General features: G+C 27.7%; 4 protein-coding genes and 2 long non-coding RNA genes across 6 annotated transcripts; 4 read left to right on the forward strand and 2 right to left on the reverse strand.

The window, feature by feature from the left end:
• The first annotated feature begins 1,918 nt into the window (after nt 1-1,918).
• On the forward strand, nt 1,919-3,058 carry LOC136074213 (uncharacterized). The gene is made up of 2 exons (XM_065786517.1): nt 1,919-2,358; nt 2,746-3,058. The coding sequence occupies exons 1-2, from the start codon at nt 1,919-1,921 to the stop codon at nt 2,780-2,782; spliced, it is 477 nt and encodes a 158-aa protein (XP_065642589.1). The 3' UTR covers nt 2,783-3,058.
• A 10,538-nt stretch (nt 3,059-13,596) lies between these two features.
• Nucleotides 13,597-15,656, forward strand: LOC136075199 (uncharacterized). The gene is made up of 3 exons (XR_010635740.1): nt 13,597-13,768; nt 14,048-14,175; nt 14,710-15,656. It is a non-coding gene; the product is annotated as an uncharacterized LOC136075199 (long non-coding RNA).
• A 16,018-nt stretch (nt 15,657-31,674) lies between these two features.
• Nucleotides 31,675-32,073, reverse strand: LOC136074214 (uncharacterized). The gene has a single exon (XM_065786519.1). It carries the CDS (start codon nt 32,071-32,073, stop codon nt 31,675-31,677), a length of 399 nt encoding a protein of 132 aa, XP_065642591.1.
• Nucleotides 32,074-44,079: 12,006 nt separating this feature from the next.
• LOC136074823 (formyl peptide receptor 2-like) lies at nt 44,080-59,108 on the forward strand. Its single transcript, XM_065787087.1, has 2 exons — nt 44,080-44,943; nt 58,730-59,108. The coding sequence occupies exons 1-2, from the start codon at nt 44,117-44,119 to the stop codon at nt 59,004-59,006; spliced, it is 1,104 nt and encodes a 367-aa protein (XP_065643159.1). The 5' UTR covers nt 44,080-44,116; the 3' UTR covers nt 59,007-59,108.
• LOC136074822 (uncharacterized) lies at nt 48,236-50,346 on the reverse strand. Its single transcript, XR_010635473.1, has 2 exons — nt 49,032-50,346; nt 48,236-48,435 (listed from the first exon to the last, which is right to left on the reverse strand). It is a non-coding gene; the product is annotated as an uncharacterized LOC136074822 (long non-coding RNA).
• Nucleotides 59,109-67,175: 8,067 nt separating the features above from the next.
• Nucleotides 67,176-69,211, forward strand: LOC105844540 (somatostatin receptor type 5). The gene is made up of 2 exons (XM_065787661.1): nt 67,176-68,061; nt 68,197-69,211. The coding sequence occupies exons 1-2, from the start codon at nt 67,202-67,204 to the stop codon at nt 68,495-68,497; spliced, it is 1,161 nt and encodes a 386-aa protein (XP_065643733.1). The 5' UTR covers nt 67,176-67,201; the 3' UTR covers nt 68,498-69,211.
• The last annotated feature ends 2,878 nt before the right edge of the window (nt 69,212-72,089 follow it).

Consider the following 72,089-nt stretch of genomic DNA (forward strand, 5'->3'; position numbering starts at 1 on the left):
CAGTGATATTTTAGATTGAGAATTTATGGTACCATACTTGTACGAATAAAAACATGATTTTTATATTTGATGGATAGCATAAAGTTAACTCTGTGAATCAGGTGCATGCAGTATAAAAAAGTTTGACTCTTTGATAGAGCAAGTATTGATTAAATCATAACAACAAGTATTGTAGTAGGTTTTCAAGACACCAAATGCAGTATAATCTAATAGCTACAGCCAGTGTGAACAATATGCTTTTATCTCAAGAGTTGTAATACTATTTTCAACAGCAACAGATAATAATTTTACTGAATTGTGAAAAGCACTCCGAATGGAGTGATTGGTGGATCAAGTTCCTTGATCCACCAATCACTCCATTCGGACTAACTGGTGGATCAAGGAACTTTTTATGGAATTTCTGCTCTTTGCAATAACAAACTACACCAATGAGATTTCATATAGATATACAAAAAAAAAAGATCTACCAAAACAATTTAAACTATAACATAATATGTTTATTATTTGCAAATAACAATATTATTTACCAAGAAATAAGCCTTTAAAAAACAATTTTAAAGCCTGATGCTTTTAATAATTTAAATTATCCATAGATATTAATATCTCCTGATAATTGAAATAATTAAAAACATAGCATTATTATTCAAAATAATCTTAATATTGTTATACCTTTAATACCTTTGAATAATTAAAATTATCGAAAAAACATAGCATCATTATTCAAAGTAAGTTTAATATTTAGTTTATAATACTTTTTTACTTTAATAGCCTGATTACTCAGAGTTAATTTTTGCATTATTGTATTTTGAAATAGTCTTGTTCTCATTTATAAATTAAAAAAAAAAAAAAAGATTTGAAAAACTAATAAATTGATTACATATTTTTCTGAATATTGTATCTATATTAGGACAAATATTTTTTCTCTCACACAGAGAGAGTGAGAGAGTGAGTCTCTCTCTCTCTTTATGCTAGTTATGCAAGTTAAAGTATATACTTCAATAATATTGTTGTATATATTTTTGTATAATATAGTATAGATAGTATAGTATAGATACAACCATAAGTTAATATAGTATAGATACATCATTATGATGTATCCTTTATCCTTATGATACATCATTATGATGTATCATTATTATGATGTATCATTATGATATGATGATCATATAGCATTGATGTATGACAATAACTAGTTATTAAGTTAATTTATTTAATAAGTTATTGGCATACTGCAAAACTATATGATATATCCGTACTATGGTCGCTCTCCTTGTTTTAGCTAGGCTATGAGAGAGTGAACTATCCATCTTATAGATTGAGTGTATATTTTTTTAACCTTAAATTCAAGGTGAAACAAGTTTTATAAAACAAGTTTATGTAATACATCTAAATTTTTGGTAAATATACTGCTATTGTTGTTGTTGTTAAAAAAAAAACTATTGTTGTATTATTTAAATAGATAACTTAACGTATAGCAGTATAAAATTAAGATAAAATTATATTTTATTGGCAATAACAAACAAAAGTTGAAATCTTTCATAATAATAAAAACGCCATTTTTAAATATTATTAGATGATTTAAAGTTACGCCAAACTTAAGTCAGAAAATAGCAGACGTAACTTTCCTTGCGTAAAGTTTGCTCAGCACTTTTTAGGAAAATGTTGTGAATACCGTTTTTTAGACTTTTTGCGTAAGTAATAACTTACGTAAAAACTTAGGAATTTCGTAAGTTTTTGTTTACGCAAGGTTTGTGAATACCACTTAGCGTAACTTTGAACTTAAGCAAAACTTACGCAAACTTTACGCAAATTTTGGACTTACGAAAGTGTTGTGAATCCGCACCCTGGTGATTTTGGATACACAAAAGATAAATTTTATAAAGATAAACTGCATCTTAAGTGCCGTTTTTTTACAAGAATGAACTGCAAAGGCAGAGCATTTATTCATAAAGATAAACTTCAGGTTACAACTGTTCACAGTTGCAGCTCAAGAGAAACAGATTTTGAAGTGCTGCTTGCTAAAAGTACCATGAAGAAAAAAGCAGAAGCAACATCTGAAGACCTGCGCTCAATTTTTCAAAACACTGTGAGTGAGTTTCCTGCAGTTGTTTCTGAATCTGTTAGTTTTCCTCAAATTATCCCAAGTCTTCAGAAAGGGAGAAGGCTAAATGAGCCCTCGAACCCAAAATCACCAAAAGAAGCTGCTAAAGTTCTGAATGACAAAGAATGTCATCGCTATGGAGATATATTCTTGAGATCAGTTGCAGAACAGGACAACGTAGCATTGCTGTTTGGGCATATGTTAGTCATTAACAAGGCGAAATCGGCCAAAGTGTGTTTTGTTGATGGAACATTCAGGTATTTATATGGAAGCATTTTACTTTTTCAAAGAAAAAATTATCTAGTGGGCTGTCCATTAATTACGTCAACAAACTTTTAGCAATTTTTACATTCCCCCTCCCCCTTATAAACAATTTGTCAAATTTCCAGAGACACCCACCACCCAGACCCCTCTTTTTTTGAGTAATGAAATTAAATAAAGTAAAGTAAAATAGTTGACGTCAACTTTATTTGACCTCCTCACCTCACCTTTGTCAACAATTGTCAAAAAAGTTCAGAACCCCTTCTATTTGTTGATGTAATTAATTGACAGCCCCAAGACGAAAAAATTGATATACTAAAAACGTTAGGTAGAACACTTTTATTTACAGTTGTAAGTTATAGTTACATTTATTGTACTTCCAGCATGACACCACGCATGGAGGAAAGCAAGTGGTATTAGCTCTTGATATTTTCTGTTGAGTATTCAGCAGTGCTTGAAGATCCAATTCCAGATGAGGATCAGATAAATTTTGATCCTGATTACCCTCACCTTTGGGGCACATCTGTTCCAGCTGTGTGTGCTTTAATGACATTCAAATCCGAGGCTCTATATAAGCTTGTTTTTTCCAAAATAAAAGAAGTTTTAGATTTCTCTTCAGCCACCATTATGTCGGATTTTGAACGAGGACTACAGAATGCTCTACGAACAACTTGGAGTGAAAGCTTGGTGAATGGTTGCAGGTATAAGTTATTAATTTGTTATTACTTTGTCGCAGTTTCCAACATATCAAAGTTTCTCATAGTTTGTTATCAATTAATGATTTCCTTTAAATCCTTATCTTTAGGTTTCATTTTGAAAATGCACTCACCAAGCAATTAGCAATTCTTGGTCTTCAGAGGGAATACCGCCACCAAATTCAAGTAAAGAAAAGGGCACGAAAAGTTATGGCACTTTGTCTCCTTCATGCAAACTTGGTTGCTTGGGGATCTCGAGTTATTGAGATTGCAACATTCAGTGGCGAAATCAAAAGCAAACTACTTGCTTTTAAAAGGTATTTTGAGAGGTATTGGCTCAATATAGTGACCCCACGAGGGTTCAGTGTTTATGGCTTGAATCACAAAACCAATAACAATGCAGAAGGTCTCAATAGACGTCTGAAAACAAACATGGGTAATCGGCATAGAGGATTTTGGCAGTTTATGGAATTGCTTAATCAGCATGTAATAGTGCATACAATTCAAGAGCTTCAACAGCTTGCTTGCAATCAGCCAGTCCGCCGTGACCAACGCGACTATAGTGCAATTGAAAAAATGCGTTGTTTTGAGAAAAACCTTCAAGACGGAGTTTGGACAACTGAGAGATTCCTATCCACAGTATCATATCTTTTTCAAAACTTCAAAGCTATGTAAGATAATTTTCCAAGTTTTTGTATAACGCTTCTTATTTATCAACCTTCTTTAAGCTTTTTACCAAACTAATTAACTTAACTTTATTTGATAATCTGTCTTTTTCAATGAAATATGGAAAATTGTATTTGAAGTATTTAAACAATTTTAGTGCTTTGGATGAAAACTTAACGGACGAGCTTGGTGAGAGTCTTCCTTTGCCAACTTCCACTTCAACAGAGTCAACAAAGTGCATTGTTTGCACCGTCAATGAACGAAATGCTTTGGTGATGCCTTGCAGACATTTTTTGTTTTGTCAGCCATGCATTCAGCAGGTCCAGGAAAGCAACACACCTCATTGTCCCACTTGCCGAGGACCAATATCATCCATAATTGAACCTTTTCAATGATTCAGTAAAAGTTTCCCCTTAACCTACATTTTGAACACTAGAATGACACACAATTGTTCAAATTTATTAGAATAAATTTATTATATAAAAACGGTATTAAATTATTTCCAATTTCTCTTACTCCGCTTGGGATAAAAAACAATCAATAACGTAATTTCGTTAGTTAACACAAATGCATTTTTTATCCGTTTAAATGGTATATGAAATTTAAGTGACGCAGTTACAAACAATGTTGTTTATCATCTGTCTTTCTGGTTAAAATTTTTGACTACCCGTGTTTTAGTAACTCTGGCTTCAGAACTTGGTTATTTTTGACAAATTTAATTAATAAAACTTAATTTAATTAATAAAACTTAATTTAATTAATAAAACTTAATTTAATTATTAATTAGGGGAGAGTGGGGTAATGGCGAACGCGGGGTAACTCCGAACATGGTCAAAACAGCATTGTAAAAAAATAAATTCGACAATTTTTTTTTACCTGCTGAGAAGGGATCCTATGCTCAGTTCCAGACGTGCAGTAGTGTAATGAAGCTGCGGATGTTGTTCACTATAATTTGATTTTAAATTTTTCTGATAATTTTATGCAACTTTTTTCTTGAGTAACACTCTGTTGTAGCTTCTATGGAAATAAAGTCACTCCTTTTTTTTGTTTTTGTTGCATAATATAGTTTTTAGACTTAGTTATTACAATTAGCTTTTTATTCGCTATTACACAACAGTGCTTGTGATTGCCCCCCAATGTGTTCGGAATTACCCCACGTAGGCAGGGTAATTCCGAACACCAATGGTTTTATTTCTGGCATAAATTTTTATTTTATAATAAGATTTTTAAAAATTCCTTTTGAGGGTTTGTGACTGAGTAGTTAAACTAATTGATAAGCAATAAATACGATCAATTTTGTATAACTGGTGTCTTTAATTTGCATTCCCGCTTAGGTGTTCGCCAATACCCCACTCTCCCCTAAACTTAATTAAACTTAAAACAAATTTAATTTAAGAAAACTTATCAAAACTTCTAACAGCATCATTGGAGCTAATGACACTACCAGTGAAGTGAATTTTAAAAGTTATTTAATAACTATGTATACGCGATATAAAAGCCATATATACAAAAATATAATTAGGTTTATATTTCGACAATCTGAACGAGTTTTCACTAATTCATACTTTCGTCTTAAAGTTTTTTAATAAAATATTTCATGTCAATTTTTCATTCAAAAATTAGCAGGAAAAGGAAAATTAGAAATTTTGATCTTCAAACGTCATTGGTATTAAACAAAGATAAAATTTGACAATAATGTTGACAATATATCATAAAGTATTGTAAAAAAAACTTCCGATAACTTGAACCTCCAGGGGACCAAAAGAATAGTTCAAGTTGACAAATGTTTGAATAATCGGGAGTATAATTAATAAATAAGGGTCCAACAGAAATTCAAAATAAGTTTTAGTCGCTAGTTGTTCGAATTATCGGCTTTTTATTGAACTATGAAACCTACTAAAAGTAATAGACAAGTCAATAATTATGTATCGACAAAGTTATGTATCAACTATTTATAAATTATTTTTTTTTCTATTATGGTTTTTTACGACAAGTTGATAAAACTTGAAAACATCATTGACATAAAAGTTATAGAAAAAGTTTGGTTCAATAACAGGATTTTTCAAATTTAAAAACATAAGTTTGTATCAAGTTACTCCTTCAATTGAACAGCTTCCAGCAAGGGCGAGGGTGAGTAGGTAAAAAATAAGTAAAAATGTGCCATGAGTATTTTTGCCTACTAAAAAAAATGTTCTTGGTTTTCGGTCCAAATTTGCAGACTGATCTAATTGTTTGGAAAGTGGAATTAAACTAATAGACCCAAATATGCTGATGGACTGAACAAAAACATATAAAATTGTCGACTGGATGATCTAAAGTTCATTGATAAGGAGTCCTATTGCTTTTATCACAGAGCACCGCCACAAATACCATTTAATAAATTGGTTCTCCGTCTCCAACCTCAGCGGAAGTGTTTTTGTGCCACGCCGAGAATCGAACCCAAGACTTTGCGGTTTGAATCCGAATGCTTGACCACTACACCACGGTTGCAGAGATTTTAGTTACGTTTACTGCTATAGATTTACAAACACAGTGCATGCAATAGCGAGAGCAAATAAAGACTTATGCGATAATTACAACTTCAAACATAGTAAACACCATGTTGTATTTGACTTTTTGAAAACCATTAGCAAATATATAAAAGTTAGTGAAGATGACACAGTTCTTACAAAAGCTGATACATGCGGACATACAGCATTAAATTAAATTTTTTTTTTGGAAAGCACATGAATCAGTCTATAAATAAACTTTATTTAGAAAGCTCATTAAAACAATACCCCCTACGTATGAATGAAGTTCGGACCAGAAAAGATAATTTTGTTACTTCTAATATTGATATCGAGAGCCATTTAAAAGTAGTTACTGAAAACTGTATTTTATTTAAGGTTACGAGATTTTAACTATCTTTGATAAATTAAGTAGGCTGACATAAAAATAAATAGGTGAACAAACGTCAAAATATGCAAACATACTTCATAGAACTAAAATTAAACAAAAATTTTTTTTGCATTTTGAGAGAAGTTTTGTAAAACATTTCGTCGCATGAGAATTAAAGGGTTCTATCTGCATTTTTTTATGTTGTGAGAACTTAACTTTCGATATTTAATTTTAAAATGTTTTAATGCTATTATTCTGTATAGTTATAAATTACAAGTCGTTTATGTTATTATGGTTTCATTATTAAAAATATATTATTATTCATAATATTTTTAAAGTTGTTTGTTTTTATTATTAATTATTAATTAAAACTTTAATTGTTAGATTCTTTTAACATAAAAAAATGCAGATAGAACCCCATAATTCTCATGCGACGATTTGTCACTGAACATTTATCACGTAAAATCAAACTAAAAAATTTTTCAAATTTTTTTATACAAATATTTATTATCTAATTGCTTTTAATAGAAAACTCATATCAATAACAACTCTTCAAACAAAATGAATCATAAATATATGGTCAATTTAGGATGAAAGAACCATTTTTATAGCTTTTTTGCGCTGGTCTGTAAAATCTGAGTCTGTGTTTTATATAATCTATAAAATGTTGTACTTGGGAAGGAAACATTTTCAGCATATGGTTTTTGCATATTTTTTGTTCCGCTTGACGAGCTCTTTCTGATTATATAGGTTTTTTTAGTTTCCTAATTTTTTTTTTGCTGGCTCTACTAAGTTTGACGTCATGGGTCCTGGCCCCAAATGTGAAAAATTTTTCTTCTTAGTTTTAACCTAAAAACAAATTAAAAGCAATAGTTTGCCCTAACAACCTGTAAACATTTACTAACTGAGCTTTTTCCTTTTAACCTTTGATATGGAAGATGACTTCTCTACTACTTCTTATAGGTAAATTTTTAAAGAGGATAACTGTAGTTAAAAATTTGTTGAATTTATATATTAAATTGTTAATTTATTTAAAATCGTCATTCTTTAAATAAAAATTTGGTAACTCACAACGAAACATCTTTTAAGTAACCAAAAGTTAATGCCACTCATCTATTGATACTGACCTAAATTATCGACACAGTTATAATCGTAACTCAAAAGACCTTGTAATAAGAAGTCATATTTCACAACTGCAAAGGAGCACACAGATTTGTATTAGATTTTTATCCTCAATGCAAAATATTGCTGTTTAAAATTTAGATTTTTATCATTTTATTTAAATTTTCCTTGATTCAGAACTTTATTTGCAAGTTTTGAGATTTTATATAAATCTGCAGTTAAAATACTTGCCTGTTTAACTGTGCAAGTTTATAGCTGAGACTGGTTAATGAGATGAATTGTAATTTTTTGGAATATTTATTATAATCATTAATAGTAAATATTGCTTTATCACCTATTTCTCCACTTTCTGGTTCTTCAATACTCTAAACCATTTTAACCATTTTTATACTTATTTTCTGTGCTACTTAGTACTTAGTACTTATTTCTGATCTTATTATTATCCTTGTTTAGTTTTTTCATATATAATATCTAAAATACCTAAAAAACAATTATAACTAATTTTCTTTATAGTTATGCTCTACATTTACAAACCACCTTGATCTAACTTTATTTCTCCTTTGCCCCACCTCCGAATCTCTCATATATTCTAAATAATAAAAACATACTAACACATCTTATTACTCTAATCACAATTTTTGCTTTCATTACTTATAATCCCAAAATTGTATTGTTCAACAAGAATTATTAAGGGTTATAGTTACGGAAACGTTTTTGGTTTTATTTAAACTTTTCTAAATAAATTTAAGACATCGAAAACGCAGAAATGTTCCAGCTGGATGTGTTTCTACTGGAGTAAATAGATATCACCAGGGTTCTAGAGCTAATTCAAACAGCTCACCAGATTCTTGTGAAAATGATCTTGAAGAGGAGTTTGATGAGATTAATTTATATCAAAGTTTTCCAAATTTATTAAAATCTCAGCAAGGTAAAGTTATTTTTGTTTTCAATAAATTTTAATGATATTTTAGTTTTTTATTGCTAAGTAAATCTTTTGATTTTTGGTTTCAGCTCAATATAGAACACAAGTAACTAGTATTGATGCAACAAATGGGTCACTATTTAGTCCATTAATTATGGCACCTCTTACAACTACCTTAAAGCTGACTGGGACTCTTTCTGTGATTTTCTTCTTGATGGTCCTTGGGTAGAAATCTTTCGTCTTCCTGTTGACAAATGTGCTTCTCACATATCTTTGTGGATTCAAGCTGGCATGGAATCATTTACTCCCTCACGACAATTCCAGGTCAAGCCTCACTCTCCTCACGTTGTGTGCTGGTTTTCCTCACATTGTGCTGCTGCAATTGCCAACAAAACTGTTACTTCCATATCTATCAGCAAAACAATTCTTCAGAAAGCAGACATGTCATGAAATCTTGTATTTCATCACAAAATTTAGGCTCTCGTGACTTCTGGAGAATCTTTAATAGTATCAATAATAAGGGTAAATCTGTAATTCCACCACTCTTGTATGGTTCAGACTTGGTCACCTCACCTAAAGACAAAACTGAATTGTTTGCTAAGAACTTTTCATTAATATGATCTCTTGATTCCACTAGTTGCGTTCTACCTGATTTAGCTGTCAAACAGGTTGATCTATTGCTTGACATTTTATCCATCCAGCTTCTGTTTCAAAAGTGATTTCCGCTTAGACTCTACTGCTTGTGGCTTGGACAACATACCTGTTATAGTCTTACAGAAGTATTCTCCAGAGCTGTCATCTATACTTTCAAAATTATTTAACAAGTGCTTATCAGAGTCTTGTTTTCCAGCCTGCTGAAAAGCCGCATCTTTTATCTTTATTTTTGAAAATTCTGGAGAGCGATCTGATTTGTCCAACTACCGTCCCGTTTGTCTTCTTCCTATCATAAGCAAGGTTTTTGAATCTTTAATTAAAAAACACTTAATTTCTCATCTTGAATCTAATTTAACTTATTTTCTGATCATCAATATGGATTTCAATCTTCTCGTTCTACAGCTGATTTGCAAACAGTAATAACCGATAGGTTTTATCCTGCACTAGATAAAGGTGGAGAGGTTAAGGCCATTGCTCCTGGCATTTCTAAAGCATATGATAAAGTTTGGTATGCTGGTCTTCTCCATAAGCTTTCTTTTTACAGTGTATCTGGTAACATCTTTAAGATTATTGAATCCATCCTTTCCAATCGTAGTATAAAAGTTGTCTTTGATGGACAGCACTCTTCTTCTTATTCTGTAACTTCAAGGGTTCCTCAAGGATCAATCCTTGGTCATATACTATTTTTAATTTACATTGACGATCTTCCAGACATTCTCACATCTAAGGTGGCTCTTTATATTGTTTTAGATTAACAAGTTGTGTTAATCTAAAAGAACTAAAAATTAGCATATGCTTAATTAATTTTTTTGGAAAAAAATTTCTTTGAACAGAATTAACTACTTTTTTTTTTAATTTAATTTTTGATTTAATAATCTGGTTTTCAATAATCACTGGTTTAATGTTTGGAATAGAAAGTTTCTACTTTTAAAATTATTCAAGAAACAAAAAATAGTTGAACTATTTAAATAAAACTTTCTTCACTTGCACTATGTTCTAAATCTGATAGTCACCTGGAATTTCTAATTCTAATCAATTGCAAAGGTTTTCTGGTATAAAATATTTTACATAATCTGGTATGATATTTTTTAAGTTAGGAGCACTTAGGTGCTCCACCTCTTATGTGACCTCCAATAATTTTTGAGATGACTAAAGAATTTCTCCACATCACTATCTACCTGAAGGTGAACTTAATTGAAATCTATTTTCTCTGGTGTAGTTGGCTGATTAAGTGGTGTAATTATGAATGTTAACCCGTATCTTGAGTCTAAAAAATATATTAAAAATATGATCCTGTTTTATGCTGTTATATTATTATTGTAACATGATAAATTGATAATATTATACAAAAAAATGTAACAATATTATTATTATATTATGCAATGTTTTATTAGTATAATTTATAATAACATAACATCATAATAATTAAGGTGTTGTTAAGTTAATAAGATGTTAAATTATTATAATGCATTTATATTTGTGTTAATATCTATAATTATTGTTAACTTTATTATAATATATACAATTTATATGCATAAATTGTATATATTACAATAAGATTCTATATCTGACAATAAAGCTATATGAATCATAATATTACACCATTTTTATTATTTATTATTTATAAGTTTTGTTAAATGCAACGGCGCAAGTTTCGTGAAAATGAATTTCACAGTTTTGAACTTAAATCAAACTTACGCAATAAAAAAGTTTGGTGAAGGCTTTACCCCCAAGGCTTTACCATACACAGATCATGAGACTGGATTAATGAGTATTGGTCTTTGCCTTTGATGTTAATGAGAAAAAAAAAAGGTTATGTAAGTGTACCCCCTTACCTATATTTTTTGACTCCAATGTCAAAATAATGTTAAAGTGTTCTAATGGTTTTGCTTTTTTATATAGGTTACTGGTTAGAAAATTAACTGATAAAGTTTGTTTTTTATTTATAAAGTAATTATCTATTTAACTTATTTAGGAAGAAATTTAGTATATAAATCTGTATTAAATGAATTTCAACCAGCCTCTATTCAATCAAGTCCTTCTTTATACCATTTAGTTGCTTATGTCATCCAACATAAACCACAGCAGCAACAACCACTACCACTTACCACTTTACAAAACTTTGGTTATAAACAAAATGTAAGTTGTTTTTTAAATTGTCGATATTTATAAACACAAAATTTTTGTTATTTTGTACAGTTGTTATGCAGTGATCATTTTAGCTTAAAACACTGTTCAAAGATTCCAACCTAACTTTTTTCTTTTTTTTTTACAGCTCTCAATAGATTTTGGTTACTTTTCTGACCTATGTTCTCCTCGATCAAGTGGATTAAGCAGTATGTCACAAACATCACCACAATTAGATGAAAATATATGGGGGGATTCATTGATATGGGCTGCTCCATCGGTAATTTCAAAGAAATAAGATAATCTGCATAAATACAAATTTTTTGCAAAACTTTATTTAAAGGGATCCCAAACCTCTGAGATATGTTGTGTCATGTTAAAGAGAGTGATTTAAAAAAATGTTTGGGCTAAATTTTTTTGATTAAAACAAAATAATAAGTGCATTGCCAAGGAGACCTATCTTTTTTTTTTTAAAGCCAAAATGCGCCTTTTTCGATTTAGAAGAGTTTCAATACATGACATCATTGATTTTTTTGTTTGCATAAGAGATCGATTATGTAAACAAACAAAAAAGTCAATGATGTCATGTACTAAGACTCTTTGGAATAAAATGCGCTTAAATAAATTATCAAATCTTAGATTGTGACATATATTATGCTGACTATTAAGCCTACAATAAAACGAAAAAGGCGCACTTTGGCTTAAAAAAAAATAAGTTAGATTTTCTTGGCAATGCATTTATTCTTTTGTTTTAATCAAAAAAGTTTAGCCCAAACATTTTTTAAATCATTCTCTTTAACATGAACATATCTCAGCGGTTTGGGAATCTCTTTTGAAAAAATATGATGTATGTATTTTTATTATTTTGTGAAAGTATATGTTTTTTTTTTCTCTTGTTTTCTTCTATATAATTTGCCTACCCAAGGCTGAGAAGGCTACTACAGATGAGGAGGCTACTTGTGGTTATAACCCTCTCTCAACTCTATAACTCCGAAACACGAACCTTGATGAACAAGGTCGCTGCGCGGAGAAACAAGTTGAGCGCGGTACTACCAGGGACGTGGTGGGAATCGAACTCGGAACCTCTCACTTATAAAGCAAGCGCTCTACCACTACACCACTATCGCTTTTGATAAGTGTAGCATGTAGCTAAGATTATATATAATAATATATAATCTTAGCTACACGAAAACGTTAAATCACTTAGTTTATAAGCAAGAAATTCTTAGTTTGATACTTACCCTGTTCCAGGTAGCCCTCAACTCTTTCTCCGGTTAGCGACTTTGTTTGTCAAGACATATATATTAGAGTTGAACAGTTGAGAGACAACAATTAAAAATGTATGTTCATTTGGCCCGCTCATTCTTAGGAAAGTAAATACAATTTTAAAAAATAGCATCATTGCACAAAGAGCAAATATTTGGGCAGGTGAGGCTTTATAGCCATGTTGATGGCAGCTTAAGTTTAAGAGCTTGATTTTTCTTAAGTTAAGCAACTTTTTAGTAAAGCAAAGTCAATAAATAGCTAAAAAAAATTTTTTTTTTGGTTTTGTTTCTATTGCCTAATTTGTTTTTTTAAAAATTATAACCAATCAAGTGAAGAAAAGGTTTAATCAAATGCTTTCTTTATTTGTTTGGTTAGTTTTTTGTATCATCTGATTATTGCTCTGATTATGTTGCTAGTAAGAATAGATCATACTAGTAACACCAACTTAAAATATTTAAAAAGAATCTTAGTCTATCATGTTGATTGTAATACTTTTTTGTTCTAATGAAGGATCTATTAAAAAAAATTATTTTTCTTTTAAATAAGATAAGATTTAATAAAACAAGAATCTACTTTCTCGTCTCAACAACAACTGATTTATAGATAATATTTACCAATCTGTCATGGCTACTTTAAAAAAAAATACTTGTAGCGAATTTAACTTCTCAAACATTTGTCATCCAGTGGAATTACATGCAAATAAATTTCTAAACTATGAAGAGGTTTATGAAGAACTATAAAGAATAGGTTAAGCCCATGTTTAAATCTGTGTTTAATTCAATTCCTACAGTAAGACTTTACATAGTTGTCCTATTGTCTTAGATACCATGACAATTAACTTATGAAATTCTTCAAGTGTGATAAAGATAAAGTTTAAAATGAGTTAAAGATATTTAAAAAAATCATTGTTGTTGTTTGATCAGTGTAACATTAGACTGCAAATGTAAAATTGATACTGAAATTTATAAATGCAAGTGTTCTGTTTCATTTTATGTGTAAGTGCGAAAAAAAGAAACTCAACATAAAAAAACTTAACCTGCCTCAAATAATTACAAGATGAATTCCAAACTTGAAAGGGTACTTTGTTTTATTTTTCAACTTTTAAAATTTTTTCACTGTATAAAAATAGATACTGGATTTTAAAAACAAAATTGAAAACAATTTTTAATTTGCAATAATAAACAATTTTACTCTTTTTTTTTTTAATTGTTTCTAATTTTTTAAATTCTTTATCTAATATTGCTTTATCAGTAGTATTATTATTGCTGAATTCTAGTAATTCAAATCGTTTATAGAATAAGTGCATGTCTGTTTTTTTTAATGTCTGTTACAATATGCGTATTATATAATTTTTAGATTGATAATAAAAAGTATTCTATGATGGAAGAATGGAGTGGTGACTTTAATAACAATCGCTCAAAATCAGCTGTACGCCCTCCACCTGGTTTTAATCAATTCTCTGATGAATAAAGTTTTAAATTTTTGTAAGTAATTTTTATCAATGTCTAATAATTGTGTCTTTGTATTTAAATAATCCATCCAATATGCAATTGATCAATTTTTAAATTACATACATTTACCTAATTATCTACCTGGCAAGATGTCTAGACTAAACATTATATGCTATTGAAAGTTTAGTATTAGTTAAAAGTTTTTAGATACTATGTTAAAAGAAATAAACTTTAAGATAGTAAACTTTTGGTATAAGCAAATCTACCGAGTAAAACATTGACTGGGTCAGGTTTACATTGAGTAAACCCAATTTTTTTATGCTTTTTAGGTGAAGTATTTGTATTGTGGGACATTCATTTATTGGTGCTTACAATTTAGTGAACTCAAGAGCTATTATCAAGTAACTAGATAGGGCACAGTAGTTAAATTTTAAAATAGCAATTCTGCTTGTCTATTCCAAACAAAGATTTTAGCATATATATACAAAATATGCATTTTAGCATATATACAAAAAGTGAGACATTATAGAGTCAAATTTATAACAATATTTTATCTTTTTATTTCAGTGAAGTTGGTTGAATGGAATATCGAAAAGTATGAAATATTTAATATGACCTGTTTCAGGGTGTGTGTTTTAAAAGTTATTTTTAATAATGTTGTAAAAGTTATTTTTATAATATTTTGCTTCATTTGGGTAGCTGACCATTTTTTTCGTACAATTACGTACCACACGTTTAATATTTTTTAGTACAAACATATTTTGTAAATACTCTTATTGTCAGACGAGAACCAAGAGGCCGTATGACCATTTTTTGTGTTTCCGAGAAAATCATGTTTTAAAATTTAATTTTTAAAGACTTTTTGCCAGAATGTCCGACTAATTTTTAGATATTTCTAAAAGTTGTATCATTCTTCAGATTAAATTTATTGGACAAACACCCCATTGATTGTTGAATATTGATTAATAATAATAATAAACAGAAAAAAACAAAATGAGGACATACGGCCTCCTGATATTCGTCTAAGTTTTTTTCCCCAATGTTTTGTTTTTAATTTTTTTATTTTTTAAAAAAACGGTTAAAAAAAACGCAGCGGTGAGGTGTACGCTTTTTGCAAGATTTTTTAAACTTGACTATAGTCAAGGTTTAAATAGCGTACGCCTCACCGTTGCATTTTCTTTACCCTTGGTAATATGTATTGTTAGGTTTTTAACTATTCTTTTTTTTAACTATTTTTCGTTTTTTATGGAGATTTTTAAAGTAAAAATTTCTGTCAAAAGTTTTTTTACTTTTTAGTTTACAAATGGAATTATAAAAAATTTTTAGTAGGATTCTTTTTTGCAATGTTTTTTTTTGCTTTATAAAGAATTTAAACTCTTATAAACTTATATCCTAAGTTGAATCTTAGCACGAGCTTTATATTTGTATTTTTTCTTCTAATTGTTTTACGTTAGTGAATTTGTCAGAAATAAAAAATTTACCTTTCTCGATTTTAATTGTAATACGAAACTGTTAATGTTTTTGTAATATCTTATGATCTTGTTTTATAATCTAAAATAGCATTGTGTCTTAATGGAGCTTTTGTCGTGTTTTTTGTTGTTGTGTGTATCCTTGTCAGTTTTTTAGATTAGGTTACACGACCACGATATAACAATATTTTTTTAACATAAATGTACATATCACTGTTGGTAACTCCGTTTTAAGCAGTCTGAAAAGATTTCTGCTTTTTTCAACTTACAGGCACATTTTCATCCATGTACCAAGGGCGTATTTGAGTTGAGACCAATTCGAAACGAATTTTTCTTCTATACTAACTAAAAATTATTTACAGTAGAGTACCTATAGCTTTGTTTCTGTTACGCGTAAATATATAAAAATAAAAGTATCAAATTGAATTAAATTAAATATTTATTTAACATTTGTTAAATAAATATTTGTCGACAAATAGAAAATTTGTCGATTATATCATAAATGGATATGGTATGCCTTTGAACATGCAGCAAAGCCAAACCCATTAATCAATTTTAGCCTATACTCGATCTTAACCATGTTTTCAATCTACAAAAATATGTTTTAGGCCAATATTAGCAAGTAATAGAAAAATATGAAAAAATATGCATGCATTTGTGCATAAATTAGTAAAATGATTAAGGACTTATATAGCTTAACTTATATAACTTATATAACGGCGTAGCCCTTTTTTTCCACCTTTATCAGAAAATAACGCGGAGTATTTAGAAAACAATCAGTTCTTTTTCAGAATAAGTAAGCCACTTATGTTTTTCAAAGTGCAATCGTTTTAGGAATCTCTTCTTTACTTTTTATATGTGTACCGAAAACGGGTAGACAAAATTATCGCTAGGAATATTAGTCATCTCTATCAGTTTATATTTATCAGTAATTTTATTTGAATTTGATACTGTTTCCTTTTTTAATACAAAGTATCCAACGTCGGTAGTAAGTTCATTACACACATTCATTGATGTACTTACAATAAATAGTTAACTATTCTGATCTTAAATTGCTTTTAGACACGGAGGTAGATCTGGAAAATTTGATAGTTTTTTGATATTGACATTTGATTTACTCGAATTCGGAAAAATTTCATTAGTAATTTCTTTTTTCGCATTGCATTTACTTATATTACCATTAATAAACTTTTATTACAATTAAATATAAACTCAAAACAAAATGCAAAATATAATAAAGTTTTGTAATAAATAATAATACAATTTACATTTAGTCATTATCACTACCTACTCTATATCATGGCCAAATATTTAGTATAAGTTAATTGGTAATACCACAGATAATATGATACTACTCTCGAGTCCTTAATACAAAGGAGGGGGAGGAGGGCATAGTGCAACAGTGCAAGCATAAAATTCTTATTAAGTATGATATCATTACGATTTACGATCTTTATCAAACGAACAATTTTTTAAATAGATTATTAGTTGATGTATTATTTAGAAAAAATTTCGAGCCTAGGGTGGGATGGGGGGAGGGGGCATGCGCCCTTCGTTGGTTTAAGAATATTTTTGTAGAAATCTTATAAACGGTAGTTTTGTTATACTGTGAAAAACATGCTACAAAAATCTGTTGTTTTTTTTCCTTTTTGTCAAGTTACTTTTTACACATCCTTACTTTGACAAGACAGACTAATAACGTACAACATCCAGATTTTTCTTATCCTCCAAAACTTTTTTATTTTTTATTTTAAGGAATTCTTATCGGCTTTAAAAGATAGTTCATATTGAGTTTTTCCTCACGTGATTGCATTTTTTTGTCTTTCGCTTAAAATCTGCGCAGACTAATTTGGATATACAATTTAGAATTGGGCATAATTTATTGCGGAAAATAGTTGAGCGCTTTTGTTTTCATGTTTATTGTAAACTGGCGGTAACTGTCTTTGGCAATTTAGAAACGACAATTTATCATATGTAAATATAATTGTACAATTATTGATGACAGCTTCAACTTCAGCTAAAGTAGTTTGTAGGTAAGGCGTGCATTTGCAATTACTTTGCGGAGACAACGTATTGTCAAAGCAACAAGTGTTTCAAAGAATCCTCCCCACCACGGTGCAGCAGCAGGGTTGAAATGCCATGATATGCCACAAGATGCGATAAAATCTTGAGTGAATTTAGAGATAAAATGTGAGCCGTTGTTCGAAATGATTTCCACAGGTGCTCCTCGTTTTGCTGTAAATCTTCGCAAAATACGAACACACGATTCAGCTAACAAATCAGGAACCAGATCTAAAGAAAAAGAGCGTGTAAAACAACATGTATATAGAAAAATTCAAGTTTTATATACAATACTGCCCTAACATACATTTTTAATGTATAAAGGGCCTTCATAGTCCACACCTGTAAATTTAAAAGCGTGGTTATCATTAAGTCTGCTTAAGGGTAAAGGGGTTGCTTTGGGGTAAGGGTAAGGCAGCCCCTCAAAACGTTTGCAAAAGTGACATTTTCGAATAAGTGTTTTGATGTAATTTCTTGCTTTTGGTATCCAAAACATGCTGCGTAGTTGGTTCAATGTTTCTTTTACTCCATTGTGCATTACTATCGAGTGATGAAAATAAATAACTAAATCAGTATATTTGCAATCCCGTGGTAAGAAGACAGGATATTTCATGTCAAATGAGATTGGAGCGCAACATGTAATAAGCAATAATATAAAAATGATTATTTTAACAATTTTTAGATGTCGAATTTTTATATTTTATTTATTCAAATAATTTGTGCACATATTTTTACACACATACATTTAAAAATATAAATACAACACAAGCTTACATAAACATACAAGCATATATATTTTTTAATTATTTGTTTCTTAAAATATTCCTCAAATTTAAACTACATTGTTTAGACAACTTAAATTTCTCTTAAGTTTCAACGACAGACAGCTTTGTACTCAGCTGTAAGTTAGTAAAAATTGAAAATATAGACAAAATTGAAACAGAAATAATAATAGTTTAAATATCAATTAAAAAAAACATTTGAAAAAATGTTACTTTTTCGTTTTTTATGGGTAATGCCATTTACTTATTTAAAGAATGAAAATATTTAAATTGTCCATGGATAACAAAAGAAATAAGAAAATCCTCAAAACAAAAACAAAAACTATAAGTAAAATACTTAAAAAATAGAAGCGAAGCGAACCTATCCATCTACAAGCAATACAAAAACCTATTGAAAAAAAAAAAAAACACAAAATTTTATATTATTCTAATCATTCTAATGTCTTTTTTAATCACCTAATGGTGACTTAAAAAAGACATGGGACATTATAAAGGAAATAAGTGGTAAAAGTAAATCTAATATTAACAAAATGCCTTCTAGAGTAATAATTAATGAAAGTGAATCAGACAACAAGCGAGATATTTCCAATGAATTTAACAAATACTTTGCCAACAATGGCGCTGATCTTGCATCGAAAATTCGATGCCGAAATAATACATTTAAAAATTACTTATTATAAGCAGGAGATCCAGGTTCGAAACGAGCTCTGGACATATTTTCGCGTCACGGTAAGGAAGGAGGCGTGAACTTCCTGGTTAAATGCACTTCCGCGGTGCTCTGTGACAAGACCGTTAGGACTTCTTGGGGCACCTAAAAATAAATTAAAAAAAAAAAAAAAAAAAAGGAGATACTGATCCAATTTACCAAGTATTTAAATTATATCAATAAAATCAGGAGAAACCAATTCTTTAAACAATTATAGACCAATCTCTATCCTTTTAGTATTCTCAAAACTTCGAGATCGAATAATCTATAATAAATTAAATGAATATTTAAAAACTAACAAAATTATCAATAAAGGTCAATATGGTTTTCAAAAGCTACACTCAACTGAGCAAGCAATTCTTGACCTCTCAATTAGGATGAGTTGATCATTTAAAAAAAAAAATTCACATTAGGGATTTTTATTGATTTGTCAAAGGCATTTGACACCGTCAACCATGAGATTTTACTAACAAAAATGAAAAACTATGGTATAAAAAATCAAGATTTAAATTGGTTTAAAAACTACCTTAATAACAGACAACAGTGTGTTATTATAGATAGAAAAAGCAACTCAAATTTACTAAAAACAAAGTGTGGTGTACCCCAAGGTTCCATTCTTGCTCCTCTTTTGTTTCTTATTTATATAAACGATTTTTCAAATATCTTTAAAACTATTATGTTTGCCGACGATACAAACTTATTTTACTCGTCAAAGACAATCGAAGACCTCTATGGAAAAACAAATGCTGAACTAAAAAAAGTTAATATATGGTTCAAATCAAATAAACTGTCACTCAATATAGAAAAAACTAAGTATATAGTATTTTACTCTAATCAACAAATTAAAAAAATACCCCTGAACCTACCAACAATAAATATAGAAAACATAACCATCAAAAAAGCTATAATTGATGAACACATCTCCTGGAAACCCCACATAAACTACACAAACACAAAAATATCAAAGAACATAGGTTTACTTTACAAGGCAAGACCATTTTTGTCACAAAAAAGTCTAAAACTTATCTACTTTTCATTCATACATAGCTATCTCATGTATGCAAATATAGCATGGGGCAGTACCCACAAATCTAAATTACAACCACTTTACTTACGTCAAAATAACGCTTCAAGACTAGCATACAACAAAAACAAATTTACTCAAGCTCAACCCTTACTGGAACAAATGAACGCACTAAATATATTTAAAATAAATATTTCTCAAAACTTACTTTTCATGTTTAAATATAAACTAAGTCTGGTTCAAGAACATTTTACAGCACACTTTTTTAAAAACAATATAAATAAATACAATACAAGAGCATCAGGCAACTTTAAGGTACCTTTTGAAACAACAAGACTCTCAAAATTCTCAATTACATATCGTGGTCCCTATTTATTTAACAAATTAGTTTCCAGAAACGAATCACTATTAAACTTAAACAACAAACACTCTCTGAAAAAAAAGCTAAAAACTACAATAATCAAATTAAACAACTGTAAAGAATTTTTTTAAATTTGAATAAATAAATAAATGTAACTTAACTTTTATTACAAATCGATAAAAAAATATAATAATAATAACAAGGTATATATGTAACACATACATATAGACAACGTATGCAACTGATTTTTTATGTGTATTACACGTCTAAGAAAAAGGTACTCGATGACAAGACTGACTTAAGTCTTCTGCGAGCTTCCTATAACTACAAATAAGTAATTCTTTTTATCAATCTTACACAAATTTCGTTGTTATTATATTTATACACTAACATTTATTTGAAATGCGGTAAATAAACTTATAGTGAAACATCTAAACTCTCCTGCAAAAAATTAGCAGATTTATTTTTATTTATTGTATTTTTTATTTTAATTGGAGTAATATAGAGATATATTTCTCAGATTATTTTTTCATACACGTTATTATATTGTTGTAATTGGTATTTATTTTATTCATGTCTCGGAATTGTAAGCAACTATATTTTTATTTACCTCGTATATTTCGAACTTTATATTTATGATTTAAATTTGTAAATCTTTACTGCCAATCAGTGATTGGTTACTTGTAATTACTTTGTAGTTGTAAAATAAACATGTATATAAAAAAAAAAAAAAATACATAAAGTTTGAGGCAATTTTTACAACCAGTCCTTTTCTGATGTTATCCATTTTTTTAGATCAGGATTGTGTATTTTTATTTTGTTACAACCACAAGGAAGATCACTAACAGCATATATATATATGTGTGTGTATATATATATATATATATATATATATATATATATATATATATATGTGTGTGTGTATATATATATATATATATATATATATATATATATAAATATATATATATGTATCTATATATATATATATATATATATATATATATATATATATATATATCTATATATATATATCTATATATTTATATATCTATATATATATATTATATATATACATATATATATATATATATATATATATATATATATATATATTTACACAATGTATTTATATATATATATATATTTATTTGCACAATGACTAAATTATATTACATTGCAAAGCAATGTAATATAATTTAGTAAAATGTGAATCATGAACGGAAAAATGTGAATCATGAACGGAAAAAATTAAAGGGGTAAGGATGGTGCAGTGAAAAGCATTTAAATTGATTAAGGGTTTAGTTGGAGTAGCCTATTTCATATGTATATTCTTAAAATAACCAATTAAGCTATTACATCATAATCAATAATAGAAATAAGGTTTGCTAAAAGATTCACATTTGATCAAATACTAAATTGATGAAATGTTTTAAAATAAACTTTTACATTTAGAAACATACAGAAAAAAAAAAGATGAATGAGAAGAAGGAAAGACAATGACTAAAGTTAGAAAAAAGTTTATTAGTGACCATAAAAAAATAAAAAGCAATAGAAAAAAAGCTTTAGGCGAAACTCTTTTTTGGGATATTCCACAACAAGAAGAAAGAAAAATTATTACACAATGGTCATAAAAGAGAAAACTCAAGCTCTTAAGTAACCGCAGTTTTTATTATAAAGGAGTGCTACAGTACACTTTCACTTTAGAAACACTAATTAGTTTTGCTAAAAATTTCAACTTCATGGTAATTATCCAGATAATTATTGCTATAGTTTCGGTGTATTTATCAAACCTTTTTGATTTAACTGTTGACGTCGATGTTAACTTGTTTGTAACTCCAATTGTATTTCCATTGGCAATTTCAATCAATGCTGATTTTCAAAGAAGAGAAAAAGTTTTAGATGATATTGCAAACTTTAAATCTGCAGGTATGTCTTGGTTTATTAGCTTGCGAGATTGGAGAGTCGATTCAAACTTAGACATGAAATGGTTTCATCATGTTCATCAAAAATTGCAAAGTATGCTTTTTAACATGTGAGAATATCTTTTAACTAAAAAACTTTATCGGCGCAGCGTTATATTAGAAGCAAGTTATGAAGACTTTAGCAATGCCAACCAGTTACTTGAATGCGTTAGAAAAAGCAAACTTCAGTTAAATTCTCCTCTAGTGGCTAGAGTTTACTTGGCATTGTTGTCAATATTTACTTCGTTCGAGCGTTTACGAATTATTCGCGAATACCGTTCACCGCGTTCAATTCGTTCGTTTAACAAAATTTTCATTTTTTTTCTTCCAATGATTTTATCTCCTTACTTTCATCATGTAGGTGTTATGAATAAAAGCAAATGGGCGCCATATGTGTTTTCAGTATTATTAACCTTTTTTTCTCTGCTTTACAAGGAGTACACGATATATTAGATGATCCTTTTAATGGATTAAGTGAGGATGATATCAAACTATCTTCAGTAGATGAATGGTTGCTTCATTCACTTGAAGTAGTCAAACATAGATCCTTTTTAATTGGGCAAAACACTCCAAGAAGATAAAAACATTTGAAGTCATATTTTTAAAACTTTTAACAGCTTTATGTTTGATATATTTAACCTTAAAATAAATATTTTAAAAAGGATACACCGGTAAATGTAGTAGTAGTAATAGTAGTAGTAGTAGTAGTAGTAGTAGTAGTAGTAGTAGTAGTAGTAGTAGTAGTAGTAGTAGTAGTAGTAGTAGTAGTAGTAGTAGTGGTAGTAGTAGTAGTAGTAGTAGTTGTAGTAGTACTAATACCACTACTACTTCAGATTGAGAAATAGCAACTTCATTGCTTATCTAACCAATCTGCAATTTAACACATGTCTAACTGTATAAGTTTCAAAGCAGAAAAATTCACACAACCCTTAATACAGGACATAATATTAACATATAACATATTTTTCTAAAATACATCAAGGTGTATGTAAACATTATCAATAGCTTAAAACCTCATTAAAATAAACTAGACTACCAGGCTCCAACCATTTCAATTTTTTGCAAAGCATCCTTATTTAACATAAAAATAAAAATATAAAAATTTAAACTATGCTCCTTGTCTAGAAATCCGCTATCTCAAACACTAAAATAGATGCATCCGCCCCTGTTGTGCTCACTGAGACTGGTTTTTTAACACTAAAATTAGTCATCACTTCCAAATACACGTTAAAATATGTCTTTAAAGCAAAATCTGAAAAACATCTAACATAGAAGCTCTAACGACCTAATGTTATACGTCTAAAAAACTATACACAAACTATTCAAAATTTATACAAAAGTCTTTCTAAAATATTTATTGTAATAATAATTAAACAAATAATTATATTTTAGAGATATGGTGTCAGGATTTTAAAAGTGTGCCAATTCAAATAAAGCCTGTGATATTTTCTTAAATATATTTTCATATTATTTACAACAAAACATGTTTATAAGAATTAACAATAACTAAAATAAAAACATGACTTAATTCTCGTAAAGATAAAAAACATATATAAGCTTCAAAAAATTAACAAAATTTTAAACAATTTATAAAAAACGTGCAGAAAAAAGATGAAAAATAATAATTTTGCAAAAATCTTTTCAAGAAACCTAAAAAAGGGAACAAGTTTGACGATAAAAAAATTATGACCCCTTACGAAAGCTATAATTAACGTTATAATTAAAGATATAACTAACAATACAATTAATGATACCATTAACGATATAATTAAAGATGCAATTAACACAATGGCTAACGTCTACCTCGATGAATAAACATTATAAATTTTGAAATTTATTTTCCCTCACAAATTTCCAAAGTGTTGAACGTTTTAAACATGCTGCTCCAAATCTTGCTATATCTTAAGTTTAGAATCATGCTTTACTGCATGAAAGCGACATTACTCCTACACAGAATAAAACAGTTTTTTTTTTGTTTTTTTTTTTAAAAAAAAACATCTTTAGAAAAAAATCACAAAAAAAGATTTTTATCTTACAAAGATTGTTGAAGTAGGTCACATGAATGAATAAATAATAAATAAATATTAAATAAAATAAATAATAATACATGAATAAAACAATTATCTTGCTTTGATGACGTTTCTTGTAATTTTGTTATTTTAAACAAAAATGGCATTTGAAGATCTCTGTCTCATATTGTAAAACTTTCAATGAACAAGCATACTATTTTTAAAGCACAAAACTTTGCAAAGACCCAATTTTTGAATGAATGATCAATAAGATATTTTTAACTACAGTTCTTTATAGGTACTTTCTGTATTCTCAAAAATTCATGAACGCGTAATTTATGAAACCTAAATTATATAACCTATAACCAATTTACAACACAAAACTGTTTTTTACACAAAACAATTTAGTCCTTACGAAAGCAATTGTACTAAACATGCAATTACTAAAATTGTTAACTTAATTAACTAATTGTTTTGATAATAATAACTTCACTCTTGATTTTTTTATTAATTTATCAAAAGCGGTTGATCACCTCAATCTTTTAGAAAAAACAAAACGCTACTGAGTAATACTTGAAACTTACGTTTGGATAAAATGTTACCTCGCTGAAAGAAAACAATATGTTATGATTAACAATTTTGATGAACTAAATATTATGTGAGGACTCTGCAAAGGTCCTTACTTTGTTCAACCGAATATTTAAAAAAAAAATTTTGTTAATGTTGAACTAACATAATACTCGATCTACAGGTAGATTTAGAAAATTTTTTTTTAAATCTACCTGTATTAAACTTTAAAAAATTTATAAAATAAAATTTTTTAAAATTTTATTTTTAAAAAGATTCTTCATTTCCTTTTAAGGTCCGATGGTGATCAGTCGCACTGGAACCATTTCATAAGCCTCAGTTTTAAACTTGGAGAAGCCAATACAGCTCAAATATTCAAATCCGACATAATTACAGTTATTGTTAAGGTTACTGATAATAAGATTCTTACTCAGCTTTACCCGGTGGGAATTGAGTAAGCGACTAGCCAGCAAATAGCTGGCTATAGATTGTCGCTACCTTATGATAAAAGACGCATTTAAGACGTAAGAAATACGTAGCAATACGTTTTTCTTAAGTTATAGATGTTTTAAACACGTCTTTAGTAACTTAGCTACCTTTTTCTAACTAGGTTATTTGCCTCGTAATTAATATTTTATTCTGAAGTCTATACTTTCAGAGTTTTTTTTTACGTATTTTGTTAATAATCTTTATGTTGGAAATTAATTTGTGCATTAATTAATTAATCAAATTAGATAAATATAAATAAAGATATAAAATCTTTTCTTTCTAAAAAGAAATGGCGCATTGAATCTTTTCATAAAAAATTTTCAACTTAAAATTTTAAACTTATTTTAATTAAAATTTGCATTAATGCTACAACCCATTCAACTATGTCATGTCTTACTTGACAAAAAATTGTTTGACAACTGTATGACTCTGCAACCCTTTATGTATTAATAGCGAAATTTATATCGTAAATTGTTTTAAATTTATTCTACATTTGTGCTAAAATGTTTTTCCTGGTATTCCCTCCAGTTTGTTTGTCAACCTCTTTGTTGTGCGTACCCGCTTGGTATAAGTTTACTTAATTTTATCTCAACCGTGACTGAATATACTACGCTAGTAAATTGAACAATAAAAAAACTCTAGTAAATTGAGCAACATGTTCGTTGTTCGTTTATACTAAAAATAGTTTAAGTAATAAACTCATACACTTTGTAGATAACAAGCTTTGTTATTATTGTAATATTATGTATAAGGAAGATAGAATTGCAAAAGTGTACCACTTTTTTTATTCGTGAAAATATGGTGTTTACTGACAAACAAGGAAATCAGGTACCATATGTTTTAAGTGTCGTTGTTTTTAACAACAACTTCGTGATATCATATAATTGATTTTTAAACAATAAATAATTTTAAATCACAATAAAAAAAATGTTTAACAAAACAGCTAAAAGGGAAACGTACAATTAAAAATTATTTCTTATTTTATTCCGCAGCCAGTTTAATAATAATCTTTTAATTTTTTAAACAAATTTTCTTTTTAAAATTAACCTGTGTCAATTCTAATCCGCGTACACCCCTCAACTTTATCCTTTGTGGAGATCAGCCGGTGACACATGTACGCAATAAGGCTTTTAAAGTTTATTTTCGGTAAGTCCAAACCGTTGAACTCGGCATCGTCAAAGATTACGCATTTATTTATTTTGATTTTTTTTCGTAGAATTATTTTTTGTAATTAATGTTCAATCAAATTCTTTTTATTATAATATTATTTTAATAAACAAAAAAGTTCTTCATTATATTTTGTTTTTGTTTGCTTTTCTTAAAAAAGAACTAAAACTTCGTTCAATTTTTAAATTTGTTAATAAAACCTTATTATATATTTACCCATAAATTAAAATTAGAATAAAAAAAATATTTATACTTAACCGACAAGAAATACTTCAGCTCTATAAGATTTCTTTTACATAAAGAAGACATCGTTGGTTAATTTTTTGATAGCAACATAAGTTTATTACTGATGAAGAAATATTTTGTATTAATTATTTTTTACATTTTTTCATCAACATATCTTGTTTATTGAAACTAATATATTTGCAAATACGTTGTGTTTTGTTTAACTTTTTAACTTTACCTGTGTGTATGAATTTTGTGTTGCTATGATGTATGGTCTTATTATGAAGTTTTGGCATCGATTTGTATCAGTGGTCTTGCTGCTTTTTGTATTGGTATTAGTATTTGTTGTTACTGTTTGTATTTAAATTCTTGGAAACTTAAGATTGCTTTTTTTAATTTTTTTTTTTCGCAATATAGAACGATTTTATTAAATATAAGTTTTTTTAACTTTTCCTTTAACTTTACGAAACTAGGAAACTGGGAGTTCTGTATGATACTAAAAACCCTGTTTAACTTTTTGTTTGTTCGATTATATTGTAAATTACAACTTTGATGTTTATATCTATCACTTATATATATATATTATATATTATTACAAATTTCAAGGGGCTTTAGTGATCAACAATAAACTGCATGTATTAACATCCTTTAACACAAGTGGAGTTAATGGTATCAGTATTGTTTTATTAAACATGAAGAGTTATGAAAACACGTTGAAATTTATATTATAAAATTCTATGCGATTTATTAATATTTTTAAAGTTATATTCTGTTTTCATCAGCACCAGTGACTAAAAGTGGTCTTTTTCCACGTTTCCATAGACTTATTTGACGTTCTATTTTGAATTGAATTTTTCTTTAGGTGAAAGTTTGGATGCTATAAGCATTGCTCAATTTAACATAGTCTTAATAAACATAGTTTTACTCTTGGAATTTATTTCACTTAATTACTTTTAATGTTTGATATTTTTTATTTTTTATTAATAATAATAATATTATTAAATAAATAAATGTTTAATAGCAAGCTATTGCATTTATGGAAGAAAAAAAAACCTTCTTAAAATACTCGGAGGAAAATACTTTAAAAGACACAAAATTGTTAAAATATAAAATGGTACATCTACTTTATATCCTTCAACTGCTAAAACTAAGCTACGTCTTTCAACTGTTTATGGCTCTTTCAAATAGGTTTGAGGAAGTTACTAGTGATGAATCGATTATTCAGCATCGGTCTAATTGGTTGCTTTTTGCACAAATTGATTTGGCAATTTTTATAAATTTTTTTATAGCTAGTTTTCTAACCAATTGTTTTTTTCAAGTATTTTATCCTGCTTAATTAAAATAACTACAGGGTGTACAATTAATTTCTGACCTCATTAGTGTCCATTTATAAATGACTGTAACTGAGATGTTAGTTATTATTTTTTATTCATTTTTTTACAAAATCTTCAGAACCATGTTACTGATCAGTAGTGACTTATTCCACCATTTTTACCAGAACATTCAGAACATTTCTGGCGCGAAAGCTTTCAATAAGTGAATAGCTTTCTTACTGGATGACAAAAGCCATTTTTTTAAGCCATGTTATAAGTTGTTGGTGGTTTTGGGGTATAAATTCTTTTTAAACGCTATTTTCAAGCGTTGCCCATACATACATAATGCAATAAAGGTCTTGTAAATTTTCTGGCCTATCAGTTCAGACATTTTTGAACTCCCTACTGATGACATTCTTTGTTGCTTTTATATGTGGTATTAATTTTATCGCGGGAAAACTTAGTTTCAGGTGCTTTAAAGAACCTTCCTCATGACAATAACAGCAAACAATTAAAATGTTTGAAAATATTTTGAACAGAGCAACTTAACACGGAAATGAAAAAAATGAGGGGGAAGTTAACTGTACACTCTGTAAATGTTACATAAACCAAACTCAATACAATACTGAGGATATTTTTTTGGGTAACAGCATTACAACCTTATATTGCATTTTTTTACACTTTTGAACGCTTTAATAATAGATTAAATTAGCATTGGCATTAGTTATTTTCTGTGACATCGGTGTTTGCCCTAAATCTGAAATTCATAAAATTTAATGTAACAGGGCATAAACTTGTATGGACAAAAAACTGGATAATTTTTAAAATAAATGTTTTAGCAAGTTTCAAGCAAACACAATATAAATATATAATTATAGTAATATTATTAGTATTTTTTATTCAAATTTTTTTCCTTTGTTATTTATATCGGCTGAATTTTTAAGTTATATTTACGGGGCTGGATGATAAGATCTTGTCTTCTGCTAGCTTCGGTCTAAACTTTTATGTTATATTTTGATGTTGTAAAAACATTGTAAAAGCTTATTATTATCTTTTTTAATGACAAAATATATATACTTATATGTATATATATATATATATATATATATATATATATATATATATATATATATATATATATATATATATATATATATATATATATATATATATATATATATATATATATATATATATATATATACATACATATAATATTTAATTTAAAATAGAAAATAGAAGTAAAGAAAATTTAATAAAATAATGAAAATATTTGTTTTCAAAAACATACTTTAAATATATCTCATCTTGCAAACAGCCTGTTTAACCATATCAATTATTAATCATGCTAAAAATTTCTCGTAAACAACAAAGGTGTAATTGATTGCTCTGCCTTCACCACTGCTTTTTGTTTTTTTAAGAAATCTTTGATTCATTTAAAGCATTTATAGGTTTTAAAAAAATAAGTTGGATTGTGTAATACTTATCAAAAAAAAGAAAAAAATTATCTTAAAATTAAATTGACTATAGTATTAACACAAATTATGTTAAAATATAGCAAATTATTCAATATTTAAATTTTGACGTTAGATTGACTTTTATCAGCAAGAGATTTTCGATTTCTGAATTTCAAGTAATAAGATTTAATACCCTCTGTCTACATACAATGGGCAAGAATGTAACAAAATTTAAAAAAAAAAACATTGAAATATAATTATAATATACACCTAATCGTATCTTTACACCTAATCATATGTTTATGGGGTTAGGGGGGACTCCATTTCTGGCCCTCAAACTTATTCAATACAATTGGGAATTTTTGATTTTTTGGTGTTGCAGATTTGACATTTGCAGACGTTGTGCAAACTCCAAACTTAAGTATGTTTTTGCTTTTGTCAAACGATATCGTTTTGCTAAAAACCTTGGCGATTAGAGCCTGGGAAAAAAATACTGCTATCTAGTGCCATGATTAATAAGATATGTTTTTGTACATATTTTATTAATCATGGGGCTATATATTTGTGTACGCTTTTTTAAGACTCTAGTCTTTAAAAGAATTTAACTAATTGTTGTACGTTCTTGCTTTAAAACAGTAGTTTGACATTTATGTCTATCATATGTTATTAAAGTCTAATGGTATATTTAATCATTAGATTTTTATAACATATGATTGACAGAGGCGATTCTACGAATAAAATGGGGGTGGGGGGGGTGAATCCTTCAAAAATACTAATTAGCTTGTAAAATCGCCCGTAAAATCGCCTCTAATGATAAACATAATTATTAGTTAAAAATAAATTTCTTTATCTAGAGTCTGGATAAAGAAATTTATTTTGTAACACTCTTGAGGAATCTTAAGTTTATACTACACATTTATGTTGAAGCAAAATGTAAACATTTAAAAATTGACATGGTAAAGATAGCATTCGAATGTTGGCGTTAACAACATTATATTTGCATAGACTACATATAACACTATATTTGATTATTATATATACAGCGGTGGCCAAAAATTAAAGACCACTCGTTTTTTTTTCAAAATTTATTTTTAACCTTAGTATAATTTTTTTTTGGAAAAAGGTATCAAAAAAAGAAAAACATTTTTATTAGGAATTTTTATTGTATTTTATATTTATTATAAAAGAATTTATAATTTTTATACAAAATAATGTTAAAAAATTAAAAAACTGACTAGTAAAAAATATAAATGGGAAAAAAATTGGACAAAATTTTAGAACCAGTTTCAAAAATATTTCAAAAAGCAATAAAAAAATAATTTAGAAACGTGTTGTTCCTCCATTTTTTTTCAAGCACTCTTGTACTCGTTCTGGCATTGAATTCATTAAAGTTTTGATTACTTCATCAGGCACATTTTTCAAATGATGAGAGATAGAAGATTTCAAATCTTTCAAATTGTAAAGTTGTTCTATACCATGCTTGTTATCAAGCCACGACCATAAATTCTCTATTGGAATCAAGTCTGGACTATTGGCAGGCCATGGAAGCACTTGAATTTTATTAGAATTGAACCAATCGCTAACAACATGCGCTTTATGACACGGCGCATTATCTTGCTGGAAAATAAATCCATCTTGCAACTGCCATAAATCAATGCTAGGAATAAGCGAGTTTTCCAAAATTTCGATGTACCTTTCTTTGTTGAGTCTACCATCGAATAAATGAAAAACGCCAACTCCACAGGCACTCATACAGACCCAAATGCCTATTGAACCACTGCCTTGTTTTGTTCGTTTTAAAATGCATGATTCATCAAACCGTTCGCTTGGTCTACGCAACATTACGCAACCTTTTCTGTTGTCTACCTCAACGTTCATTTCATTACTAAAGACCACACGGCTCCACTGATTTGTTGACCAATTTTTATGTAGTTTGCACTACTCTTTCCTGAAAAATTTTTGTTTTTTATTTAAGCGTGGTTTTGTTGCAGCAGCACGCCATAAATAATTTAAATTGTGGAGGACCCTTCGCACAGTTCTAGGGCTTGCTTTCAGACCATTTGACAGTGTCCATTTCGTAGACAAGTCTGTAGATGATGCTTGTCTGTTTTCTTTTATTAATCTCACTAACGAACGAACATCACTGTCATTTGAAATTTTATTGCGTCCAGTCCTATGACGATCATTAATTGACCGGGTCTCTTTGTATCGTTGAATTATGTTAATAATGCAAGAGTGAGACCTTCCGAGGTTTTCTGCTATTTGCCTGATGCTATAGCCTTCTTTATTTAATATAAGAGCCGTGTATCTGTCTTTTTCTTCGATCTTTGCACGCATTTTTGCAATATTTTTATATCCTTATTGCAATTCAAAAAATAAATGTTTCTTTGATATTGAAACTCAGGTTTCGACATTTTATTTTATAGCCAACGTAATAAGCAATTAAGACAGTTAAAAAAAAAAAGGGAATATTATTTTTAATAAGTGCAAATTAAAGATTTGAAAGTGGTCGTTAAATTTTGTCCAATTTATTTAAAGAAGATTTATAGGTACACATCAGTTTTTTAATAAGTTAAACGTTATTTAATTAGAATTAGATTAAAAAAATTATACCACTTTAATCCGTATGTTTTAATTAACAAGATATTAAAAAAAAAAAATTTAATATGTCAATTAGAATCTTCTTAATTTTAATTTAAAGATTAAGAAACCAACTAAAAAATGAGTGGTCTCTAATTTTTGGCCACCGCTGTATATATATATATATATATATATATATATATATATATATATATATATATATATATATATATATATATATATATATATATATATATATATATATATATATATATATATATATATATATATACATATATATATATATATATATATATATATATATATATATATATATATATATATATATATATATATATATATATATTACCATTTAATTACCAGGATTAAAATACAAATTATATATTCTTTTCCGGCTTAACTGAAGCTAAATTTTGAAAATTTAGTATTTAAAGTTTATTAAATATTTAAAAGTCAATTGTTGACAACATGCAGCAAAAAAATTAACAACTCCTGTTTTTAAAATAGTTATAGGTAATTTATAATATATATATTAAGGGTAAGTATGTATAAATGTTTTAAAATTCTACAAGGATAGATTATTGCTAAATGTAACAGCTTTATTGCCAATATTTACAAGTATTTCACGTTTTTCAGACATATTTTACCATTTTTTTGACTTGTTTGACTTCCTAATCACGGTTTGTAGATTTGGGATCATAATATCAATGAAATACCCTATGAAAATCCATTTAGGTGGTAACTGTGTATACTAATTGTAGCACAAAATGAGTAACTTCAAAATCCTGCATTAAAATCCAACGGACTTATTTGACATTTAAGTTTTTATCTACAAGTGTTCCTTTCATATACGTATATGAAAGGAACACTATATACCAAAATATTTGTTTTCGTGAAATTTTTATAAAACATAATATCTAGATCTGTAAAAATGGGGACTTTTTATTTTTATTTATTTATTTTTTACAAGACTTCACTTGAGAGATAAATAACAATTTTCTTTCTGATAATTGATTAGAATACTCTTCAAGGTAAGACACATGGGAAAGCAAATGTTTCAAACTTTTTTTCTGAAATAAATTATGTAAAAAATATTTCTAGTGCAGAGTTTAGATTTTCTTGCTATTATACTCAGTCACACATTTCAGGAGATTCTTGGCATAACCAGGATGAGAAGAGTTTTGTTTGTACCTATCCCAATAAACCTTGATGTTCGAGTGCAAGGCTTCCCTGCTCACTGAAAAGGCCCAATCCTGTTTTCTTCGTATTGATGAACTGAGGCACATGCAAAAACACTGCATGTGCTTTAGGGGTAACTGAAATCGGAAGTTTAATGTAGCTCTGTTGGAATTGAGCAATCTTGAATTCGTAGTCAGGGTCCAAATTCTGGCAAAAGCAAGAAGTCACAACATCTTTTAAAGCGAAAGGGTTTGAATGAAGCCATGAGCTTGAGCAAAATTTTCCTTTTCTGAAAGCAGTTAGAGTTTTCTCAAACCTCTCAAGAGCTTCAAGCAGTCATTTCAATTGAAATGATCACCATGGAAAGGCTAGATGGGAATGTGAAGTGATGGGGGCCATTCCATGGTTTTGGGCCAAAGATCACAAAGAGTTTTGATCAAGTGATTTCCACACCAAGTAGTAAGTCAAGCTCCATGGGTGGGAGCGCCTCACAGACAAGCTTGTCATTTGAAAAATCGAAGTCCTTTCATTTTCTCAAATCTCCTCCTGCTCTGATGAATCGGAATGTTGTTTCTGATCTCAACATAAGTTCTCAGGTGGCCACAGTTTTAGATATTTGGTGATGAGGCATCACACCAACAACATGAATGCTTGCTGCTGTGAGACTGTATTCCACATAAAATATTTGCCAGCTTGAGATTGCAAGAAATGATGAGAGTATCTTTCTGACATTCTTCTTGAACTTGAATGAGATTCAAAATAGCCTTCACATTATGGTAGCTCTCTGAAGTGTTTTGTACAAATGCTATTAGGATTTGTTGCTTTACACTTGTTACTTTGAGTGAGAATTGAGACATCAGCTTGATAGTTTTCTAACTGGGCTGTTTGGTGGCGTTTTATCCTCCTCCAAAACAATGTGAGTGAAGCTTACTTTCAGAAAGGAGCCTCCTCCACCGATTCCCAACTTCAAAATGGCAGATTCTGTTAATTTTTGAGCTAATTTTAATGCTTCACTGAGACTGCTGAGACTTTGGCAATGAACCACCTGGCATGATTCCTTATTTTCTGCCAGAGTTATGCAGCTGAAAATAAACTGATCATGAAGCTTTTGGCCAGCTTAAGCAAACTTTCGAGGGAAACTTACCTCCACCAATCTTACAGGATAAATTTGATTCAGAGATGAGCCAAGTTTTTGCATTACATTGTTAGACAGTCCAGTATTCTGCTGTATTTGAACCATATTTTCCGTTGTAAGAGATTTTTTAAAGAGTTGCTGAGCTGATGATAGATCTAAAAAAAAAAATAGAAAGTTTAAAATCAATCAAGTGATTAATCTAGGTAAGGATTTGAGAATTTAATTTAAAACAAAATATAATAACAATATTTTTTAGGTAAATTAAATTAGAATCAATCAAGAATATTGGAGGAGCATTTTTAATTTACTTTAACTTTGCCTCTCCCTATTTAGCCCTATTAAAATATTTGATTGACAAGTTCAAACTTTTTTTAAAAGTAAATTAACAATATCAAATCAGCACAACATACCTCTTCTCATAGACAACATCTTTCCACTTGGTTGACTAAGCCTGATGGTTCCATTTAGAGAGGCACTTTTAGAAGCCAAAACTGCTCATACAACTTGCTCTGCTCCTATGAGATCTGCAGCCACAATTTTTCTCAGATTTTTATGGCGAGTTCCTAAAGTGCAGTTGTGAGGAAGCCCACGTCCAATAATTGACAAGCACTTTGTGCAATGTTTTTCAGCACTGAAGCCTGCTGTGGGAGTTTGAGCCAGCAAGAAGCCTGCTGTGGGAGTTTGAGCTCTGAGTCTTAGAATTTGCTGAATGGATACTTTTCTTTTCCCTTGAGCTTCGCAATTTGGCAAAGTAAGCACTCACAAACATCAGAAAAACGAGTTGCAGATTTGATTAAAATTGTCTCTAAGTTGTTAATTTTTGGCACAACGGTTGTTTTCCCATCACAAAACTTTCCAATCTGAGATCGGCATGAGGTACAAGTTGCCAAAGGCACTCTCTCATCATTGAAATCGAGATCTTTCTGGATTTGTTGAAGGATTTTTGATTTGTAGTTTTTGGTCAGCTCTTGGTCACTTTTTTTATGCAAATGACACAAACAGATTTTCTGCATTCTTCATGGGCCTTTGCAAACGTTGGCATATTCAAACTTAACAAACATATTCACAAAAACCTTGTTTATAATTTTCTTTGTTTTGTACAACTGCTTCTTCCGGAAAAAACTCGAAATACGGACACAAGGTTCGAGCTTTTAAAAAATGCTCTTGAATCAACGTAATAAATCAAATTTTGAAAAAAGTTATAAAAATAAGAAAACTTTAATATTTGATTGGCAACATTTCCTATTTTATTAATTTTTTCCACAGAGCATGTTTACTGTATGAAATTAGAACTGACAAAGTCCAAATTTAGAACCTATAGTTTATAAATACTTAGAGATACAAGTTTCCATTTGGATGTTAATGATGGATTTCAAAACTGAAATGTTTTTAATTTACATAACAGGCACTTCAGCTAACAAATTGCCACTATTTGATGAAAGCCAATGTTTTTTGATTCACTTATAGATAGCAGTTTTATTATTGAAAGGAACATTCTGTAATTGTGCTTGTTTTATTGTAAAAGAATTTTTTTTGCTTCTTGTTGCAACGCATTTTTTTAAACTATGTTTATTTCCTATTACTTCATTTTTTTTAAAGGGCAATAAAATGGGTTTTAGTGATATATTAATTCAACATTGATAGATATAATATAAAACTAGTAATACGGCAATGATGAAAATAAAAATGGCAAGTTTGGGGGCAAGTTGTTATATGACTATAACATATAACTATGTACTTTTAACAATTATTTATCTTTTTAAGATTTTTGTGTTTGAAAAAGATTTTTTCAACTCAATTTTTTCAAATATCTCTTCATTTTCAGAAAAACTACAAAAAAAACTTTGAAAGCACAACTTAAAATTTTATATCGTGAAAAAAAAATTAAATAAATTTTTCGGTTTTCATTTTATTTACTGTTTTTATTTTTTTTCTTTAGCCGACATGTTATCCTAAACTTAAAAATTATCCTTTAAATGGCACTGTAGCGATTAACTTCTGTTGCAATTAGACTAATGATAAATGCCGGTCAGTTAATTTAAGTTAATATAATTCAAGTTAAATACAAATTAAAATATAAACTATAACATATCTATACATATATGTGTAATTAAATGATAACGAAAAAAGTATTCGCTTTTTTAAACTTTTTGTAAAAAATGGCAATATTAATTTAAATTTAATATGTGTGTAATAAAAAGTTATTAGTTTTGTTTTATTATAATTAAAGTTATACTTTTAAACTACTTTTCGCTATTTTACGCAAATATGTGTCTTAGTTACCGATCAAATGTCTGCTTTGTCCATATTATAAACAAATTAAATATTTCATATACCATTTTAGGTTAGAGTTCCCTGTTCAACAGGAATTATGAAGTTGATCAACGATCTTTACTTTGAAAAAATCGAATTATAATAAACTGTTTTTTAAGTCTCATGCAAATAAAGAATCTTACTACAAAAACATAAAATTATTTATAAATATTGTACAAAATTAAAACAATTTATTTCATTTCCAACTTAACTTTATCAAATTGAAGTAAAAAAAATGGCCATCTCTAAATCTAAATATATAGTAAAAATATGAAAAAATTATAATAAAAATCATAAAATATATTTAATTTTAATTTATATACTTAATTAATAATTTTATGTAAATATATATGCTAACATAAATATTGAAAATCTAATATTTCTTAATAAAACAATAAAAAATCTCACACCCAAAACTCTAGATGTTTAGAAACTGCCACGATGTAAAATTTACAACCCCTTCAATTTGAGAGGGGTTGAGTTCATCACATGGTCATTACTCTCAAATGGAAAATATGAAATTTTTTTTTTCGTTGAATTCATAAGTTTTAGATAAACCTTAAACGCAAAAAAAAAAGTAAACAAGTGGAATCAGATTGTTGTAATTAAAAAATAATTTGAAAAATCTGATCTCTTTTTAATTTAACCCTTAAACCAATTTGGTTTAAATAATCAGTATTTGCGGTAGTTGGATTAATATTAAATGTTCAAGTAAGCACGTTTTCAAGATGTCTAGGTATTCTAGGTTTAAGACGTGTTTAAGATGTCTAGGTATTTGCAACTCATTTCAGACTATTTTGAAAAAAGCTAGTGATATGACATGTTCGTTACCATCTCTCTTATTTCTTAACGAATGCAATCAAGCAACGAATGCAATCAAGCTTTGGAACCAAAGCATAAAGCATGTGATTGTCCTATTTGCTAATTAGGAAAGCCTAAACTTTATAAAAAACCTCTTTTTGGACTCGCAAAGGCATTCAAAAAATATCTTAAACATAAAATATCTTTTAAGCCTGAAGCTTTTTTAAATCCTTGCTTTTTATAAACATAAAAAAAAAATGTATGCATTGTTTGTCAATTATAGCTCGAGGTTTCAATCATTTCTGCAACTCGCAAAAAGACGCTAAAACTCGCTTTGAAACAAGATTTAGTCAACGTAGATTAATTCGGAACAGAGTAAATTGAATTTGCTGAGTTGAAAGTTATTACAATCAGCATCTTACACAATATCTGGTTTTATCTTAATAGTTCTATAATCTTTACTTAAATCTTAGTTAAAATCAGGTTATCTGATTTTATCGTCGCATAATCTGCATAAAATATTGAAAGATTTCTTTCAGCATCCAGTTTTCAACTATGCAACGACAAAAGGAAAAACTGAAGAAAAAAAACATATTATTTACTGCAAAAATATGGAGGATTCAAGTAACAAGGTACTAACAGAGATCAAAGCTAGAAGCAATTGCAAAACTTGAATTTAATGGCGGAGAAACATTTTTGAAAAAAGATATTGGCTGATATTAAAGTTAGTGACAAGATTGACAAAACACGTAGCGCTCAACAAAAAAAACTTAACATGCCAACAGGTTAAATAGCTCAAGACAGAGTTGTTAAACTTCAACTCATTGATACCATTGATTGCAAATCTACCTGAAACATACAAGAATGTCAAAGCGTTGTATATTATTCAAGTGAAAGATGTGGAATTTTACATTTCGTTTGATCTAAAAATGGGTAGTATAACTTTTGGATTTCAATCCCATTCAAGCAACCATCTTTGCTGCTGGTACAATTTTAGTTTCAACATTCTATTAGATGGTGGATCTTTAAGATCTTTGGCACATTGAAGGAAAGATAGGTCAAGTTTGTTGCTAATGGCTCAGTTTTAAACTTTGAAAAAATTTGCAAATATAATCTAAACACTGTTGATCAATATGGACAGTGCTCGTTTTAGATGTTATTACCCTAATCGAAATCCATCTTCTTCTTGGAATTGTTAATCATCTTTTCAAAAGTTTTTTAGACTTGTGGCCTGGAGCCAGAGAATAACCAGCTGGTTGTACATTCACCTCCAGCCGTAGCATGGTGGACACTTCAGAGGCAATGATTGCTATAAATTTTTTTAAAAACGTTTTTAAACAAATGGTTGAAAAAGCTTGCGCCTATAAAGTCTTTAGTTTTACTGAAACTCTAAAAAATTTGTAAGAAGTTATTTATTCATGTTTTAAAACAAGGCCTTTTAGTTTTGTTTCAAAATATAAAGAAAAATTGATATTTCAAAATAGTTTTGAATTCTAGTTATAATGCATTTAATTTATTTAACAGGTAAATCAAAGGGTCTATTTTGATGACAAACTGATTTGACAGGCATCAAAATTAATTAACTTCAATTGTAACTTTTTTGCAGTTCTTGTGTTCACTAAAAAAAGAACTTTTTGTTTCGGCTTCCTCTTCTTCGTCTGTCTCTTTTTTTTTTTTTTTTTATTGGTCTTTTTCATCTTCCGTTTCTTACCTATCGTAGGTCACTTTTTCTTTATTGCTATTTTCTTTTTCAATTTATTTTTTATCGTTCGGTATTTCCACAATTTTGTATCTGCAAACACTAGTTAGATCATTTTGTGTTCCACCTTCACTTTAGATTGACTTTATAAAAAATCACTTATTTCTAATTATTTATTGAGCATATATCGGTTTGTTATTATTTGCCTCATTATTTTTAAAAATTTATTTCCATTTTTGCTTTTCTCTTCATTTCTTTTTTCAGCTGGATCTTTTGACAAAACTCTACAAAAATGATCCTTGTCATTAAAAACCATGATGCATTTCACAAAAACACACATAAATATTTCGGTTCTTGGTAAGAAACATATTTATGTGTATTTATAAATATATACTTTGGTTCTAATACAAAATATTTTAATTATTATTGATGTAATTTGTTTTTTTTTTTTAATGAAATATTATTCTTGAATTAATTTAGTTTTTTACGTACTTCCCAAGGTTACGTTGGCGTATTTAAGACAGTTATGTATAAAGAAAAAAAAAGAAATTTCAAGGTGAGTTTCCACTCATCTGTTTTTCTACGGAAACGGGAAAGAGAACGGAAAATAATCACACGAGCATGCGCAGTTTTCCTTCGGACAAATAAAAAGTTTTTATTACGCATGCTTACGTGTTTTTTTTTACCTTTTCTTTCCTTTTCCGCTCTTTTTATCGTTTATCTTTTTCCGATAATGAGTTTTAAAAAGTTTTTTTATACTTTTGTCGTTTTTGTCAATAACCACGCCTTTAATTTAATTGTTTTGGTTTAATCTAAATTTAATTGATTTGATTTTTTCAATTTTTTTGTAATCAATACTCAGTTAGGGTAGAGTTGTTGAAAGTGCATTTTTTTTTGTTGCTTTGAGTGTAAAAAAATATATTTAGTTATTTATCCATTTAATGATAACTTATTAGCGCAAAACCAAAAAAAACTTTGCAGCTCAAAATAGACTCATCTAAAGGTCATCGATTTAGGTAAAGGTCATCAAAATGATCATCAAAAGAGGTAGATTAATAAAATAAATTCGTATCATCTGAAAACATTCAAAAAATGTAAAGGCTTTTAAATGTTTTAATATTTTTATTAGTATCACCCTCAATTTTTTAATTAAAATGCAATAGTAAAAAATATTGAAAGCTTTTTCTAAAATAAAGAAAAATCAAAAAAATTTTTATTTGCAAATTTAAAGAAATGTCCTCGAAAACAATTCGGTAAATTGTTTTGTTTGGGAAAAAGTTTGTATTAAGAGCATTTTTTGAAAGGTCAAAAAATGCTCTTAATACAGGATAATACGAGGACATTTACTACAGACTCTTAATACAGTATAATCTTTAATACGAGGACATTTCTTTAAATTTGCAAATAAAAAGTTTTTTGATTTTTCTATATTTTTTGATTTCTGAATTGTTTAAGTGATGTCGAATTTTTATTAAGTGAAAAAATACGGGGGAATTAGAATAACTGTTTTCACTGTTCCTGTTTTTAGAGATATATACAGATATGAGTTTGTTAGGATATTGTCTATGAAAGTAAATGAAGTTGAAGTGACTTAGGAAGGTTTATTTATAAATATGAATATACCGTGCTGAAATAAATCGTCTAAGAAGAGTTTGTGTTGCCGAATTCATTGTATTTCGAACTGTCCATGTTCACGTCTCCCAGTGAAAACGATGTAAACATTTTTTTTAGTGTAATTTTTGATAAAGATCTGTTTCAAATAGTTAGAAAATTCAATAATATTGTCACTAAGTGGTTTAAAATAAGTAGTTACTATGATGCGTTTTTTATTAAGACTAATAATTTCAACATCAATGTCTTTTTTTATAGGTGTGTGTGTGTGGTTTTTAAGGCACTCCCAAAATTCCTTATATTTATTTTTATTTATTTTTTATATATTTATTATATTTTTAAATTTATTTATTTAAATTTTAACCACGCTTTTCCTTTTTTTAAAAGAAATCAAAAATTAGAAATTTAAAAATTTGAGTTTGTTGGAGAAGATACGTTTGTACCCCCCTGTCCCGTAAAGTAGGTAATTTTCAACTTATAGTCAGTTTTGTTTGGAATATAATCGGCGAGTCATGGTACATATCCAGTCATCGTACATCATAGTACATTTGGCACATTTTAATAGGTATAATTATAGTTTTGAGAACTTTTTTTTTTTAAGAATGCAACCGCCACTTTTTGGAGATTTTTCCCGTCCCCCTCATTCATTACTAAATTTATCTCCTGCTTAACCTTTGCTTATTTGCAAAACTCTTTTTAAATATTTATCCATACTTAATAATAGCGTACTCATTAAACCTTGCTAAATCTTTTGACATATTTCACTAGCTTTTTTCTTGTTTCTTGTGTTTTGCTCGCGTAGTTTTTTCTATACAACTGTTATATTTACAGTTCATTAAGTTACTATTCCATGACACGATAATTAATACAATATAAAAAACATATAACATATCAAAGTAACGATAGTTTCTCATCATGAAAATTAAAAATCCCTCTTTCAAAATATAATTATGTTTCTTTAAATATAAATATAATATTGTAAAAAAAACTCGTAGAAGACCAGGAAGAATATTGTAAAAAATCATATCATAGGTACCCTTTGAAATGTTAAATAAAATGTAGTTTATTTTAATATATATATATATATATATATATATATATATATATATATATATATATATATATATATATATATATATATGTAATACATACATATATATATATATATATATATATATATATATATATATATATATATATATATATATATATATATATATATATATATATATATATATATATATATATATATATATATATATATATATATATGTATGTATTACATATATTATTCTATTATTGATATAATAATATATAGTCATAAATGGTTAAAAAGTCAATGATATACAAATTACTGCATTGACTGTTAACACTACATACACAACTATAAGACTCAAAACAGTTCACAACTCTCACTGACCCTTGTTATACTGCAGCAAAGCACCGCACTTATTGACACTCGTGTCAAGAAAGCTACTCACAATTGTATGCAAGTTGTACTGAGTCCCACTAAGTGTCCTCTGGTTCTAGTATCAGTTCAGAAGTCTGTGGCAATTGTCCTAACAGGATACTCTGAGAATAGTCCTTTTGGGATAACACAATGGGATACCTTAACAAGATACCCTGGTGTAGACCCAGAGTCGAACTTCTCACAGGTGAAAGTTGGAGGTCTTCTTGTACTCATACTGTACCAGAAGGCGCGAATCCATACTGTACTCGAGACGTCTATGACATATTTATATCGATAATGTATGTTTACCTACCTAATAACACATGATAACTACTTATAAAACAAATAATTCTGCTCCATCACTAATACTGTCTACACATCACACTTTCGCATTGACACTAACGATAATTTAGTAGAATAACAGTCAATGACTCTTACATATCTCGACTATTGTTTATTGTTTTTTTTTATTTTCACAGCATTTTATTGATCAGTTTTTTAGTATTTTTCTACTTTGAGGCTTTTTTGTTTTCCACTGTCCTTTTGTTCTTTTATCTCACTCGACTCTTTTTAACTTTTTACTCATCTCTAAGGCGTTCACTGCTCGGTGCAGCTTCACAAAAATGCATTGCATTTACAATATACAATGTATATAAATTTTTTAGTAAAGAGTTTTCTTTAGTTACGTATGGTTAGCCGTTTACAGTGATATAAATCACTTCATGATTTTTTTTTTTGAGGTCTGATTTTTGTTTTTAAGTTGACGGGATAAATTAATGCTAAATAATGTTAATTCTTGTTTTAATTTCTGTGTTTTCGGATATTATTTTGTTATGTAGGTATGGACCCCGGTAAGAAATAGAGTTTTATGAGAAATGTTTTGTTTTTTGCCTTGCGAAAATTTTAAATAACTAATTTTAAAATTATAAATAAATAATTTTAAAGCCAGATTCTATAAGTATTATATTTACCAGATATATAAAATAGGATAATAAATATTGACTAACAACTTTTTATAAGTTAAGCGAATAAACAGTTATTGTTAATTTATTCAAAAGTTATTGCAAAATAATATAATTATTATTTATATAATCATGTAATAAATAGTCCTATATTCATATAATTAATTTAGATAGAAAATTTATTTTAAAAAATATGACCACGTAAAGCTTACTACTCTCTATTAAATGCATTCTTATTTCATCAAAATGTTGTTTGAAAGTGGAGTGGAGAAAAACCTCGAAAGTGGTCTTAGATATGTACAAACTTGTTATCTATTGTAAAATTAAACTTTTCTAAAATGTTATATTAATAGAACAAAACATGTTAAGAATAAAAAGTAATGTGTTGTTTTTAAATATATTTATTATTTTTATGCTATTCAAGATATATATATATATATATATATATATATATATATATATATATATATATATATATATATATATATATATATATATATATTTATATATATATATATATATTTATATATATATATATATTTATATATATATATAAACATACACACTGATAATGTTAATAACAACAAAGCACAAAGTAAAAAAAAAAAGTAAAACAGAAGTTATAAAAAATGTTTACTGTTGAACCTAATGTTTCGACTCAAGAAAATTCAACGTTCAATACGGAATGTCACCTGACACTTGCTAATTATTTTCTGGTTTTCGGATATATTGCCGTTATTATTATCGGAGTAATGGGAAACGTTTTAGTCGTTATTGTTTTTCAAGTTGATTTAAAAAAAAGACCAACCATCGATTTACTTATTTTTTACCTCGCTATTTTTGATGGGTTAGGTTCATTTTTTGGCCCTTTTGTATTTTTGTACTGGACTTTAACATGCCACAAACGATGGGATTTTGGATGGTTTGGGTGTAAAACACTTCCAACATTTAGTCGTGTTATGACCAACATATCAACTGGTGTTATACTTATTATGGCAGTTGATAGATGTCGCTCAATTATTTTTCCTTTTAAAAGACGTTTCCGAAAATTAATTATACACATGGCCATCTTTGTGACAGTATTAATATCAGTTGTTTGGGAATCGTATTACATAAGTTCTCTGCATATTGACATGCATCAAACATGCAATACTGCTGCTGTCAATAATCATTTTTACGCTTATCCCCTAATTACTTTGGTAGCAGCAAGGTCTATAATTTTTATCTCAGTATTTTCAATGACAACATTTGCTGTGTATATTAAGCTTCATAATTGTGAAAGACTGGTATTTTTAAAGAACAACTTGCTCAATGTCTGCAACAAAAACAAAATAGTTATGAAAATATTGGTAATGATGGCATCAGTGTTTATTCTCTCTGTTGTACCACGAGATATCTATGTTTTGTACTATACAATATCTTGGCTTCCTGGTGATGGAGGAATACATGGAGAAAGGTAGTTTTTTTAAAGTATTTAAAAAAATTTTTTGTTTTTCATTTTATTTATAAACCATTTTATTATTACTTTGTAAATTTTTATTTGAACATCTTAAAATTTAGATAAGAAATCTCTTAGAACTTATTTTCAAAATAATGCCGTCTTCATAATTGAATTTTTTATTACACACACCTAGCATGTCACTCAATTTCGAATTTCAATAACATGCCCATCTACCAAAAATATGACGTCTTTTCTGTTTAATTACTTTCATTTGTTTAACAGCAGCCCGGTGTCAGTCAAATTATTTATTACCACCTCAAAGTAAGTATAAACACTGCGCTACGGTACGCTACTGATGTTATTAGTATAAAACCATAAAAAAAGATAATACAAAATTAATTACAAAAGTAAATGAAAATTATTAATTTGAGGAAATCTAGAGCAAATACAACATAAAAATCTACATAATAGCTATAAATAAACTTAATTTTTTCAGCAAATATTTCTAATAAAGCTAAAAATAAATGCAAATAAAGGCTTTCTGATAACTTGGTTTAAATAGAATTCAGCATAAAAAAATCTCTTTGTAGTATGGTTGATGATTTAGTACTTATAGTAGCCATAACGCAGTAATTAAAGCACTTGTTTTAGATAAAATTATTAAAAAGGTAAAAAAAGCAAGGCTAAGACCACATGTTCTAATACCAAGACAAAGACAAAGATTTTCTTGGCCAAATAGTTAAATTTCGACATTATGTCAACGCCAATTATTATCAAAACTGCAGACAGCAAGCGCGGCAAAATTAAATAATGCAGCCCTGGTACAGTGGTTAGAGCGCTTGCTTTAGAAGCAGGAGATTCAGGTTTGAAACGAACTCTGGACATTTTTTTGCGTCATGGTAAGGAGGGAGGCGTGAACTTCCTCGTTAAATGCACTTCCGTGGTGCTCTGTGACAGAACCGTTAGGTCTTCTTGGGGCACCTAAATAACAAAAAAAAAAAACTCATGTTGCATGACTAGATCAAGGTTATGGAAAGAAATTTACGTCTAAAACGCCAAAAATAAAAATACTTAAAAAATACAAAAAATCCCTCCCCTCAATTTGAGGAGGCTGCAAATTTTTAAGGTCATAACTTTTGAACGCTTAGAGCTTATTAGTCTAGCTGAGAATAGTAAAAAAATATTTTATTAACTTATATCTCTCACTTTTGTGGTAGGAAGAGAAGGGCAAATATTCTGGGGCTTTTTTGTTCCCATGTTCCGATTATCGCAATGTTTTGCAAACCATTATAATATGATATAAATGTAAATATATAAATGTTTGTTCCATGTCTACATTGAAGTTAGCTTTCTTAAACACCAACAAATGCATGGTATGCCCTGGTGCAACCTCATTTTTAGTACACGTCAATGAGGTTTATGGTGTTGTTCTTGAGTTTTCTTTGTGTTGTTCTTAGCTCTATGTAAAGTGTAAAATCTGAAAACAAAATGTTTAAATATTGAATGTTTTTTTATACAAGATATCTTATTTTTTCAACTTTTGTTATTGGAATAACATCTTATTGACTTTTTTTTTGTGTCTATAATCACTATTAACTTTACTACATTATTTTTTCAAAACCGACCCGGTGGGAAACAAGTTTTAATGCATTATTTTTTAAAAACCATCATTCAAAATCAATCAATCATTAAAATCTAAATTGAAAAAAAAAACACAAAAAATTCCTCGCTGTTTTTGTTTCAAACTTCTTCCTTTTGCTTGTATGTGCAGGATGATCCTTATGCCAATGATATGCATAGATCGGGATTGTTGCACTGGTCACGTTTGCCATTATAAATAAAATGTTTTCAAAGTTAAGATGATGAATTTTTGAACATGGTGCGATTACATCAAGATGGTTGATTTTAAGAAACAGAAATATAATATGAAAACAGCTATGTAGTTCTTGCTGCAGAGTTTTAATCCTCAATGAGAAAGTAATGCTTTTTCCTAACACGGTAGTGACAGAACAACTGGAATAACACAAATGGTAGTAACTATCTTATAGTAATTGTCCTAACTTGTTTTACTTTTGATTGAACACGATTTCTTTTTCCCATTGCAGATTCATAGACGAAATAGAGAACTTTAATGTAAAAGATTTTGAAGTTTAGAAACATTTGAAAGGGTAAACTTGAAACTTGTTAGAGACTTAAAATCGTCACGAAACACTAGTTGCAGAGAATGAGAAAAGCAAGCTATTTGTTTTGCAGTTGCATTTAGAGATTTATTTAATCTATATCATCTTTTTTAATTAAGAGTTAATGATTAGTAATTATTAGTATAAAAAAACATAAATTATAAGAGTAGAAAATTGTGCGTGTCCTCCTACAGAACATTCGGACAAGCAACATTTTCTACTCTCTTTTTTTGTTATATAAATATTTAAAATCAATTTTATTAATGTGTGCCAAGTAAAAATTAAAAAAACTTATACAAGGTGTATATTGTGTTGACTAACAACTTGTAGGTTATTTTATTAGGGTATTTGTTTTAGGTTATTTAATTATACAATGTTAAAAAATTCTCCGTATTTTCTCCGTTAAAAATTAACGATTTCCGCATTTCATTTTTTCCGTACAAATTAATGGAGAAAGTCAGGCAGGAAAGAGACAGCACTTTCTCCGTAAAATTTACGGTTTCCGTATTTCATTTTTTCAATTCAAATTAACAAAAAAATCATTTTTAAATCAGCAAATAGACTCATTTTACTGAGTTTACCCGAAAGTCAAAAATAAAAGAATAGAATTTATGTTGTTATAAAAATCTAATTAGACTTAAGACACTACTCGCATTTTAAATAAATAAAAATTATATCATAATTTATATAACATCAAACACAACATAAAAAAATTCAGTAGTTTTGAGTACTTTAGCCACTTACAAAACATCTACAAAATATCTATTTTAATCATATAGACCATATGAAAAACGTCTAAAATATATGAAATGATATCTGATGATGCACAACTATGAGTAGCTCAGTTTTTACGAGTTTTTTTAAATTAAATTTACTTGGTGCGTTTTCCAGATGAACTCGTGATACGTTAATGAAATAATTATTATATAATAACAATAATTATAATAAGTATAAACAAATTATTTTATAGTAGTTATTAAATATATTATATAATATTGATGATAACAAATAATATATTAATATGATTAATTGTTCTATATAATAATAGTTATTATATATACTAGAAGTAAGCAACTCGTAATACAGGTTATTAGTAATTAAATCATTTACAACAATAAAAAAACACATTAATAACTTGATATATTATCTAAAAAGTTAAATACAAATTTATCTATAAATAACATTTTAAGTTTTACTCCCTATCAGCAATTTCATTGCTTATAGTTAACGACATAAAAACTGCAATAACATCAGTTAAGTTCTTTTTACAATCTGTCATAACTTAGCAGGTACCAGTAAAGGAAAGTCAAGTAAAGCCTGCAAATACCTAAAAAAAGAAATTAAAAAAAAATTACAATTTTTAATTACAAAAGTATTATTTGCATTTTATTGTTAGTAGAATTAGGATAATAATTATAAAAAACAAAAAAAATAGATTTAACAGCTTAGTTCTATCAACACAAAACACAGTAACAATAGCGCATAGCATAAGATTTTTGTAAACGCACATTACTGTGTCTCCAGAATAGTTAAAAAAGAAAATACTATAAAAAGGATAAACGATACAACGTAATAACACCACAACTTTATAAAATATTTTATTAACTAAAATACTTGAACTAAAAAGATTTCATTTGTTACAATATTTGAACAATCGAGGAACAATTAAAGTTATTAATTTAAACAATTATATCAGAAAATAGCAAGCAACTTGTAAGATATTTCTTATAAATGGTCATAATCAATTGTGGTATTAAGAAATATGTAATAAGTTTATTTAATTCTCCTTCTCATCTAAAAGAAAGAGGGAGAAAGAAAGAAAGAAAGTGTTTTCAAAGCAGAATGTTAAAAAAAGTAAAAAAACACACAATAGATAATAGTAACTGGTTTTATTATGTTACCAGTAAACAAAATTATTTTTACCTTGATTAAAAAATAAATTCCCAGCATTTCTTAATTAAGTTACAACTTCTCTTTGACTGTTGACTAATAGTTAATAGATTAAACTTAACATCATATTAAATTTACAAAATTAAAACCATGTTTCAACAGTAAGCAAACTAATCAAGTGATGACAAAGGCAACTAAAAAAAAAAAAGAACAATTATGCTTGAAATTATAAAAAAACGTATAATCATTTATGTTATTAACTGTTTGTTTATAAATGGTTGTTATAAACCGTTATTAATCTAAATATTACTATCAATATATATACTATAAATCACTCAATATATTACTATAAATATATAAATAATATTACTATAAATAGAAAATTCATACTTTACTTTGTTCTCAAGTGTCTAATGTAAAATCGAATTAACAGACATCAACACTGCTTGACACTGAATTCTTGCAAGTAAGTTATCTGCTCGCTGAGCAGCATTTCTTACATTTCAACAATGATTAATTTTATCCTACCTAGATCTATCTCTTTTATTTGACAACAACTATTTTTATGTCACCTATTACCATTTACACTAATAACTTCGAGCCTAATATTATCTATTTCATTTTCACTATTATCATTAAACATATTACCAATAATATTACTATTGTTACAACTGAATAATAAATAAACATAAAAGAATCATACAAATTGCGATCTTTTCTAATCAAAGACTATATTTCAACTTCAAATTTATTGTAAAACTGAGATACACAATTTCTAACCAATGTAGCATGTTCAGGATTGTGTACCAACTATGCCATCTGTCATGGAAAAAAAGCGAACAAACTCTAGGATCTGAGTTAGTTGACATTCTTAATAAAACTTCTAAATGACCTTTTGGTCATTTAAAAGTTTTGATGAGAATGTTAAATAACTTTCCTGGAAGCAGGTACAGTAAGGTAAATAACTTTCCTGGAAGCAGGTGCAGCACCATCTCCAACAAATACAACAGCAACTTTCCTAACTATAGTTTGCAAATGAAACATTAAATTATGTAAGCAAAGTTGATTGTGATGTTATTGCTTTCTAAAATTTACTGCTGCAAGTGGGTCAGAGACATGCAGTTGATAGTGACAGCTTGCTTCTTTTCAATAAAATATCAATTATTTTTGAGCTGGTAGTTTTTCCTCTAATATCTTATTTAAGGCCAATATCAAACATCGAGAAAAAAAAGAGAAAAGAAATTAAATTAAAATATCAAAATATTAATAGTCTAAAGTGGTAAATATATTAACAAAGTGGTAAACATATCTACAAAAAGATAAATAATAATGTTTAAGTAAAAATCAACAAAATCTTGCAATCCTAATAACAAAAATATTATTTTGTAATAAAAACAAAAACACGATGTTGAATCTTACTTGGTTTCTCATCTATAAAACAATTTTATTTAACTATTAATTTTAAATTTTTAATAATTTTTAATTGTTTATTAATTTTAAAATTAATAAACAAAAATTAAAATAATTTTTTACAATTATCATTTAAAATAAAAACCTCTAACAATTTGATTTAGGATTTATTAATACCCATATTTTTTTGGCAATGTCCGTTAGTATACTTTTATCTAAAGTAATAAAAAGGATGAAACAATTAAACAACAAATTTAGAAATCTAAATATATATTCAGATACCTTAAAAAGAAACATAACATAACATTCTTTTGACAACTTCCAACATAATTTTTTTTACTTTTTACTACTATTTTCATATTTTTTTTTTATCTAAAAGAAAATATACATATAGATAGAAATATATGCAAATTTATGCAAATACACCTACATGTCCACAAATAACAGTCTTATTTTATTTAAAGAAAAGGAAACAGGCTATAAAAATTAGAAAAATACAAACAACCAACAATAAACAAACATTTATTTATAATTTTATAGTAAAATTAAACAATGAACAACATCAATTCCTCTTGAGACTAAATATTTATCAGCTCTACTCCGCTTGCAGACCTTGCTTGAAAGACCGCGTGGAATACTGATTGGCGTGTAGAACAGCCAAGAAATTACTTTAAAAACAAAACTATTACTACTACTACTACTATTACTACTACTACTACTACTATTAAATTAGCGTATTAATAATTATATTATATTATAATTGTTATAATAAATATAAACAAAACATCTCTTGATCTATTAATGCTGTCTATTCAAACAGCACTAGTTTGTTTCAAAACTCAAAACTTTTGGGTGATGTCTGACATACTATTTTTTGCCAGCTTATTTTTTATAAATGAGTATGAAAGTATATCATTACAAATGACATCATTGTGTGTGAGCATTATTGGGGAGTAAACCCTTGATTTCAGCGGGCAGCTTTTCCAGGGAACTTTGAAAACATCTATCCAATTGTCTAGCATAGCAATGGAGGATTCAGATGTAGGTCATTTGAAAGTCAAGGTTGGGTTAAAACGGAAACCAAATGATGAACCTGAGAAAAATTTTCAATAGTAGTACTTCATTTTAAATGTTACAATCAAAGTTAATCAATATAATATAAAAAATATATAAATACAAATAAATAATTAAATAATAATTTAACAATTATTACCATCAAAATTTCTATTCTACTGATAACTTCGACAAAAACCATAATTTTAAATAATTTAAATATAGATCAGATAACGAGAATAATAATTAAGAGAGATTTTTGAAAAAGACTCCACTACAAAAATACAGCAAAATCCAAGATTCTTGTTTAAAGCAAAAAAAGTCTTAAAACAAGAAAAAAAAGACTTGTCAACAATGGAAATTTTTTTTTTCTTGTTTTAAGAATTTTTATTGTAAAAATAAGATCTTTTTTTCTTGTTTTAAGAATTTATATTCTTAAAAAAAGAACTTTTTTGTTCTTTTTTTCTACCGACTTGTGTATTCCATAATGTAAAAGAGCGTAATATCTTCAGTCAAGACTCTTGCTGAGTCAACTGTGACAGAAGACTTTAATACATGGGCTATCTTGCCAACAATCCGAATTAAATAATGATTAAAAAAAAGCATACAATTTTTAAAAGCAGAGAAAACTTGTAGAATAACTCATTAGAGGACATAAAAGTTTTGAAAAAATACCTACTCACTTTAAAAAGTATTTGTGATTTTGAAACACTTATAATTAAATAATATGATTATAATTAAATAATAAATAAACTAAACTTTAAGCATTACTTAGAATTTTTTTGATAAATTTTTATTATGACTTTGTTTACAGGCAATATTATTCATTTTTAAGATTATATTCAAGTATAGCCTACTATATTTCTGTATTTTTATTTGTTATTTTTGTTATATTTCAATTCACCTGCCCAAGACCACCGCAATTGAGCAGGCTACTTTATATTTGGTTACAACCCTCTCTCAACTTTATAAATCCAAAACACAAACCTTGACAATAAAGTGAAACAGCTTAGTGTGGTACTACCAGGGATATGGTGAAGATAGAACACCACAAAATAAAATAACTATAAAAACCACTTAATTAACTAAAAATAGATTAGATATCTAAACAACATATGATTGTTGTTTAGATATCTAAATTACTATTAAATTAGTAAAGAATTCTAAGTAAACTACTTATGATAGTACCATTTTCTTTTTAAAAAGGAAATAAAAAGGGTTCCTCAAAAATTGTATTTATTTTTGAAAGTTTACTTCATAGTACTTCATAGTACTTCATAGTAAAGAAAACTGAAAAATGTTTTTTTAATATCTTTTAAAATAATGGTTTGACTCTAATTTGAGTCTAAGTATTGGTTTACCAGTACTGATTCCATGAAAAAGATTACATGATTTAAAGTTGTATAGTTTTATATTTTCAAAATTTTAATAATTAGTTAATTCATCGGCATCGGCCTTTTCTCATCCATCAGCATCGGTATCGACCAAAAAAGTGCTATCGGTACATTGCTAGAAATCACAAATGAAAAATAAAACCTTACCACCGACACATCAGAGAAGCATGGATAATTCTCTAAAACTGTTGCAATTCTATCAACTCTCTCAACTGGAAATTTATTTACGCAGCTTTATAAATGTTATAATTATTGATCAATTAAAAATGCACCAGAACAAAGTTCTGGTTCATTTTATTTGATCATGTTATAAAAATAAGGAAAAAAATGTGAAAAAATAAAATTAACTATTAATATTAAATTTACTAATTGAAAAGTAATGTTTTCTTTACTTACTTTACATTGCATGTATTTGGAAACTTGCAATTGCTAAAAAAAACACACACATATATATCATATATGTGTGTATGTATGCAACATACACATGCATTTTATGGATATTTAGAAATAGTACTGCCACTAATCAAAGTAAAAACCAATTGTATAATAATAGCAATAAGGATATTAAAATAATTATAACGAGGAAAATAACAATAATAGCAATGCTAACAATAATATTTATATTGTTAAATGTAATTCATATAATAATAACAATAACAATAGTAAAAATAATATTGATAAATATTAAAATTAATATTAAACAATATCGATAAGTAATAAGGATATGGAAAATAGTAAAATAATGTGGATACTTATAATACATATAATTATGCCAAAAGCAATAATAATAATAACCCACAATGAGCCCAACATTTTACAAACAGTATCTCTCCAAAAAAAAAACATAAAGATGAGTTTTAGTAGAAGAGTTTTATTGATTTAAAGTGAATATAAAAAAATAAATTATTCCATGAATAAAAAATGGTAAATTATTCCATGATTTTATGCATTGGTTTGTGATGTGATTTTTTATGCCGCACTCAACTAAACAATGATTTAGGATATATAATTTAAGGTTACTGAAAGATGGAAGATAATAACGAGAACTTTTTATAGAAGTAAAGAAAATACAGATTGAGAGAGGTAGGGTAACTTGTCTGTGATTTTAGAAAAATAAAAAATTTAATAGATAAACAAGAGGACACTTTGAGGATATTTTGAATGTCTTATTTTAGATGAGATATTCTTAAAAAATTATTGGTTGATAAGTGGCTCAGGATATTGTAGAAGTGCACTTAAATTATAAGTATGTATAACATATTATATTAGAGTGTTTCTTGTATGTTTAAGAAATAAAATTTTTATTAAAAGAGATTTGCATTTTAACTATTACAATCTATTTGCTTTTAGAAAAATATATTGCTGATTTAATACAGTTTTATTGATGTTATTCCACTTTTGAAAAAATCGGGTTCGACACTACAAACAACTTTTTATACTCCATTCATCACGAGTTAATTAAATATGGCTGCAACATTAACTTTTACAAAAATAAACTAAAAAAACAGTTGCTATATAAAAAAGATTATGTAGCTTAGATCCGCTGCCATTTTAAAATCTTAAAAATTTCTTTTGTAATTTTTAATAATGCGCACCTAAACATAACGCTCGTAATTGACAACTATTTTAATATAAGGTTTTTAAGATTTTGGGGCCCTAATGACAAGTTGGAAGGGGGAAGGCGGAAGGGACAGACTCTTTAGCCACGCAAAAAAATTTTGATCCGCCGACCGGCAGTATATTCATTTTTGTTTAATTCATTTATATAAAGAAGTGCACAACTTTGAGGAACTTCAAACCAAATCGCACTTATGCATGTTTGCATTTTAACTTTTACTTTATACTTATGTTAACCTGCTACTACTTGGCCCTTACAAAAGATTCACATATATGCTGTTTAGATTTATGCAGATTCGCAGGAATAAAAATTGCACTTAATAAATTCGAATTCTATAGAATTATTGTGGTGTACAACTCTTTCTGTGGTGAACTCATCTTGGGTGGTAAAACACCCAAGATAAGTTCACCACATAAATTTTGATGATTTTCTGCTTAGCGTCAAAATTACTTTTAAAATTATTTGCCTCACAGGTACCACAAACAAACTGAAAAGTTTCCAGACAAACAAGCTCAAAACAAGTTTTTAACCAAAAAACAATAAAGTTAATTGATGGTGGAGTGTGTTTTTATCCAAAACTCTTTATTTTTTAAACCGCAAACAGAATTTAGTATAATGAGTAAGGAGTGTGAACCATTAACGATTGAAATTATAGATAAAACACCGCAAAATGTCATGGTACATAATTTGTCCCAACCAACATATGACAATATCAAGTTTTTTGAAAATCAATGTGATTTTCAAAAAATTTGAAATAGGTTAATTTCTAATGAAAAATTTTGTGGTAAACGTGTTTTATTAGTGCCCAGTGAACACCCATCATCCGGGGGACGACTGTCGTACGTCTCACGGACGTCTAGACTTTTAACGTACGTCCGCTGGACAACGCATGCCCCCTGGAAAGGGGATTTTAATTATGATACATATAAAAATGTGAACAATTTTCTAAACATCGTTTTTAAATATGGATAAATTTTAAATATTTTAATTATTATAAATACTATTTATTATAAAAAAGCGAACTTGAATTACTAGGAATCGCTAAACTTTAATTGATCAAATTAACGAACTTAAAAGTATAAAAACTAAAGCTAGATTATTTATATTGATATATCGGATCATTTACTAAAATTTATATTAGTTCAAAATTGTGTTTAACGTACGATTCAAAAAACAAAAAAATTTTTTTCTGATATTATAAAAACACTATGATAAAGCGTTTCCGGCGATAACAAAAATTATTAAAATATTTTTAAATCTCTGGATTAAACCACGAATAATAAAATTATCAAAAAAAAACAATGTTTGTATGAAGCAGGGGCTGTTTCATGGATGAGAAGGAGGGGGAGATTGCCCATTTCCGTTAGATTTTGCGAAAATAATTTTGTATTTCTATATATTTTTATACATCTTTGTATTTAACTCAGCATGTTGTTAAAAAAAAGAGGAAGCAAATTAAACCTGATAGGTAGGCTGTTTAAAAACGATTTGAAGTTTTAATAAAATTGTAAGATGCGAGTTTATATCGGATTTTTGGGGAATTAATGTATTACGTCATTCCATAGTTACATAGATAAAAACAGTATTAAGACCGATATTAAGAAAAATCAACTAAAGATGTGTTAGGATTTGTGGACTAGCCTGTTCATAAATCATAAAATTCAAAAGTTGTCCCGTTTACGATATGGTCTAGATCTAGCAATCAAAAAAATTACAAAATCAAAAAAAGTAAAAAACTACTTCCGTAAAAATAACCGCATATTGTTCTTCTTTTTCAGATAGCATAAAAAATTTATGATCATTTCATTTCATCATTATTATATGTGTATTATTAAGACTTTTCTAGACGGCTTGAATTATATTATTAGCTTTTGTTACATATGCAGTGAAAATTAACTCAAAAAGCTCTATAAACTTTACTTTGGTTATGTTGTTGGCTTTCTGGACAAAACATGGGTGCCACATATTTGCTGTATGAGATATTCATCAGGGTTGGTTACTTGGTTTAAAAGTAAAGGTTGAATTCCATTTGCTATTCCTTGATATGGCGAGGGCAATATGACCATGATTGCTACTTGATATGGCGAGGGCAGTGTGACCATGTAAATAGTTGCTACTTTTACCCTCAAAAAAGGTATCAATGAGAAAAACAAAAATTTGTTTTTCTCATTGATACCTTTTTTGTTTGATAATTTATCTTTCTCATGCTTTTCAAATAGTCAACCTTTTTTGAGTCTCCCATCGGTATATGCGCCTTCTACTCAATACCATGTTTCAGCTTTGTCTGAATTCTTTAATTATATTAATTACCAACACGGTAAATTAAATTTACATTAAACGTTTAAATTTACTTACGTAATTTACTTTTTGATAAAAATTAACTTACTCGTGTAAGTAAAAAAAAAGTAAGTAAAAAGGCCATCCTTAATTTTGACTATCCCAGACTATTACAGTAGGAATGTCATGTAACTTTGATATCAACGTTTAATAAATTCCATCCTTAAAGTTGAAATGCCAGTATCTCAATTTGTTTTTTTGTTAGTAGAAGATCTTGAACTAAGTTAACACGCTTTTGTTACTATTGATTTCAGATAACAAACTGAGGCTGGACGTTGTTGGTAACTGGAGAAATGTGAAGCTGGTCAAAAATCAGATATGGTGGATAACAAGCATAATTGACATAATTGTTAGTTCTTTTTTCAGGTTTTTTCTAGTGAGATCTAATTCGAGATCTTCAACAAACAAAAAAACAAATTGAGATACTAGCATTTCGACTTTAAGGATTGAATTTGTTAAACGCTGATATCATAGCTACAAGACATTCCTACTGGGATAGTCTAGTGTAGGATAGTCGAAATTATGTTAAGCAATATACAAAGCAAAATCGGCCATTACTTTACGTGGGTATTCCTAGTAACAACAACATCAGCAAGCTTCAAATCAAACTGGGTCTTATTAAACTACTTGTGAAGGCACTTGAAAAGAAAAAAGCAGCTTACAGATACCTCATTCAAAAATTTCCTTCATTGAGAGAGATAAAAAAAATACCTTTATCAATAAATGTAATAGTTTTAAATAAACTTCTTCATATCAAGCTTCTATAAATATCTTTAAGAGACGTTTTTTTCTAATAAATTCTATGATTCTAAAATTATTACGAGCGGCTCTTAAAAGCAAGGTTTTCTATTAGTTCTTTTTTATTTCATCATGGATTTTTTTTTAAATATTTTTTGTCAAATTTTTACCATTGAAATTAAAAATAAGCTGATATTGTACGTACAACATCAACAAAATCTTGATATAAAAACCATGATTTAAATTTTTTTTTTAGTGTGTCAATTTATTTTCATTATCAGTTACATCGACTTGGTACGTACCAAGTCGTTTTTTTTTAAATGACTTGGTATTGACAAAGTCGGTTTTTTTTTTAAATGACTTAAAAAGACATTTCTTAAAAATATTCAGAAGTAGAGATAGAGATATAATACACCACACTGCAAAAATAAATGCGTTTGACTAAATAAGACAAAATGATAAATAGACTAAAGATTAGTTTAAAGATTAGTAAGATAAAGATAAGTTACATCTATCTCAACAAGTCAGATAATTCTACGTACGGTTTTTTTAGTAATGTGACTTGCTGTTTTATTTTTTTTTTCATGAATTATGTGTTGTGTCTTGTTCAACAGGTCTTCAAACCAAAGTAATTTTGTACTTTTTATTTCATAGAGTTGTAGTTTTTTTTTTTAAGTATCTCATGGTTAACGGCGTAAAAAGATTTTGGCAGATCAATAAAAACTCCTAATTATTCGGATCTTCGAAAAAACAAAATAGGAAGGAATATAAAATACAAAGTCCACTAATAGACAAAATTGACTCGGCAACAAATTAATTCCCATTTTGCTGTATCTCATCCAAATCCTTAACCTCTGCAATAGAAATGTCAGCCTTCCAGATGAAACAATGTTCTAGATCTTATAAAATAACTACTTCACAGTGAAAAACTACACTATCAGTATAGGCAATGATTTTCACAAAAAATAGTGCCGATTTGTAATTATTAAATACTAGTAGTCCCTACATAGACTAAAATTTGAAAAAATATATTTAAACAGAGGCTATATGTTAAATGAATCTATCAAAAAACGTTTAACTACTTGTTGCAGTACGGTTAATGTGACCCTTAAAAAGTTACATTTAAAAACATCAATATAATGACGTGTGCAATGATGTTTTTTAATGTTTTTTGTTTTTAGTGTACTAAACGTAAACCATTGGCTTCGATTACTTCAGACGAGCAATGGAATATACAATGTATTTATTTATGGTAAAATGCACGATTATTTTTGGAAAAGCTTACAAAGGATGTTAAATTGCCGATTACAATCATCCAGGGAATCTTTACTTACATTGGAAAAAACCAGGCGAGTTACGGAAAGTCAAAACTTGAAAGAAACGGAGTTTGGCGGAACGATCAAGGTTACGCCATTATTAAGTAGTGCCAGTCAGAACAGCTTGAAAGTTCTAATTTGAATTACTTTTATTAGACTGTATAAACTTTTATTCTCAAAAAATGTTTCAGACAAAACTAGCATTATAAGTGATGCGCATTCAAGTTGCGCACCCATGCGTCGAATAATGACAATATACATATTCAACTATATTCGTCAATAGTTGAATATATATATATATATATATATATATATATATATATATAAATATATATATATATATATATATATATATATATATATATATATATATATATATATATATATATATATATATATATATATATATATGTATATATATATATATATATATATATATATATATATATATATATATATATATATATATATATATATATATATATGTCAAAGATTCGTTGTCTTGAATGTAATAAATTTCAAAGAATCTTTTTTTATTGTGTTTTTTAAAGAATAATTTTATTGAAAATGTTGTCGGGAAGGGAGGTGTTAGTTGAGCATTTTATATTGCACGACGCGTCGTAAATTTACATAAAACTACATTTATATCTTTATACAAAAAAAAAGTATATTAAAATCCTGAAAAACAAGAAACGAAGTTTTTTTTTTGATGATTTGCTTGAGAAAATGTTGCCCAAAGTTTACATGCTACTTAAATTATTCCAGTGGGGTAAGTTGACCAAAGTTAATTAACTTACCCTAAATAGTCTTGGTGATTCATCAGTTAGTTTCATTAGTCCGTTCTCTTATTAAGAAAATTTTCTTACCGTTATCTTAATTAGAAAACGGTATGACCATTGTTTCGCATTACGTAATCATTTTAATCCCCAAATTTCTAACAATTAGATATTTTTCCATGCAATGTGTAATTTTTGAGATATTTTACTTACCAAACTTGTCCTAGTGCTCAACTTAAACCGCCCTTACCTAGTTTAATCACACTCTTTTTCCCAAAAGGTATTGATTATAAATCAAAACCCTTTGGGACCTATCAAACTTTTGACAGTACATACCCAGTTAGAGTATAGATATATAAAACAAATAATATATATAGTAATATATAATTATAGTGTATATAGTCATTACAAAAATATTTATGTATGTTATATATTACGATTAAATATTGTTACGATTGTTTTAAAAGTTTTTTAATTTTAAAAATGTTAAAATAATGGGCTACTGTAGTTATAATAAATCAAACTTTTGTTTCAAGCTCAAAATTTTATTTCTTATTTAAGAAATTTTTAAAAAATTAAATTCACTAATTTGCGGTCTTAAAATAAGTTCTCATAATTCGTAACGTAGGGAGTTGTAGATTTCAAAAATGTATAGTTTTACCATGTTTATTGATAAGAAGTGTTGCTCAAATCTGTAACTGCATAGCGACAAGGAACAATGCTTACTTTTAGACTGATATTTAATAAATGTCATGAAACAGTTATTTTTTATAGCTTTCAATAAAAAATTTTTACAAAAGAAATTGCTACAGTCAAGAGGGCTTCTCTCTTTTTTTTTTAATTAATTTTATTTGCAACTCTAATTTCCTTAGTTATTTCACTTATTGTTCAGTTATTTACGTAATTATCGTTATCGTAATTATTGTTCAGTATCGTACATCATCGTATTTTATCGTAAATTTTTAAAGACTTTTTTTGCAAATAATTAACTTGAACAAGAATATCTTTTTAACTACTTAAAGAATATGACTGAAAATCTTAAAATTGTTTATCAGGTTAATGAAAAACAATTTGACAAAAACAAAGTTTTTATGGCTTGATGTTGTTGAGATATCGATATTAGCAGCACACATTTTATATAAAAATTACAAATTATAAAAAATGCAGCTATTTTGATTCTGTAAAAGTTATGATGGTGGGTCTGGCTAAATTCCTTAACTAAATTTTCTCACTTTTTGCAAAATTTGTAGCCCTAAAGTCTGACTAGTTCATTAAAAATATTTGTTTGAAAATTTAATTTAAATTGCACTTTTTTTTGCTAACTTTTTTTATGTTACCAATGAACTCAATCGAAGCCTCTTTTATGAAAAATGAATGTTTATAAATATATCAATATTTAACGTATATAATATTCTTTGTTTTTAGTACAAATGTAAAATGAAAAACAAAACATCTCCGAAAAACAAAAAAAATAAATACAACCTACGAAATGGTTTTTAATGCAACCATTAAACATTGTCAATTTTGCATTTTATTTCGCGAACCGTATCGAAACATCTTTGGAACGAAACTGTCTTATATAACTTTGGTTAATCTTTAATTAAATACTTTTAAAATCTTTTGAAATTGTTTTTATTATTTATATCGGCTTAAATACATTTTACATGATAATACATGATTTTGAATGATCGGTTTTTATGGTTTGTAATTAAATTATTTACGACCTGAAAGGATCAAACTCAGTTAATCACAATGCAGAGTGTTTCTAAAGTCAGAGCTCGGAAAGAGCAGCACCAAGTGGGTCAGGTGACGTCACAGGAAAGAGGAGAATCGGCAACACATACATAAATCATAAGTGCGGCTGGTCATGCTTTACCACCTATTGGATTTTTCTATATTTACGGATGAAGATTAGTTATCATCTTATGCAACAGATTGACCAGAAGCTTCTTAATCAAATAACTCTACAACATCTTATAACTGCGTTGATCAATGTATATGATTTTCACTAGGTCAACCGCTAACAGTAGTTTTGTTGGATAATGAGCATAATTTTGAAATAATGCGAGTAACTACAACTTCTAACAGTACTTACGTGAAAACACAACCGAGTTTCTCATCTCATAATGTTAGTCATAACATGAGGATGCCGTCAAATCTTTTTAATTTACCTGAAAGATCTCGTAACAATGAAGTCTCAACTTTATCAAAGCAACACATCTCTATTGATTTACATAACGTCACAACAATTTCATCCGTACCTTAAAGCTGCTCCACGGTAATCAAGCGAGGACGATGTAATAGTAGATCTATAATAGCCGCAGATACCCTGCAAAAAGAGGCACTTGAAGTTGCCAAAAAAGGAAGAGTGACAGAAAAGCTTACAAAAAGAAAATCAAGGAAAAGATTCCTCTAAAAAAGAAATCCTTTATGAATTTTGATCAAATAAATCAATAGACCTAAAAATTTCAACGATTAAGGGTAAATTTAACCTTGATAGCGATGAATTCAATGAGGAAAAATTTATAATTTATATTGGATATAAATTAAAGATAAACTAAAATTGTTAAAATTGCGTATTTATTTATTTGATGTTAACCCTATGCATATCCAAAGTCACCGATGCATGCATGCGGGGGACAAAAATTAAGGGAACGCAAATTTAGACAACTGGCTTTCATTTGTCAAATAGTTTATAAACATTTGAAAACAAGAAATATAAAGATATCTATTCACAAACCTTTTAATATCCATTAATATATCTACTTTTTACATTTCTCTGAACTTAAAAGCAATTAATTTTTGAGACCATCAGAGACACCAACTTAACCATAAGTCTCTTTGTTAATTTGGTTCATAACATACTCTTTAAGTTCACTGAAATATACTTCATCCAAAAATATAAAGATTTAATACTTTTGAAAGTATAATCTTTTTCTTCATTTTCGGATAGATTCTAAATTATGTTTTAAATCATCTCCGAATATTCTGCAAGTAACGTGCGGTCATAACATTTTTTCGGATGGAAATAGCAAGTGTTTGTTTTAAAGTCCTTATATTTAGAATTACACAAAGCACAGCTGAAATAGTGTAAAGCAATATTAGACTTTTCTACGCAATGCAAACCATATGTAGTTTAATTATCATTTTTAAACAAAATGTTTTTACAAAATTCTTAAAAGTTTTTAAATCAGTTTTAAAATTTGTTTTTAATTAAAATGCAGCAGTCCCAGTAAATTTATGATCCCGTTTATTCTCTCTTATGTTTTTGTAAATATTTATTACCAAAAATATAAGATACTAGACTTATTTTTTCGAATGGCTTTTTCGTGATCTGTTTTTTTCCACCCTTTTTAGTTTTTTTTTAAATAATTATTTGTAAAGAGAAAGGTCCCCTGCCATTTCTCCTCAAAAGATGCTTTGTTTGCTTGGTCTTAAACTAACTTAATTTTCATCTCAGACAACTGATTAACAAAGTTAGTTCCCTTGACTGTTGCGCTAAATTCTAGAAAAAATTATTGAATTTACTCTCTAGTAAATTCAAAAAAAGGCAGAAACTCAATTTATGAAAACTCTAGTGGAGTTTTCATAAATTGAGTTTCTGCTTTTTCATCTCTGAGTATTTCAAAAACTAGCCACAACTTGTCTGTTGTTAATGGAGTCAAAGTAGGAGACTTATCTTCCCTGAAGTTGAAACTATTCAATACAGATTGGTCTATTTCTGGTGCTCCAAACGAAACATTTAAATTAGACATCTTAGTAAACTGTACATTTTTTCTGCCATATCACTACATTCCCAACATTCTTTATCTGCCAGAGCTAATTAGACTCCATTCTTCAAATCTTTTCATTTGTCTGTGAGCTTTCATATCCTAATAAATAATATTAGCTAACATTTTGAATCACTTTAATCAATAAGGAGCTTTCTAACTTACTATTAAAATATTAAAATACCATATACCTGTCTTGGTGCCAAAGAACCTAGCTCTGCTTTTAGAAACCACTTTGTATAAAAAAGACAAATGAATTAAGCTTTGGCAATTATTTCTTCTTTGTGTTTGTCAGTCAGGTTTTGAAATTCCATCATTAAAAGATACGACTTTTAATAGCATAAATTTTTCCAATCTATTCTACAAAAATATTTTGGGCAAACTCGTAACCCCGTGCTAATTAGTTTCGCACGGTTACATTGACAAAAACATACCCAAATAAATCATTTTTCTGCAAAAAAAACGATACTTGCTAATAAAATAAAATAGAAAGACCAAAAATTTTGAACTTATACCTTTATATATATATATATATGTGTGTATATATATATATATATATATATATATATATATATATATATATATATATATATATATATATATATATATATATGTACATATATATGTATATATTACTATTCTTTTTTTCTATGTTTATCAGATAAACACGTAAGTAACAAATAAAAACGTAAGTAATCGAAAAACATCAATAAAGAAAATCTTTTTTATTGATTAAGAAATTAAAGAACTCAATCTGAAAAATAATGTATTATCTAGTGAAATAAAAATAACATTAAAAAAATAGAAATTCTCTGATAAAATAATCTTTAAAATTTTGTTTAATAAACTCCTGTTATTATTATGAAACGCTGTCAATATTTTTTGCAAATTTTTATTATAATTTAACTTGTTTTTTGTTGTTTTTTCGGCTTTTCTGGTACTTCACATTTTCTGATAATTTCTGAAAACCTTACATCATCTATAATCTTCAGTGACTCATTTAGTATACACGTATAATAGTATTGATATTGTGAAATAGTATCTGTAAAGAGCAAGAAAGAAAGCTAAGTTTGTTTTGTATCAATAGTTTTAACCTAAAAATGTATTAATATATAAATCTTTATACAAATTTTTGGAAATTCAATTTAAGAACTCTAATATTGTATATTAGAGTTTTATATAATACTAAAAAAGAGTTAAATGAATTATCGCAATATTTACAGAATGTTATGTCCTGTTATGGTATTAGAACTTGTTTAAACCAGTTTCGCCAGTCTACTTTAGCTCTCTCTAACTAAAATAATTTATTCAGCCAAAACTAATATTTCATAATACTATAAACATAATAAATGCAAAGAACCTTTTGTCTAATTCATATATTATATATGTCACCTCAATGATACAATTTAATCTACTGTTAAACATCCTGTCAAACCACTCCTGTTTCTGTTGCTAAAGTTATTTCTCATTTTTATTCTTCTACAACTTGTTGTCCGGGCAACATTTTCTTATTACAGTTTTAAAAATGTGTTCTCAAAAATTCACTTTATTGCTCTCTAAACAAGTGCTTAAGTAAATCTAGCTTTCCTATCCGCTGTAAAAAAGTTTTACTTCTTGAAAATCTCTGAAGTTCTTAAAGTGAAGTTCTCAAAGTGAAGGGTCAAAGTCCATTTACACTGTTGCCCAATTAGTCTTATTATATTTATGAGTGTTTAATTTAATTAACTTTTTGTTGAATTAATCTTTAATTAATTAATTTAATAACTTAATGAATCTTTAATTAACAAGCTTTAAAAATCTTGGGAGAAACCTGTATCAGGGGCGCATCTATCATTTTTTTTTCTTTGAGATAGCTAACTTCTGGGCATAGAGCAAACTCTAAACATGTTTATACTTATGCCGAATTTGCATGCTTTGCAAAGCATCCTAATTCGACGTTAGTTTAAAGAATCGCAATGATTTTTTGTATCCTTGGTCATCATTTATTACGGAGAGAATTACTTGTTTCATGGCACTTTTACTTCATGCCTGTAGATTCGATGCTCGTTTATAATTTCTCATTTTATTGATCTTGAAAAACAATAATTATTCTAAATCTTTTTATTAAAAACTACCAAAGTACCATAAAGTATACTAGAAAAAAAAGTTTTCTACTATAATTTCTTACAATTATCTTATTATTCAATATAAAAAAATTATACAACAATAAACCAAAGGTGTTGCTTAAAAATTATTTATCTATTATTAATTAATAATCTTTAGTTACATGAACACTCTTTTTTTACATATTACAAGTACATTGTACTTGTTAAATGTTTCGAAATTCTTTATTTGATATTCTTAAAGTTATATGATATCATGGTGTTTAAAACTCTATAAAATGTATAAAAACTGATAAGTTTTTTTAAAATTGAATTTAAATACATGTTTTACTCATAGATTCAATGTATAAGAGATATTATAGCTCCACCTATAAGTTTTAAGACATTTTTAGATAACTTACAATACGTTTTAGCTCTATCTCATATGTAGAAATATTAATAAATATGTTTTTTTAAAGACAAAAAAGTTTGCTTCAGGATTTATATAAATATATGAAATAAATGTTGGAGTTTTTATTTTTATGCTATTTCCAAATATAGAGATTTTATGGTCTGTGTATTTATTTTAACAAATGGTAATTTCATTATCACAATGGAAATTTATAATAACACTTGTTAGATTATAAAATTGCAATGATAATATATTAGATTATAAAATTGCAGTGATAATAAGCAGCCGTGGCGCAGTGATGGCACACTTGCATCAGAAACAAAGGATCCGTGGTTCAAACCCAGCTTCTGGCAAATTTTGCGACATCGGTTGGGAAAGAGGAGTGAACTTTCAATTGAATGCTCATCCGCGGCGCTCTGTGATAAAAACCGTAAGGACTTCTCGGGGCACCTAAATAAAAAAAATAAAAATATATATTTCTATAAATATATATATATATATAAATATGTATATATATATATATATATATATATATATATATATATATATATATACATAATTCCATAGTGTATGATTGTATTAACGATTGAAAAAAATCTTTTGATTGTCGTATTCTCTTTTAGAGAGATCACCTTAATTAGATCTGCAAATCTCAAAGGCTGGTTGAGTCAGAATTTAATTTTGGTCAGATTTGGTAGCATATTTTTCCCAAAACATATTGCAGTAATTATTTTGTAGGAAGTAAATTCAAAAAAAAAGAACAACAAACTTTCTAAATTAAAATACAAATAAAATCATTCAATAGAGCTAACAGAAGAAGGATGATCAAAAGTTTTATCACTATATCAGATATAATCTTTTAGTTTAGATATAATATAAATATTTGTTATTAATATTATTGTTATTGTTATTTTAATTTGTAATACTAAACACTACTTTTTAATTAAGCTTTTTATTTCTATAAATACGTATATAAATATGTACCTATATATATACATATATATATATATATATATATATATATATATATATATATATATATATATATATATATATATATATATATATATATATATACATATATATATATATATATATATATATATATATATATATATATATATATATATATATATATATATATATATATATATATATATATATATATATATATATATATATATATATAGATATATATATATATATATATATATATATATATATATATATACATATATTTATTTATATATGCATATATATATATATAGTTAATACTTATAAGTTTTCTAAGAAATCATATGATAATTTCTAAAGAAATAAGGGTATTTCATTTACATACACCACAGATGAGTAATTTCAAACTGATTAACGCAAACTCAACCTCCGTTGGAAAATGTCATTTGCCGATTGCTGATGTTTTACTCGTTCTGGGATATATTGCAGTTATTGTTGTTGGTGTAGTTGGTAATGTTTTAGTAATGATTATTTTCCAATTTAAGTTAAAAAGAGGGGCGATCATTGATTTGCTTATTTTTTACCTTGCTGTGTTTGACGGGTTAGGTTCATTATTTGGTCCATTTGTTTTTCTTTACTGGACTTTAACTTGCAACCAAAGATGGGATTTTGGGTGGTATGGATGTAAAATATTACCACCATTTAGTCGAATAGTTACAAACATATCAACTGGTGTAATACTTATTATGGCAATAGACAGATGTCGGTCAATTGTTTTTCCTTTAAAACAGCGTTTTCGACGTAAAACTATGCACGCTGCTATGTTTGCAACAATTTTAACATCAATTGTTTGGGAAGCATATTACATAAAGGCTCTTCACATAGATAAATATGGAACATGTAATTCTGTTGCCGTTAATGAACCTCTTTATGCTTACCCACTTATTGTAATGGTGACAACCAGATCACTAATTTTTCTTTTTCTTTTCATTACGACTACAACAATAATGTATATGAAACTTTACAATGGTGAGAGAATGAAATTTCTTAAAAATAGCTATTTAAAAACGCCAAATAAAAACAAAAACGTTATGAAAATGTTAGTTATCATGGCAACAGTGTTTGTAGTGTCTGTTTTACCACGTGACATATTGCATTTGTCACACACCATTTCATGGCTTCCTGGTGAAGGAGGAATAAAAAGGTAAGCCTACTTCAATACACACTATATAGTGACATTAATAACAATAATAATGATTCATTTTATTATTATTTAGAAAAAGTATATATTTTTTATATATTGTTGCTAAACAGTTTGTTATTATTATTATTACTTTAGTGTTGTTGTTATTAACCATTGGCTCCGGTTACTTCAAATTAGTAATGGAATATACAATGTATTTATTTATGGAAAAATGTACAATAATTTCTGGAAAACCGTAAAAATAATGTTAGATTGTAATTACGCATCTTGGCAACGTTTAAAAGTAGTATGTCGTACATTGACTCAAGATAAAATATCTTTTTTTTTACGAAAAAAAGCTAGGAGAATTGCAAAAAGACATTATTGGAGTGCAAAAAAATATGATGCAGCTAACATTCAAGTTTTTTATCAGATAAACATAAAAGAATTACAATAAAAATTGATTCTTATTGCAAGTATAAAAAGTACGTTCAAAGAAACTTGCACTAGCCAGTAATTATTGTAATTTCTTTAAAGGAATTACTGCGATTACTTTTAAAGCAATCACTGGCTAGGTATTTTGCACTTTACTTTTTTTATTGTTTTCCTTTTAAAAAAAATTCTTTAATTTATAATATCAAGACAAAAACAAACTGGAACAATTCAACCAGGTTTAATGTGTCTTTCTATGTGCGTTAACCAAGTATTTAATTCGTAATCTTCATCGTTCTCCAGCATTTACCCGTTTATCAAAGTAGTAATACTTCATACCTATATTTTTAAAATTTGCTAGAAATTTGCTAGAAGAATTTTCAAGATTATATGAACTAGTTTGTTGATGTCACAATATGATTTAATCCGCACATCAACCTCATTGTGACATACGTTATTAGGAAATTATATTGTTCCAGTGAAATGCCTGTCCGCATATCAATGCCATAATGGCTTATGCTACACAATGCAATTTTATTTTTAGCACCGCAACCGTGTGCTGTAATAAATATAAAGTCGTGGTGATTTTTTATTTTTTTAATGATTTTTAATTTAAAACGTTGCTATTTATTATATCAAAGAGGTGTAAAACATTTATAACTTGAAAGAGAGTGTATTTTAGTTAATTATTTATCAATCTTATTTGTAAAATATCTTTTGACGACGGTATAACAATCGGAAAAAAAAAATTTTATTTTATATGTTTATTTGATATTTAACTAATATAAATTTATAGATATCTATTTCTTATTGTTAATAAAAGTTTTAGGGAAGGTGTACCATAAATTATAGAAATGGATACAAATGTTTTGCTCAGTTATATAAATATTTAAATAAAACTTTTATATCCGTTTCTATATTGTGGGATGTTCAATTTTTTATCGAGAAAACTATTGAAAAGATAATGTAGTTACTCACGAAACCAATAAGTGACATTTCACTTAAGGTAAAATCACCTATTTTCACTTAAGGTAAAACCACCTATATATGGCCACCACCAAATCCTGGTCACTTTTCAAAAAAGTTTATCGCCTGAAATATTGAGTAAGTGGCTTTACAAATTTTTAAAAATGATAATATATAATCCTACTTTTATATTTGGAACCTCAGTTTGTTACATAAGATCAACGCAACGTTATTTTATCTGAATTTGAAAATTACACTAAACTTGTATATACTATGGCAAAAATACATTCCGTGAAAACAAAAATGCGAAAAATATTTTTGCTGATTTATCTTGCTTATGTTGTTTTGTTTTGTTTTGTCTTGTTTTGTCTTGTTTTGTCTTGTTTTGTCTTGTTTTGTCTTGTTTTGTCTTGTTTTGTCTTGTTTTGTCTTGTTTTGTCTTGTTTTGTCTTGTTTTGTCTTGTTTTGTCTTGTTTTGTCTTTTTTGTCTTGTTTTGTCTTGTTTTGTCTTGTTATGTCTTGTTTTGTCTTGTTTATCTTGTTTTGTCTTGTTTTGTCTTGTTTTGTCTTGTTTTGTCTTGTTTTGTCTTGTTTAATCACAATCATTAACTTTAACTCAATTGCAATTGGTTTATTCTAGTAAAAAAAATATTTTTCTTTGTAACGAAATTAAAATTAGTTCGTTTGGTAGTGTTTATATTGCCACTGTTGTTGTTTTTGTTAATCATAAATAATGACCTAATCATGGCCACACGTCAACCTATTCTTGGTCATGAATCAGGTCTAGTTATGAAAATAAATTTATAATATAAATATAAATATAAATTATATAATATATAATTTATATTATATAATATATAATTTATATTTATATATAATATAAATTTAGCTAGAATAAAAATAAAAAGTTTTAATTATAAAGTTTTAAATTATAATTATCGAATTTTTATTATCTACATTATTTATTCTATTTCTATTATTTTCATGTTGGAAAACAGAAAGTAGTAATCACAGAAATATAGCAAGTTTATGTTTTTATTTATTTAAGACGTTTGCTAAGTTGATAACAATAAAGAGTTGTGAAGCGTTTCAAAATGTTTAGATGTTGAAAAAATTACATTTACAAAATTAAAAATTTATGCAGAACTTATTGTGATCTGAAGTTTAAAATATTTAAATCTGAAGTTTAAAATATTTAAAAAAAACTATGGGCAAGTTAGGAAAATTAGCAACAATAATTTTTTTTTTCTAATTTAAGTTTTGAAATTTTATCACTTTGTTAAGAAGTATCAGAAGTTTTTAATCTAATTCGCAGGGCCTTGGAGTCGGGGGAGGGGGCGAGTTGGACAGTTTGTCCCGGGCAGCAGATATCCCAGGGTTGCCAAATAAAAATAAGGTACCTAAAAAAAAAATAAAAAAAGGTTCTTCATCTATAATGTAGGAAAATTTTGATAAATATGGGTGCCAATCAGGGTTGCTGTCCCAGGCGGCGTAACGGCTCTCGGCGGCCCTTCCCATTCGTAAAACGTAATGGCCAGGAATAAGCTTGCAATGGCCATGTTTTGGCTCTCCGGCAATGATTGGGTGTTTTTTACGCCTTGTTGTGTTTCTGCTAAAACTTGTTAATTTATTGACAAAAATTTGTCATAAATCTTAAGAAGTTTTTTAAGAGTTTAGAAAATTTTTTTTTTGAACCGAAGCTATTCGCAATAATATATGACGCAGTTTGAAATCAAGTGGCAAGGAATTGGTGGTTTTACCTTAACTACAAAAAAGTTTTTTTTATAAAAGCCTAATAAGGATATAAACAATTTAATACAGCAAATGAATACCTTCTAAACATAAACTTTCCTTTTTTGCAATGGGGTTTCAACTTCCAATAGGGTTTTACTTCCAAGCCATAATCAGCTGAAAGACTGTTACCAACTTCAAGGCATACAGTGAAATCTTCTTCATTTTCAATTATGTTGATCACAGTATTATACTTTCCGAGCTAAAATATTACGGCATAATAGACTTAACACTTAAGTGGATTCAAAGCTACTTATCTAACAGAAAGCAATTTTTATTACTAGAAAAGTCAGGAGCCCTTGATATTACGTGTGGAGTTCCTCAGGGTTCAATTCTAGGTCCATTATTGTTTTTAATATATATTAACGATATGCTTCCCAAAAAATATCTATAATTATGTATGCTGACAATACAATTTTATTTTTTAATCATCCTGATGAAAGACTTTGTTTGAACTATGAACATTGAACTCAAAAATTTCAACCTCTGGTTCATAGCAAATAAATTATCCCTAAATTGCGAAAAAGCTAGCTTTACTCTTTTTCATAACAAAAAACAATCAATTAATCCGTTAAAGCTGCCTAAACTGTTTACTAATAAAAATAAAATAAAATGTGAAAAATATACAAACATTTTTTTTAGTACTTTTTGATAAAAATTTGTCATGAAGAAACCATATTGATCTTGAAACAAAGGTGTCCTCTGTAATAGGTGTTTTGTATAAGTCAAGACCTTTTCTCGATAGTCAATCACCTAATATGCATTACTTTTATTGAGAAACTTAACACATTACAGATTTTTAATTAATTTTTATAATTTTTATTTATAAGTATAAAAACAATCTTCTACCAAGCGTTTTT

Source organism: Hydra vulgaris, chromosome 01, assembly GCF_038396675.1.
Source record: "Hydra vulgaris chromosome 01, alternate assembly HydraT2T_AEP".
Classification (NCBI taxonomy): Eukaryota; Metazoa; Cnidaria; class Hydrozoa; order Anthoathecata; family Hydridae; genus Hydra; species Hydra vulgaris.

Coding starts and splice junctions, on each gene's coding strand:
- LOC136074213 (XM_065786517.1), top strand. CDS start 1,919: ATGAACTGCAAAGGCAGAGCATTTATTCATAAAGATAAACTTCAGGTT. Junction 2,359..2,745: donor TTTGTTGATGGAACATTCAG/GTATTTATATGG, acceptor TTGTACTTCCAG/CATGACACCACGCATGGAGG.
- LOC136074214 (XM_065786519.1), bottom strand. CDS start 32,073: ATGCGTGCAAAGATCGAAGAAAAAGACAGATACACGGCTCTTATATTA.
- LOC136074823 (XM_065787087.1), top strand. CDS start 44,117: ATGTTTACTGTTGAACCTAATGTTTCGACTCAAGAAAATTCAACGTTC. Junction 44,944..58,729: donor GGAGGAATACATGGAGAAAG/GTAGTTTTTTTA, acceptor TTTTGTTTTTAG/TGTACTAAACGTAAACCATT.
- LOC105844540 (XM_065787661.1), top strand. CDS start 67,202: ATGATAATTTCTAAAGAAATAAGGGTATTTCATTTACATACACCACAG. Junction 68,062..68,196: donor GGTGAAGGAGGAATAAAAAG/GTAAGCCTACTT, acceptor TTATTACTTTAG/TGTTGTTGTTATTAACCATT.